Below are 72,089 nucleotides of genomic sequence, written 5' to 3'. Positions count from 1 at the left end.
CAATTTTGGAAACGCTTACTTTCGGAGTCTATAGGAAACGACTCCTTTCAGATTCACGTAAAAGTAATGTTATTTTCAAATAAAAATGTAGCTGTGCGCACAGGCTAGGAAATAAGCACGACTTTAGCTTATTGTTTTACGATATAAAAAGTATAAGATATAGAATTTATAACATTGAAACAACATTTAATATTGAACATGATTAAATGTCACCGTAAATGATCATATTTTCAGTGAGGGCTGCACCTCCCATATCCTTTCTTTTACATAGGCAACATTGTTAGGCACAACTTTGTATTTTTGGCATTATTTAAAGAACAAGGGTAGATTATCAATGAAACCTATCACGTGGCATTTAATAGTTAGAGTCCGTGGCGGATCCAGAAATTTTCATAAGTGGGGGCCCACTGACTGACCTAAGAGAGGGCCCGCTCTAGTCACACTTCGAGATTTCCTATATAAGCAACAAAAAATCCCAAAAATGGGGGTCCGAGCCCCTTGTCCCCCCTGAATCCGCTTCTTAGAGTAAAAGACTAGTCGACCCCCGGGGTCTGAATAATGTGTTCGACGTAAGTTGACATGTCTATTATTCGAACGGTTACCTTGTGATATAGCACGTTGAAATTACGGCCTAGACAAAGCGGGGTTCTTATTCATTTCTCATTATCATGTTTTCTTCCTGAATATGCACCTGACTTACTTTAGTTTAAACATATTTATTTATAGTGCACTGGGAAACAAGCTATTGCAACGTATATTTAAAATCCCTCTTCACTTTTCATCATACTTGCCACTGGACGTTAATAACCCTCCATCAATCGTCATCTGGAGACTCATCATTTCAAAGGTCTAATCGAAAAGTTAAAAAACGTTTTTAACATATGGCATGGGTAAAATCTCTTTGTTCTTACTGTGCTATAATCTGGATAATGCACAGCAAAGGTGTGCATTATAGCTACATCAGATATACTGCACAGTTCAAATCTACTTTTATCCTTAGGAGCGGTTCCTGGATTTCACTGAAAGGGTCGTTACTCTATAGAATTAAAATAATATCGCCGAGTGTAGCGAGACTTAAAACAATATTGACGATTTTTGCTAAACACGATATTTTGTCCAATCCAAGGGTGAACCACCTATTCGCCCCTATCCCCGAATTCGCCATCGGCCTTGAAATTACGACAAAGTTGAACTTTGTACAAAACATCGTAGTTTCAAAATAGGAAAAAAGAAAGATTTCTCTTTCCGTTTTTTTTTTACCTAAGCTGGGACAATTACAATAGGTAATTACAACAACTTTTGGTATGCCCTGTTTTTAAACTGAATAAAACAATATATATATTTTTTTTTACAGGAACCATATTTTCGACAGTCTTTTGTGGAAACGAAAGACACAAAGACAGGCTAAAAAATCTGATATTTCAAAGCCTTAAGAAGTGACTCGTGTATCATAAATGTGATGAGAGTAAAATTCTTCCCACAACTAGACTTGTGTGGTTCTCTTTGAAAATTATTTCCGGTACCCAAGCATATTATAAACAAGAATTAGATGGATGCTATTACTACAAAATAGAAAAGAACGAAAAGGGGAAATTAGACAAAAACAAACCCTCTCCTAATGAATAATTTGTTCAGTTGGAACACAAATTTTAGAAATGGTGATTGTGGTATAAAGAGAAGACAGCTTTTTGTATACAGAATAACAATTAATTTCTATAATTTCTAAATTTATGCAGATCATAATTATAACAATGTGAAAGTACTAATACATTGAAAAGCCGTGTATTTAATACGCAAACGCTAGAACCTATAGTATCTACCCTTGGTGACTTCTGCATATAGGATATTAGAATAATTATTTAGCTCTTTGAATATTGTTTTCTTCTGAACAACAGGTATATATAAAAAAGAAGATGTTGTATGATTGCCAATGAGACAACTCTCCACAAGAGACCAAATTGACAGTCACACAGACATTAACAAATATAGGTCACCGTACGGCCTTCAATAATGATCAAAGCCCATACCGCATAGTCAGATATAAAAGTCCCCGAGAAAAATTCAAACGAGAAAAAAAACCGGCATTATTTAAATAAAAAAGGAACGAAAAAACATATGTAACACAAAAACAAACAACAACCACTGAATTACAGGCTCCTGACTTGGAACAGGCAAATACATAAATAATGTGGCGGGGTTAAACATTATAGCGGGATCCCCCCTAACCTGGGACAGTCATGTAACAGTACATCATACGAACGAAGTTATAAAAATAAGTTGAAAAAGGCTTTCTCATATAGTTTTCATATTCGGACATAGGATGAGAGGTGGACCTATATTTTATTTTATTGTATTTTATATATATATCTGGTTTTTTTTCTCTCTCACATGATAAGTAATTTATGGACTTGTCAGTGTAGAGACTATATCATTTGAGAGATCAACTGTACAATGTATCAGACATTTTAAAAGAAAACATATCTGAATTTATCTACAATTATCAAATGTATCCTCGCACTGTAGTCTTTCGGAATTTCCATGTTTTTTATATGAGGACAATAAATGGTTACTACAACTTGTAGATTGTATTCATTATTCTTGTATACAATATACGGAATGGCTGTTCTTTTGGCTAGCCGGGAAGACAACACAAATGCAACAACAACGCTAAAATTGTTGTTTTTCATCTTGAAAAGTTTGATGCCTTTATATCAAGATTAATTTAATAAATTCATTTGGTCCAGGCGCTTCAGAGAAGTGTAAAACAATATGGACAACGGACACCACTATGCATTATTTCCCGCCAAGCACTATTTAAATCGGTATTTTAAACTTAATATGAAAACTATCAGACTCCGTGAAAAGAGAAAGAAACAGAAGAGGAAAATAATCTTGGTTTTTGTTTTTTATAGAAATTCTCATAGATTTAATACACGAAATTTCAGTCAGACTAGAAGAGGCAAGTAGAATTTCTAAGACGTGTTTCAGAATAATGTTACTTTATATTTTTAGTTCCCTACCAACGAAGTTGGAGGGGGCTTAAGGTTTGCACTCTGTCTGTCCGTCCGGCAAATCAGCTTTCCACACATTTTTGTCATGCTTGAAGATCTGGGTTTAATATTCGGATTATTTGTAGGTGTAGGACTACCAATTAATGCACCAATTCAATTAAGAACGTATGTGAAATTAGTACTACCCTGTGAAATACAGCACTTTTGATGTCATTTTTTGATTAATCTAACATACACATATGCAGAAACTGGGTCGGCCTATTCCAGGGCTTCTAGAGAAAAATAATGAGGGGTGTCACGGGCTTTGACTAAAGGTCTTATAGAGAAGAAACAGACGCTTCTTTTGTGCAAGGTATCGATGGCCATAGCTATGTTCAAAACTCTGAAACTAGATCTCAAAATTTGAAAAAAAAAATCAAAAAACAGGGGGGTTGGCCTATTTCAGGGCTTCTACAGAAAAATAACGAGGGGTGTCACGGGGTATTACTATATACTAGGTCTTCAAGAGGAGAAACAGGCGCTTCTTTGGCGCAAGGTAACAAAGGACGCTTTGTTCAAAAATCTGAAACTAGAGCTCAAATTTGAAAAAAAAAAAATATTTCACGTATTTTTGTGTTTTGACGTTTTATTTATCGTTTTCTCGTGTTTGCCTCAATATGCGTGCTTCGTGTTTCCCCTTATTTATTTTCCGAGTTTCGTGTCGGTGCTCTTTATTTCAAGATTCTCGTGCATGTTGTTAAAACAATTATCTTTTTGTGTTTTTCATTTAAAATCTTCAATCTTTTACTCATACCAAGCTATAAATACATTCAGTATTTACACCAAAGCAATTAAAAACAACAATCATGATTTTCCAATTATTCAACTGGAATTTGAATTTAAATTGGGCGCGAACATGTAGAGTGCGTACGGACCTTGGGTGCGAACGTGCGAGGTGCGAACGTGTAGGGTGCGAAAGTATATTGGGCGCGAACGGACCTGATACCGTGCATGTACCGCATTTGATAAAAAGTCAGTGTGTTATAATACTTTCTGTTACTGGTGTTATCTAAAAGAAAGTGATGTATCTTGTTACCATTCTACTTTTGCAATATGTATGGTATAAATGAAGTCCATCAAAACCACTATGAATAATATTTGTTTTTTAAATAAGATGCAAGTATAAGGGGCACTAAGAGCTAGAAGACCGCAAGGTCTTCATGTCCATTTATAATAGCTGCATAATCTCCAATTACGATTCTGGTACTTTTCCCCTGATATTTACGATTTTATTTCTCGTGCTTCGTTTTACCCGATTTTTATTTTTCGTGCAACGTTTTTGCGATTTTTATTTCACGTGTTTCCGTGTTCAATACTGCCCTTTACCCCAATCTTAAAATGTTTATTTTAAAATATTTTTACAACATAAAGCTGAAAAATCAATGCTGATCAAGGCTTGTGTGAGATCTATCGTTTTGACTTTTAATAATACGCCCCAGAACATCAAAATGTTTAGACAAACATGTAGTTACATCTATCCACAGTCTGACCGTTGGTATAAACATTTTTAATTTATCTGAAAGGATGCGTTTCCTAGTAAACTTTAATCTTAAAGGAAGCGTTTCCAAACTCTGAAAGGAGGCGTTTTGGTCGATGTTCAGAAACAACTCAGTTATTGCATGCATTGAAAGGTTAGGAATCTTACAATATATACAAAATGAAAACTCCGAGTTTATTTTATAATCTAATTAATTGTATATTGTGTTAAACGGTCAATTGTTCTTGCATTCATGACTTTTATTTTGGATAAACTTGTTGTACTCGTCGACGCTGTTGTTGTGTAAACCCGTATGCTTTCTGTAATCGATTGTAGACATTAGCAAATCTTTTTTTGGATACTTGTTTATGTACTTTGTTCCGTCATCTATCAATTCTTTCAAGAATATTAGTATTTCATTGGCAAATTGGCATAAAAGGACACTGCCATTCAATCGATGTAATCATTTCCTGTGTACAGTATCGGAAAGGGTGCGTTTTCTGACTCGGAAAGGAAGCAAAAACGCCGATTTTATCGGAAAGGAAGCGTTATGAATATACACCGTGATATATACATGTATGTGGTATGGGCTTTGCTTATTGTTGAAGGCCGTATGGTGACCTATAGCTGTTTATGTAGGTGCTATTTTGGTCTCTTTTTGGATACATTGAAGTTGTCTCATCCAAGCAATCATACCACATCTTTTTTTTTATATAGATGGGTTTTGTTCTAACATGTCTAAATTTTAAGTGTGCATGCTTAACCAAAAATGATATAACTGGAATCCCGGCAAAATCAACTCCATTCACATTTGAATACTCCAGGTTTACAACAAGAAAATTCTTTTTGCATATGCATGTAATACACCTCATCGCTATTAGCCTACTTGGCCGGCCGACCTGGTCGCTTGACCTTTTGACGCATTCAACAATCACTTTTCCATTGTGACATCAAATATTTTGTTTTATGATGTCAAAATGTACGGGAACCTACATGTGATATCCAGTAATGGTGGACAAATAGCGATAAGGTGTATTACATGTCTTACATGTATATAAACCTTTACTTCCATGAATCATGACCTTTACTCCCAGAAACCTAAACGGTCTGAACCCTATGCAGATGACATTTTTCTCAGGTCCACAAATTTCAAATCTATTACATGATAAAAGTACCATGAGCTATGCCTTTGGTTGCATTAATAATTAATTTTCAGCTCGAAAAGGGGAGGGGGTCATTGGTTTGTTGTTCGACACGGATATTGTTCTGAAATTATTTACGCTTGCATGTTATTTTTCATTGGTCGTGAATCTCTCTTGAACATTTATATTCAATTCAATAGTACTTACTGGTCAGTTTAAATTTCCCCTTTTTCATGATTTGTTTACATCATCTTTCGCATGTTTGTCGGACCTTTTCTAGTGTAAGACAAGAGTGAAACTGCTTCATAAGCTATCAAAATGAAGATCGTTATCAATAATTTCGATCTGCATTACAGTATTCATGAAAAGCAGTTCACGTGTTCGATAAATGTGAGTTATTCTCTTTTCATTCTTCTCCTTCGTCAAACACACAAAAACATGATATTTATTTTTAGAACGGAAATCATATTCAACAATGACAATTGTAACAATAAATTTTATTAAGTTTTAAAATTGCATTTAAAAGTTATTCAACTCTTTCTCAATGCATTTGAATAAAACAGATTATTTAAATGATCATATTTTACTGTTACGGAAAATTACGACTATGTACATCACTTACGATATCAATGCGCAACTTTATGCGCAGACGGCGCGAAAATTTAAAACCCCGAACTACCTTAAAAAACTAAAATCCCTTATCCCATATAATGTTCTTATCCCGGGCATAAAAACAATGCCGTATTTGGCGAAACCTTTTCAACTTTTGATCTTCAGTGCTGTACAACTTTGTACTTTTTTCACTTTCGATCTTTTATATCTGGGCGTCACTGGTGAGTCTTGTGTGGACACGTTTTTGGCGTATTGAATTTTAAACCTGATGCTTTTTGTTATCTATTAATCATGTTTTTCTTTGTCTAATATGTTCTCCTATTTATTTGTATTGTAGTCCTGTAATATTATGTTGTCATTTCGATGTTATATTTAACTTTGCCATTAAAGTGCGAGGTTTGGCATGCCAGTAAACCAGGTTCAACCCACCACTTTTATTCCCCTTTAAAAGTGTCCTGTACCAAGTCAGGAAAATGGCCATTGTTATATTATTGTTCGTTTCTGTGTGCGTTGCGTTTCGGTGTTGTGTCGTTGTTCTCCTCTTATACTTAATGCGTTTCCCTCGGTTTTGGTTTGTTACCCCGATTTTGTTTTTTTGTCCATGGATTTATGAGTTTTGAACAGCGGTATACTACTGATGCCTTTATTTATACAGCTACTGGCCCTGATTATCTGCCAGAATATTTTTAATAATAATTTTTTTAAAAGAAATGTCTCCATTTTTAAAATTCTAAATGATTGGAAGCGGACTAATGTTGTCCCCATATTTAATAAAGGTAGCAATCATAATTATATCAATTATAGACCCGTTTCATTTACTACGTTATGTTGTACAATTTTGAAATTTTTTGAACAATTAACATCCGCAAACAACTCACAAAGAAAAAAATATATTAGATGACAGTTAGCATGGTTTTAGGAGAATAGGTTTTGCCATACCCAACTCGTTATCTGTATTCGAGATAAAGCAATATTACTGATAAAGATAAAAAAAAAAAATGAGCGAATAACAAATATGCATAAACGACAACTACTGAAATACAGGCTCCTGACTTTGGACACGCACATACATACATTTTGAACATAATGTGGTGGTGTTACAGCGGCTGTAACAGTACAACATAAGAACGAACTATATAAGTCTAAAGAAAAGGTTTAATACATCAGATGGATAAAAAAAGAAATAAAAGTCGCAAAACATAGAGTAGACGTGGCTAGGTACTTGTACATCCCTTAATAAAAAGACACTTAGTTCAGATCTGGGAGTACTCGCAGTTACTGACAGCTAGTTCAGAGCCAATGACAACTAATAAATATAAGCATGCATCTAAAGACTAAATCATCACCATCTCATCATTATATACTACACTGTTTATACAACGGAAGTAACGGTATTAATCAACTGTACTGCCTTCAACAATGAGAAACACTCCATACCATTCATTCTACTATATAAAGCTCTCACAAGAAACATTTGAAGCAATTCGATTGAGAAAAGTTAACGGCCTTTCTATGTTGTGTCTTCTGTACTTTTATTTGTCTGCAAGTGTATCTTTTTTTTTTAGCCATGGCGTTGTCAGATTATTTTTCATCTATGAGTTTGACTCTCCCTCTGTTCCTTCTTCTATAACAAATCAATTTACGAAAAACAAACATCACAGACGTAAACCTTCGACAACCACTGAACTAAAAGCTCCTGCTATGCATATTATACTTGCCAATTGAAGAAAACAGAAATTATCATCATCACCATTTCATCATCATATACTGCACTGTGTATACAACTGAAGTAACACTATTAATCAAACAAATATACATTTGATAAGTGCTAGAATAAACAAATACTAGGCAAAATTCGAATAGCTTTTCTTAACGTACGTTGCTAACTGACAAGAAATAACTAATAGAGAGAAAACTTATGTGAATCTTCTAAACAAAGTTATTTTGACAGATTATATTCATTTTGTACGGGAATAACGTCAGCGCGAAGATTAAAAATTGTAGGGTCAAAAGGTTCCCCAATTCTAAATCATATATTTTCCTTGCATACGACTGAATTGATACTTTAAAAGGATCTGTCATTTACTAAAATATTCTATACGTCATCTGCAGAAGAAATCATCAATCCTGAAGAAAATTGTCCTGACTATCCAGTATTTATTGTTTTGAGAGCAGAGTCGTGCAACTTTTATTTGACGTGAATATAATGAAGAGAGAAAGATACGTCTGGAAATGACAACATTAACTTCGAGTTTGTGTTTTAGCATTTTTAAAATATCGATCCGTCAAAATAACGGTCGACAACATAGGACAAGTGATGATGCATATGTGTTTACTCTGCATATTATAAATAAAAAGAAATGTGCGGATATCAGATAACGAGACAGCATTAAAAAAAAAGAGGATGATATCTAAATATCAACATAATGTCTTTCGCTGTTTACAGTTTTCGTCAATGAAATGACATGACCAATTGGTGGACTTCGGGTGTTGCCTGTTCTTTAGTTTAAACAATATTTATTCAGATAAATTCATCATGATACGATATAATACAAATATATTCAGGATTCAGAAACAAGCAATTTGCTTTTACAAATCTGTCTCCTTTACAAAAAAACACTTATTGAACAATACATAAAAAAATAACTGGCATGCTCTGTAATAAATATATCAATATGAAAAAGGTGAAAGAAGAATAAGAAGAAAAATATTAATGAGAAAAAAAAATAATGAAAAAAAATAAACATGAATTGCCTGTTCTTTGGTCGGGTTGTTGTGTTTTTGGTATATCCCCTATTTCCATTCTCAGTTTTATTTTATAAGCTTTGTGCATCCGAAGCGCTTTTCCTTATTCAACCTTCACCAGGGACACGCTCAACCTCAAACATTAAAACCAGGGATTCGTAAATGTACTGAAAGGTTGAGGATTATGTTCCCGTATGTTGATTCAGTACTAAACATATTAACATTGTTATGGAAATATTATATCCCCTTGTATTCTCAAATATGGTAATACGGTGCATGCTATATAGAGGATTATTGCTTGCAGTGCTAACAATGATTTCTTTTAAAATACACGTTTGTAAATTTAAACATTCAATGATTAAAACAAATAGAAATATAGACCAATGCAAGTACACCTAAAAGGGTGCGTTCGACTCTAGTGACTCAACACAAGGGTAGTACTTTATTTGCAACAGCGGCTTAACCCGGGTTAGCCCGGTCGACGCTTCCGGTATAGGCACAGTCGCTTCATTTGCTGTAAAATCAGCCGCCGGCGCAAATAGGCATACGCCGCCCTCGCCGTTCTTCACTCACCGGCAAGCAATCAGTCGGTCATACACGTATGGCGGGGAGCGCAATTTTAGATAAATTATCAGATTTTAAAAGGTGAAGATTGATTTTTGTCAATCAGACTAGTATATTACATGATACTGCAGTGGTCCACTATGACGATATTAAATTGTCATGCTATATTTTATTTTCAAATTTTTAAAATTATCTCCGAGAAACGTTTTTATGAGGAATGAGGCCTCAGAAAAAAAGATTGCATTTTGAAAATATATATTTATTGTTAATATGTTCATCTTTTATATTCCCTAGCTTAGAAAGCAAAAAAGTATAAATTTGAACTTCTGTCGCCATCTTTAAAACCAGCCGGTTCCACTCGTTTTATTTTCAGCCATATTTAACCCGGTCACGTGATAGGGCGAACCGGACATTAGCCCGACCTAGAACAAATGAAGGTTTGGGAAATTGAAAGATTGTTAAGGTTTATGACCCCTTCTGTGGCCTGTCACTTACAAAATTTTCAAACACTGAAATAGTATCAAAATAGCAAAGATAATGAATAAAAGAGATGAACCATTTTGTACACATATCATTTATAGTTTAACTGCATTTAGTAGAAAAATAAGAATTTGGCGAGTCCTCAATAACCTTTAAACAAAACACCCCGTGTTGAGTCACTTAAGTCGAGCGCACCCTAAAAGGTGTACTTGAATTGGTCCATATTTATATTTGTTTTAACTAATATCTTAATTTATAAACTTGTTTTATAGAAATCATTGCTAGCAATGCATACAATAATCATCTATCAAGCATCTAATTTGCAAAATAGACGAGTACAAGGGGAAAGGCTTTGGGTTTTCTTTACAATTTCCGTATGTTTAGCATTGCATCTAGACTACACAATGGTACAGATGTACATAATCTTTCTTGTACACTTAACGCTAGCACGTAAAAACAAGGAAGCAGATCAGCTAGCAAGCAAGCTAACCAAAGCTATAACTTTACATGTACCAACTCACTCAATGCATGTTGCTGCAATACCGAATGCGACCATTAGGCTTCCACATGTCAAGCTTCTTCCATTTTCGACAGTATTTTGTTACGTGCTAAGCTGCTCGGCACATTTAGCCAATCTCTTAAAGAGCATCGAAGACAAAAAAAAAGCTCCAAGTAGTAACTGTCTTATGTATTCAATTGTTTAGTTTTCATCTAAATCAGTTTCCAGCAATAAGAAGTTCTTGACATCCATAACAATGTTTGCCCTCTTAAAGTCGATGACTCGAATGTCAGATTGTAAGCTCCTTGGCTTAATATGTATCTGCCTACATTAGTTAATTATAGAAAAGTACACGAAGACAGTGGCACCAGGGTTTTGTTTAACTTTCTGCTGACAAATTAATTCGTTAAGGATTGTTGATAGCAACAACCGTTTATTGATGTCTTTCCTTTCTCTTGTAAGGCTTATCGCTGTCAACAGTTGCCTCAGTCTGCTTTAACAAACAATGACTGATTTAAAAGTTCACATGATACCATTGTTGGTGCAAGCTATTGAAATTATGCAATTGCGTAATAATTTGATGACTTATTAGATCTTTACTTTTTTAGCGTTTATATGATTAAAAGACTGTCTACAAGTTTTTACATGGATCAGAGATGAAAGGAGATGAAAAACACAGACAAAAATATTCAAGTAAGATAAGAGAAAGAACATGAGAAAACTAATTGTTAAATCAACCTATTTTTTTTTATTTCCTGTAATTATGATTTACTTTTACAAATTGTGACTTGGTGGGAGAGTTGTCTCGTTGGTACGCATACCACATCGACCTATATCTAAATTATAGCTCATTTATAATAAAGATAAAAAGTGAAACGATACATATATACACACTCAGGCAGCAACCATTTGATTTTCGGGGGGGGGGGGGGGGGCTATGGTTTTATCAACAAACCGAAAACAATTTTTTTTTCAACTTTAGAATAACATATAGTGGCAGCTGAGGGTGATCAAACAATTTTTTTTTCAGGGTCCAAAACAAATTATTTTTTTCACAAAACAAAAACCTGGAAACAAACTTGTTTTTCCAAAAAAAAAACATAGCCCCCCCAGAAAATCAAATGGTTGCTGCCTAAGCTACAAAATAAAAATACTTCAGCATTCATGAAAACATATTCACCATTGGTTCCCTTTAAATATGTATCTAAATAAAGGCAACTATAGTATACCGCTGTTCAAAACTCATGAATCCATGAACAAAAAACAAAATCGGGGTAACAAACTAAAACCGAGGGAAACACATTAATACATGAAAAATTTTCAGATAAATGACGCATTGTGTTTTTCCTCAGTACCAATACCTGTAATTGGTAGTCATACACGTGTTATTTGTCTGAATTTTAAATCGATTTTAGCCATTCCAGAGCACATGCGACCACCTCCAGTTTTGGTAGGGTTCGTGTCGCTCTAATACTAGTGGTAGATACATTAAATAATTAATGCCGAGTACGGATACATTAAATACGTATTTGATGATATCCGCGATTACTTAAAAGTACACCAGCAGTAGTATACGAGTATCTATAGAAACATTAACTATCCTAACCCTACAAAATTTACATTAGCCAGTCCTTTAGTTCTGACACTACTCAGTAGTTGTCATATGTTATGATATCTGATTTATTTTGGTTATATTTGAAATTTCACGAAAGGTCCTGGTTTGTTTCTTTTGAATTGATCAAAATCTGTTATAGACTTGTAACGTAACAGATCTCGACATACGTTGTATAGATAGCTGTATATTGTTGAAGAATTTATATCGCTCTCTATATCTTGTACGGTTTCTGTCCTCTTTTATGTACATGTATTACGAGTAAATCCTTTTATTCGCACATTTGAAAACAAAAGTCAACACTTGAACAAGACACAAAAGAAGGCACATTGTGTTGAGAGCAATTTCAAAATAGATCCACCACCAACCGCTGCTGTTTGAAACTGAAGTGAAAAAGAACAATTTTTTTGAAGAGACAAGTAAGGAGTAATTAAAAAAAAACAACAACAAACAAACCCACGAACGATTACAAAGTCATGGATGTTCGTATGCATGACATTTATTTATTTATTCAGAGGGATAATGATTGGTATTCTATAGTTTTATTTAACAGGTGCCGCTGTTTTGCTGCATGGTTACTATAACAAGTGACTAGAATGATCGGTTTATTTTACTAGATAGTGAACTTAGTGATTTAATTCATCAACATCTGGCGTCACTCAATAACATAATGCCGGTGAAGGGTGAGTCTCCGAGTGTATCTTCAACTTATTAGTCAATGCTTTGGTACTGAAATTATTTATAACGTCTACTACTTCTTCTTCTACTTTTTAGTGACCGCCTTCAACAGGTTGAAGTTTATCACGTTTACTGCGCATTGCTTTGTGGAGACGTACATGTATATACATTGAAAAAAAATAACATTTTTATAATTAAAACCAAAATTTGATAATAACAATTTTAAATAGTGGTAGTGCATATTTTTATTTTATGATATAAAGTTGAATTAGGAAATTATTAATGTTCCATCTTCCGGAGCCAAAGTTGACCTTATATGTAGAAGTTTGCCTATTCTGTTATGGTCCTTTTTTGTCATATATCTCTTTCAGGTGTATGACCCCTTCTGTAGCCAAGCGAATTACAAAGTTCTCAAATAATGTCATACTCTGTCAATACAGCAAAGATTATGCATCATATGAATGATCCACTGTGTACCTATACCAAGGGGAAACTTCTTGCAAAGCATATATTAATTGATTGAATCATTGAATCTAATAGACTTGTATTAACTTCTTTCATCGTCCCGCTAGGAAACAAGCTAAGAAAGATTCTACCTTAATCTACACACTAAATGCATTCTGCTGTAAGAGGAAAAAGGCAAGTCAATGCTCTTGAACTTCATACTTGCATTAGACCTTTTAACTATTATTTTAAACGTTATATCAAGCGTAACTGATGAGTCTTTGTATACTCAACGCGCGTCTGGCGTACAAACATGTCATATTGTGTTTATATTTGTATGTATGTGGTGATACTATTATAATAAACTATCGAACTTTGATGCAACTTCTATACAACTCTAGACAATAAACACACGCTTTATGAAGCGTTTTTTTTTAAAGTATTTGGGCATAATGAATACAATGTACATGGTCAACCTTGTGTTTTGGACTTGAACGCAGTTTTCCGGTTTTATAAGAAAGTTGCATGATGCCTTGATGAGGGAGACTGCGATGTTTTTAACACTTCCAACTGCTTTTTAATGTTTTTACATGTTAGCATTACTGCTCCACTTTTCATGTTCTTCGTCGCCGTCCACCAACCTTTAAAAAGTTGCGAAAAAGTTGCAAAATGCGCAAAAGTATTTTCCGCTGCATGAACGTTAATTAAACAGTTAACCAATTTTAAATGTAAATTTAATCCTGAATTTCTCTTTGTAAACGTTTCACTGAGGAAAAGATAAAAACACATATAAAACAGATGACATTCTTATTTATAACCACCTATCAGTAATGCATCATATAAGGCAAGTATATATTATCTTGAAAATTGCTATAGATAGTGATAAACTGTAAAGCAGCAACAATATTCAGCAAAGTAAGATCTACAAATAAGTGAACATGACCAAAATTGTCAATTGACCCTTTAAGGAGTTATGGCCCTTTCAAGTAATTTTTAGCAATTTTTCTTAAAATTTTGTGTCTTTTCATAAAAATATTCACCTCTGAAACTACAAAGACAAATACAACTTGGCCACAATCATCATTAGGGTATCTTGTTTTAAAATGAGCCTGATGACTCCATATACAAACCAACATGGCTGACATGGCTAAAAATATAACACTCAAAAAGATTTTGGTTTATATCTCTTAAATTAAAGCATTTCTAGAGCAAATTTGACAACGAGTAACCATTTGGAGATCATGTATTTATAAGGGTTAGACAGCCAGCTGGGCCAAGTGTGGACCCAATACTAATGTTTGCCGCTGGACGTATATTTGTTTTTTACTTTCTGAATTAGTAAAGACATAATATCAAGAACCGAACAAACTAATCTTCTGTTTTCGTTTTTATCACTTTTCGTGTACCAAAAAATGGAAAACATTAATGTAAAATGAAAGGTTATTAAAAGTGCGTATAGTGACTCGGCTAAAACATGTTTTAAAGTTTGTCCCGAGCCTGTTCAAGTTGCTGAATTTTTATAGACTTAAGTAAGATCCGAACAAACTGAAAATAACACTTCGTTATAAAATGCGTGCATTCGAATCGCTTTCTTGCTCTACCTTCACCAGGAACGATCAAAGCCGAATATTTGAAAGCCAAGTAGGTATCAGATCCGAAACAGTTGAAGCGCTATATTACCATAAATTACATAAAATAGTCAAATTCATCTAAGGTTGACTTTGCCTGATAGAAGAGTTAATTAAAAACCTAATAATAATTTCAAAATGCTTTACTGAGCTATATATGATTTTGATTTATGATTGTGTTATGCATATTTTTACATGTAAATTGTAATCTGAAGCTTAATGAATTTAAAAGCTTTAAATTTTGTCAAAGAATCTTTGTCATATTCAGAAATTTCCACAACCACGCTCTTTTATCAATATATAACGCAAACATACTAGGAAGTTTGTGCAACGCTATGCACCAAGACATCTATTCTTAAAAGCATTGAATTAATATTAACTGCAATCGTTACTTAAAAAATCCTCTGAAATTTTAGTCCGTTTTTTTTTTTTTTTTTATCCATAGTGAAGATTGACAATTCGTATAACATCCGTATATTTATTTTTAAGAACGACGTGTACTTTTACATTCAACTTTGTGGACTAGGCATTTCCATTCTTAATTTTATACATGAAATAACGTTCATATGTTTTATTAAACTGTCGAATGAAGATGTAGTAATAATTTAAATGTAATTTGGTTTCCGCTGTGACATCATGTTTTCCATAGCTAATAACTATATCCAGATCTACAACAATGAGTTGTTAGACTGCCATAACTTCTAACATCTATGCATCTCTTATATTTGTATCCAGTGTGTTTTGTTTTTGTTATGCAGTAGATAGAAATGGTATTTCACTACGTTTGTCTCAATTTAAACACAATAAAAGTCGGGTCTCTCTCTGGGCACTATGGCTTCCATCAATAAAAATTGACTGCCACGATCAAGTCAATAGTCCTTTAAGGTGGGTCTCATTGGGGTGTAAGCGTGACGCGGGATTGCCGATTTGTTGTAAGCGTGACAAGTGAAAGTCAAATTACTGTACCGTGAAAACGGGAAATGATGTCTAGCAGGACTCGGGAAATTGGGAAAAAATGAGAATTTCTTAGTAATACGTACATAGCTAGTGTAAGCGGGATACGGGAATCTGACAAAACAAATAAGCGGGATACGGGAATCTGACAAAACAATAAGCGGGATCCGGAATCAGAACCCCAAATGAGACCCCTTTAAGTGGCGTTAAACACCACCAATCATCCATTCAATATTTAAGTCTAGTGGGAAGTATTTTATGCATCTGCAGGCCTTTTTATTTTAAATTTCAAGGAGGAAGTGAAAAAGCTCATTCAAATGTTTACTCTTTACAGTTATAAGTCTAATCCAATGGAGCTAAAGAGTATAGATAAACAATTTAACACTTACCTACCAAAGACGAAATAAAGAAATGTGTTTGGATTATGCCAATGAAACACCTGTCCAATTTTGTCCAAATAACGTGCATTTAAGTAATTACAGAGCACTGTACAGTAAAACTCTTACCGTTTATATAGTGATAGTCAGCTATCAAAGGCCCCGACATCACAAAATTGTATATATAAAAAATAACAACGTCCATTGTTATGACATAATTTTAAAAAAAAACAAAGTTTTAACATACATGTAAATAACAGACTGGACCTGTTCGTCAGTGGTTGTCGTTTGTTGATGTGGTCCAATATACATCCATTTATTTGTAAGTATTTCTTGCATTGTCTCTCAGTTTTTAATATAATAAATAAGACCGTTGTTTGAATGTTTTTAAACTAATAATTTGTAGGACCATTTGCATCTTGCTTTTCGGTGTGAGTCTGCTCCGTGTTAAATGCTGCACTTTGACAAATACATGTTTACTTTAACAAATTGTGACTTGAATGGAGAGTTGTATCACATCTTCGTATATCTATATGCAAGCAACTAAATCTACTGGGTTACAGGTTCGTGAATTGGGACAGGAACACAAAAGACGTGACTGAGAAAAAAAAATGTGTTCACTCTATAACCCGCCCACGAAACAAGTGAATAATTATAAGTAAACAAAACATAAAAGATCATTGCACATAAACATTTTTTTTCCTGTCGTGTCACTGATTGATATGTTTCATAATTGTTGCTTCTGACATATTCAAAATCTTAAAGTTTGTTTTCCCCCTTTTTGTACACTCTGTTATTTATAAATGAATTAAGTCGGCAAAATACATATGTATTCGTGCGAGATTTGTCACGTTGTGAACATAATGAAATTATAAAGTGGAAATAATTAAATAATTCTTGTAAAATCTATAATTAATTTGATCAATTATATATAAATTGATCATACGACAAGATTAATGTTGTTATTTATAAAAATGAACAGGTTCAAATGTTGCAATACTTTTTTTATTATTATTCAATTATCGCCAAATAAAAATCGGAAATAATTTTGTAGATGTATAGCATGCTAATTGAGAATTCAAAGTATTGCAACAAATTTCTCATCGTATTTGAAAGTTAAAATAATTAAATGTACTGGTATCCTAAATTCTTTAATGATACCAGGATTAAAAATCTGTCCTATAGACTCGTGTTTTGTCTACAAAGGCTCATCAGTAACGCTCGATTCGATTAAAGGTCAAAGTTCAAATAAAGTACGAAGTTGAGGCAATGAGGATCCATATTTATATGGGACTATATAACGTAAGCTTCATCTCACCTATCTGCAATCAAACTTTTGATATAATAAGATGCCACTGGACATTATACGCCAAGTTATATGTTTAAGACAGACAACAGTAATGGTGAACCATTCACAGACAAACGAATAAACGTAATCTGAAGATAGTTGCACTCGAGGAACCCTTTAAACTGGGGCTGCAGGAATGTCAAGTTCTTTATAATATAAGAAATGTCACTCTACTAATAAGGCGATGAGGTATGATTGCAAATACAACAAATACCACCCCAAGTTGAAATAGAGTGGATGTAAGCAATGATAGAAACCAAACCATACCGTCTTCAACAATGAGACAATCCATACCGTATAGTCGGTTATAAATTACCCTAACATTACACATAATTATGACTTTTACTATATATTCTGAAGTAAAATTATCAAACACACTCCTGGCCTTGAATGCATAAAACTTTGCTCAGTGCTGGGAACACAAAAATCATGCTCGAAACATGAAATCCAGCAATTTGATTGGTTGATTTTCGAGCCTTGAGTACAAAAATCATGCTCGAAAGTTTTATGACGCCTGATATATTCATTTGATTTTCATAATGGAGGAGTTTCAAATATTGTAACAATATTTATTGCATTAAGCAATGCACAAACAACCAACATGGATTTGTGTTTTGAAAAAAGTACAGTTCACTACATAATTTGGAAAATTCTTTTGTACAACATTTTGAGATCTTCCCGAAAGGAATTGTTCATGAAGGCGTATATAACTGGATTTGCTACGTTATAAATAAAGTACATATAAAAGACTACCATGTTGTATGACATTAATTCATGTGCCATCAGCCAGGCAGGCAAGAAAGCAAACAGAAAAACAATAGTCACAATAAACAACATGGCGGCTGTACGAATGTTTGCGTATAGTACTTTTTCTTTTATTCCAATTGTCTTCTTTCGGAACTTTCTTTGTTCTGGTTCATTGGAGTCATTGTCATTACCGTTCAAAATTGTTAGCTGTGTCTCGGCACCGGAATATTCGGTAGGGGATGATGGAAATAAACTTGCCCGTTTTCGCCTAGCCTTTTGCGCACGCCGGATATGAATAGATCGATAAATAAGTCCATATAGAACAAACACAACAAGAAAAGATATTAAGTAAAATCCAGCGTATATTTTCTGGTAAATATTTGTGAAAGAGATGTCAAATATGTCGTTGCTAGGATAACACATCCCAGCTAGCTCGTTTGATGCGGTATTGTTACCGGTCGCCATTTTGACAGCGTTAGTAATCGAATAATTTACAGTCGCATTTATTTCCAATGAAGCATTTGATACAGCATTTACAGTTGAATTAACGTCTGTAGAATGTATATAAGGCACAATACCATAACACATAGATGTAATTATCCCAAGTAAGCAGGCGAAGAGTCCCATCGTCAAAACAATTATTTTCGCCCGTGGAATCGTAATAGCATGCAAGAATGGATGACAAATACAGAAAAATCTGTCAAACGCAATCGCAACCATGATGAATGCAGAGAATGGAACGTTGCACGTGATTAGGAACATATATGCCTTACATGCCAGTTCGTACTGTAATCTATAGTTCAAATGAAGGACGGTTATATTGTACGGAATAATGAGTATGCTAGTGAAGAAATCTGTTCCCGCCAGCGTAAGAATGAATAGAGATGAAGTTGTGATGTCACGTTTTCGAGAATAAATATATAACACCAACGCATTACCAATACTTCCAGCAATACTAAAAATACCTAACATTCCTAGCACAACACTCAATTCTATATTGTCAGACATGATGACGGTCTATATGCTGAGTCTTGAAACTATAATCTACATAATACTATCTGGCGATTTTATCCAATCTGAAAAGAGAGGAAATTTGTTAAACAGAGAATTCATCAGTAAGTAAACGGCTTAAAATCAACAACGAAACATCAAAAATCATACAATGCCAAGTAAACGCAGATGTATTTTTTTTCCTTCAAGTTTGGTTCTGATTTCAATCTCTTCTCTTTGAGTTATCTAACTCATTCTATACCGTTAAATTTTTATTGTTTCAAATATTCTAAAACCCCAGGTCAATTAATAAAACAAAATTAATAGGACTGTGTTCGTTACTTTGTGTTCAACTTTTCTATCAGTTTTGGGTTTTTCAATGTTAAATTATCAAAGAACTATTAGTTTTAACAAGCGCTATATCGAAACAAGTTTCAAGCGTCTCTTTTAAGATTCATAGCTGTCTGATGTCTACAGTGATAAAAATAAGGGACAATTCCTTTCGTATGTACAATAGATGTCAACTTCCTAGACCACCATCTCATTTTTTCAAAATCCAACGCAACCACATATTTACAGGAAAATAGACAGTAATTGTTTTATTCCATAATCCGAGATCCGAAATTCATACAATGACGATTATTTACAGTAACTGAAACCATTTCTACAACAAAAAATTTACAATAATGAGACATGCTTCAGCACGTGACATTTTACGCGATGACTATATGCATTTCTTTTCTTCAGGTGAATATAATCAAAATGCTATAGAAATCCCGTCTACAGTCATACCAATATGAAACAATAGAAATTATTCAGGGAAAAAACAAAAAAGTAAAAAGCAATGTAAAGTGCAGTCAATTACAAGTCTCGCTGAGTAAAAGACTATGTTCTTAATCTCCTTTGGCAACGTATGTCGTCAAAGAAACACTAATGCATTCATTCTTATAACGTAAAATAGCTTAATCATATATTTGCGTTGCAAGACTTAAGCTTGTTTTGAAAACAAAGGTAGCTGCATAGTTCTTTGGAATGACATTAGTTTTATCTTAAGTTTTCTGTTACAATAATATTTACAAACAAAAGTTTCTTCCGTTAATACTTTGCGTTGGCTGTAAGATACATGTAATCTGTAGTAGAATAGTTTCCTTTATCTAAATATTAGAAAAGGTTTTGACGTGCACGACTAAAGCTTCCAAATTTTCACAAACAAATTCAAGGGAATTCTTACCATTTCAATTAAATACATTGTACGTATTATCCCCAATACATGCAATAGTACTTTCCTTAATTTTAATATTAAAAAAAATATCATGTTCAAGACTGCAGCTTCCAGTAAATTCGCATTATTACAGTTATAGCATACGTATTATCACTAACAATACTTTCCTTTATCTAAATATTTGAAAAAGTTAGTGAAATTCAAGACTGCTTTCTCAAAATTTAAAAAACAAATCCATCAAGTCCTTACCACTACAATTATTATATACGTATTATCTCCCAATAATACTTAAAATTAGAAAAGGTTTTTGAAATTCAAGACTGCAGCTCCAAAATTTTACAAACAAAATGTCAATGGAAATTCTTACCATTACAGTTACATAGTTACGTATTAGTTCCAATAATAAACAACACTTAAAATTACCGTAACTATTTACACGACGTAGGATTAACTAATAGTAGGCAATCTGGCATTTCATTAAAAAGCTTAAGAAAAAAGCAATCTGAATTTCTTCCGCTATTTATAATAAATTCACCAAGTGAAGATAATGTTAAGAGGTTAATGAATAGACAGAAGATGAAAGATATTGGTAACGCTAGACATTTATTATACTTTTCAACAGTCATATTGCTTTAACTTCGTATAACCATTCTTGATTATTTATTCTATTGATACTTATGGTCAAATACGCCTAGATATTACGGTATGTACACCGGAGAATTGCTTTCTAATTTCTCTTTATTATTAAGTAACACATCTTTATATCAGCAAATTGGATGCACTTACTATATGCATACAATATAAATCGCCAATACTTAACATTTGATGGAAAGGGATAACACAAAATTAATACAAATGTCACATGTTTCAAATTTTGTTAAAACAAAAGTTTATTTTTTAAAGAAAATTACAGTTCACTGTACATGTAACCTAAATTCCTTGATCCAATTCAATTCAATTCAATGTGATAAAGTATTCATATGGTACATGCATGGGGAAAACAAATAAGATTACAGGCTCATACATGTATACTCGTGTACGCTTGTGTAACTATGTCTTTTTTGTCTACACTGGCAAACCTGCCAATGACGCTCATTTCAAGAACCTAGTTGTTAATGTTATTTCTGACAAAAATTTTATTTTGTTTTTCATTTGTTCTCACTTCATTTTTCACGTCAATTTTCAAATTAAATGAAAAATATTTTTCAAAGTTTTAATACCCGATACATTATTTATATAATGATTGGTTACCATTTTGGAAAACCATGCGCATGATGCCGTTATCTTTAATGCTTATTTAATATGTTATTTTGCCTTTAAATAATGATAGTTTCGGAATCCGTTTATAGTATGCAACATTTCCTCATTTTTAAAATTTGATTACAAAACACTACACCGCATACAAATGCATGTAATAATCACATTTTTTATACAATGTGTTTTATGATTCAAGGACAAAATACCCATTTTATAAGTTGAGGATAAATATTTCACCAGAAAATGTCGCATATTTTATTACATCATTCTATTTGATTTGATTTTAATAGTCCACGCTTGTAATCGTCTTAGAAATTGAATATTCTGTCAAACAGTATATTGACCTCACAGCGCAACACCGGTATTAAAATGAACAAACAATGATAACTAGCGTGTGACAGGTTTACATAGGATTAATGAGAATAAGTTTTTGAAACATAAGAGACTGACCTCGATTGTTGACAAAGACATATTTAGAACAAAATGATGTTTTAACTTGTGAATGCAAAATCATTGCATAAAAGATCATAAAAAAATCGGTATTTTTTTTTTCTTTGAGAAAACATATACATGTATGCTATGGTTTAACCTTTAACATGTTTAACAATGAATAGATAAAATTTTATTTCAAATCTGCAAATTGAAATTCAACATACAAGTATGATTTTGGGTAATATTAATTTTGGAATTTCTTTATCATTGGTATCCATTGTTGTAAGTATAGATAATAATCATCGAAATAAAGTTTTCTGCAGAGTTATACATGTACATGTAGCACCATATATTGAAAAATAGTAAGGTCATGGTTATTGTTTTATTTATTATGTTTAGTGCAAAGCGTTAACGTTGTGGTGTATTTCTAATGATTTTTCATTTATTATTATATTGAAATATATACATGTATAAAAAAACACATGCATGTTGATATAGACAAAAAGGAAATATATCCGAAAATTGAATCATTAATGCATGTACATGTCTAACCACCAGAGTTAGTTTTTATTAATGCTAATAAAGATTTTCAAAACCATATCAATAGCATTAAACTTTTACCTTGTTTTTATTGTATTTCAAACGATTGACATGTAAACGATATAACATTTAAATTTTGACATAATTTTATCTATAATTTTTCCAGCCTATCTGATCATACAACTTGATAAGGCCAATTATTTGTAAACAGAGATTCGGATTTTACGTTGTTAGATCGTCAGTTCAATTATTGTCTAGTTTCGCATCTTATGATGGCTGGCCTTTCATTTTAGTGTACTTTTCTCAAAAAACTGGAAACACACTTTTTTTACCAAAAAAATCCATAGCCCCCCCCCCCCCCGCCCGTCCAGAAAATCAAATGGTTGCTGCCTAACTGATATGCAAACAGCTACTAAAGTTAAGGTCAACAGTGGTTTTTGTTCTTGAAAGGACCTATGTTTCTACATATCCAACGATAAATTAGTACTACGTTTGAACGTCTTATCTACGTGGTTTTTTACGTATCAGTCTAGATGTATACAGATGTCTCTGTCATTAACAAATATTAGATGGACCTTTAAAGACAGATCAGGTAAATTCTAAATGGATTGTTTTATCTTCAGAAAATGGCTGCACCCATGCTGCTTAACGTTGTATTGGTTTATCGATAGAAAGACCACCAGACTATTTTTAAAGTACATTTCATCATTCTAAGAGTCATTATTATGTAATTGTCACTATGAAATTCCATAAACTCTACAGTTTATAACTACTGATAGCTATTTCAAATTGCAAAATCTGGATTATTTCCTCATATAAAACGATAAATTATCAAATCAGTTCAATCTATTTCACGCGGATGTGTGATGTTGTTAAATTAGTTATGTTATATGAGCATGAAAAGGAAGAGATAATATTCATTTTCTTTGCATCAAAGCTTATCTAATGTAAATGTCCATTAACGGATTATTACCTGTAACACTGCAGGAATCACTTTAATCTAAATATACAACGAGTTATTCTACGCCGCAAAAAGATGGATTTTAACCTGCAGTTTATGGACATAACTAGCATACCAAGAAATAACCTCCGTTGAAATTTTGCAAATATCCCATAGAGCAAATTACACGGATGGTTAATATTGACTATTTGGTATAATTATGGTCGGGTGATTGCAGGTCTTAAATTGTTTGTTAAATGAAATTAAATGTTTTACTACTAAAGGGTGCTTGAGGAGGTCCACCAGAGCTTTGAGCGAGGATTTCTTGAAAGTGATAGAAAACTCATGGTTTGAATTCAAAGAACAGACACAGTGCAGTGGCAAATATTTCTTGTATATTTTTAACACAGAGAGTTACTCCGGCACCCCTCACCAAAAACAAAACAACACTCTCGGACATCATTAGTCCTTTGTATCATTAGCTTAACATAGAATATGGAATCAAAAGAAATGAAAATGCATATGGAGTATACATTTGTAAATCTGTCACATGATTTTAACCTCAATAGCTTGTTTATTTTTCATTTTCAACCCTCCCAGATAACGAGAAGGTGTAGTTGATATGGTAAATAATTTCAGCTGTATAATTGGTGCCTACAACAGGAAACCACCATATTGACCCTTAAAAAACAACGACTTTTGTCAAAATTAATATGGTTAACACCCAAATTGTCGCAATTGTTGTTGTTAATAACATGAGCAACACAACGGGTGCCACATGTGGAGCAGGATTCAGTGGCGGATACAGGAATTTTCATAAATGGGGGCCCACTAACTGACCTAAGAATGGGCCCATTCCAGTCACGCTTCAGTGATTTCATATATAAGCAACTATTTTTCCCCCAAAAGGGAGGGCCGGGCCCCCTGTCCCCCTAAATCCGCCGCTTGGATCTGCTTACCCTTCTGGAGCACATGAGGTCACCCCTAGTTGTTGGTGGGTTCGTGTTACTTATTCTTTAGTTTTCTATGTTATGTCATGTGTACTATTGTTTGTCTTTTCTTTTTAGCCATGGCGTTGTCAGTTTATTTTCGATTTATGAGTTTGACTGTCCCTCTGGTATCTTTCGTCCCTCATTTGTAACGTTCTCGACTAAAAAAAAACTATAATTTGAGAATCAAATAACTTCAGCAAGCGCACGATTGCAAAAAGATTGCAATATATAGCGCATCAAGCATAAAGGCAATATATGATAGCATTAAGGATGCAAAATATCCTGCAATTACAATGTACAGATGTTGACGAATAAGTTAAGCATTTCAATCAGCAAGTTCAAATCGTTTTAAGATTCTTTTAATAAATATCACACACTGCGGGTGCTTAAAAAATAAATAAAAATGATTACTAAATGTGTAGCTATTTTGATAAGACTTATAACTCCCACGCCGTTCAAGAATCAAGCCATGGCCAAGATCAAGATCCTTATGTAATTACTTTTTCATCCCAGTGTTGGTTATAAGTGAAACCATTCGAATCTCAAACAAAACAGAATAACCAACGATTAATAATCTAATCATACTGTGAAAACAATCAGACAAACGACTGTATAATAACATTTTTCTTCTTGACTTCAGATTACTACGCTCTGCTGGAAATCTTCATACAAATGTGATATATTGACCTTCCGTTAACACCATGCCGATCACGTGATCAAATTCTTTTGTCCACATGGGGTCGCTATTCTTCTTATTTATCTAAATGACTTACTTTTTGTGATAAAAGCTAGTATAGGTTGGATGCTCAATACAGAATAAACAACATTCATAATTATATTTCCACACCCTATTATACCGGCTATCATTACGGCATTTATAATAGGGTCTGTTCTCCCGATTGTTATTCAAAATAATGTTTGTTTTCTTTCCTGTTCAGCAGATCTTAGTCTGCCAGGTCGGTTGCCATTGATGTTAAATGAATATTGCCAACGCGTTTAGCAAGTTTTGATTGCCATCTGCAGATACGATAGCGTGTTGTACTAGGGATGAATTTTTAAAACTGAGAATGGAAATGGGGAAAAGGCAACAACCCGACCGATGAGCAATGAAAATGAATTAACTAGACAACCAAAAGCCATCAATAGGTCGTCACTAAAGCGAAAAAATTCCAGCACTAGGAGGCGTTCTTCAGCTGGCCCCTAAACAAACATGGGTACTAACTCAGTGATAATAGACGTCAATCATTGTACTACACAAACAAATATATAAATGAACTAAAATTGAAAATTCATTTTTAAGAATCTTAAGGGGTGTTTGCTGATAAAGTTCCAAATAAAAAGAAAAGTTCCAAATGACGTTTGTTTCCGTAGACATCCCTATGCTAAGATTGGGAAGTAAATATTTGAAAAGAAGACGTAATATGTATATTTTCCCTTAAAAGTTAAAGTCCAAAATTAATGTCATAGTGTACAAAAAAATTAACAAAGCAATTCTCTTACACTTTACTTATTTAAAATATTTGACATAAAATCTTGTTATTATTTGACCGTTTGTATACAGTGATGTAAATCCGAATCGAAGAACAAATTAAGCTTTATACAAGTACAGTATATGTTAGCCTTTATTAAACTGATGCATACATACGACAACAATCGTATCCAATCTAAAATTTTAAGTGAAGAAATAAATTACAACCATAAAAATAAAACAAACCAATTAATAAGATAACATTGTATCAAAAATCGACTGCCATTAAACAGATAAAACATCTGTTTGGTGGTATTAATGAGTTCTGTGTGAAATCCAGTCTCACTTTTTAATTTTCGATAAAATGATAAAATAATTTGAGAAGACCACACATTGTTTTCTGTACGTTAGTATATCATATTAAGATTACAGGTAACACGCTGAAAATATAATAGACAGTTTCTAATGGAATTCAAGCGATAAAAAACAGATGCAAGTTGTTTATAAGAATCAAATCGATTGTGTTCAGAGCAGTTGTAACTAATTTACACTTTAAAATGAGTTGAAAAATGTAATAGGTAGTAATAAACTACAATGTAAAAACAGCAACTATTTTAACCTTTTCGCGATAATGGACATTAATTGCGTAATAAATAACAAATTGGGATCATTTTCATTACACTGTTGCAACATTTACATTGTAAACACAAGCTTAATGAAATATAAACATGTTAATGTTTGCTGACAATGATTAAAAAGAGGCTGAGATGTTCAAAACTTTTACAAATTAATGTAAAGAATCGGTGTAATGATGTAATACAATTGCCACTTAACACAAAATTTGATTTTCTTTATAACTGAATAATCAAACTACTTTTAAATAGTTTTTTCTACAGTTCTATTGTATGAGGAAGATAGGAGGAGTCCTGATCCTGAAATCCCGGGCTTATAAACACGAAATCCCGAGGTCCCGAATTTAAAAAAAAGTATTTCCCGGAATCCCGAAATCCGAAAAAAAGAATTCCCGGATCCCGAAAGGGTCGATCCCCGAAATCCCGTGCTTAAAAACACCCGATCCCGGAGTCCCGATAAAGGCCCTCCTCATTATAGAGACAATGGATTAAACAAAAGATATTGATACACAAATTCTTGCACATTTATTTAGTGACTTCATGGAAGTAAGAATGTTTGGATTGGCGTTTAACGTTAAGTAACAAATAGTACATGCTCATAGATATAGGAAGATGTGGTGTGAGTGCCAATGAGACAACTCTCCATCCAAATAACAATTTAGAAAAAAGTAAACCATTATAAGTCAATGTGAACCTCTGCCTTGGTGTGCAATTCATAATCTTGCAAATCAATGCTTGACACTGACAAATATGCTTGATGATCCGGACCTGCAATTCATTGACGTGTAAAATATCCAAATGTTGAAAACACAAGGAGCAAAGAACGTCCCGTACAATGCTCGAACTCACTGACCAATTGATACCACAACTTATAGAGAAATGTGCAGGACAATGTAAACAATGGACATGTTAGAGAAATATAACACGATTGAATGATTGATTGATTGATTGTTTGTTGCTTAACGCCAGTGGCAAATATTTCATGCATGTTCAGGACATGAACAAATTAACAAACAAACAAAAAACAATAGATATAACATGATACATGTACCTAGTGCTTAGACAGTGTAAGTTAAAAGCTATTTCCCTCTTAATTTTTTTTTCTTCAAGAAGAAATTAAACAATAAATACCAGTGAAAATTTATCAAAGGAAACTCTTTAGTCGAGCAAATATTAATATAGCACTCATGTGTGTGAAAACGAATGTGCAACTTCGTAAATAAAGTAGTAATGTATAATATAATCGAAAATTAATAAAACTGAAATCTATAATATTATTGGAAATAAGAAATTTGATAAAAATAAAACAATATTCAAATGAAATTCTATATTTAATCAATAGGCTGTTTATACAATTTTGCATTCTTTTAGTATTTACACTTTTTCTTCACTTTCAAAATAGAATATATTAGATCCTTACCTTTTTCAATTGATCATACTAACGAGAAAACAATACTTTTGTTTTGTAAAAGTACAACGCATCCAACTCTGAACGATGTTTGAGTGTGAACTTTTTATTCGTATGAATACAGTTTCCAGAGTAACCAATTGCAAAATACTAAATGTCATTATTCTTTGTAAATCTTCCCGCCATTCATTTTAATTAACTTATTATCGTTGCATAATACGAGAATCTGCACTATTTAATTTAAAGTGAAAGATTCCTTACGGAAATCTGTGCGCCTTAATGTCATTTCCGACAGCGAACAGAACGAAAATATTTCAATAAAAGATTGAAAGGCTTTCTTTTGTTAGTCACCATATGTGGAGATCGATTAAGAATGTTAATCATTTATAACCTATAATATGATATACTGAGAATAATGAATAGCGAGTGCATCGGTGACATTTAGTAACCACAGAATGTGCATGCACTTGGGGTTGAGAATAGATAAGATGGATAATAAAAGTTGTTTTACATACAGTTAACACGATTAAAAGTTTCTATTAAATAGCATGCATGTAGCATAATTCCTTTTAAAAGAGCCCGAAGGGCGAAAGATATGAGAGAGACATTCATTGCTTTTAATGCACGCCTTAGGTTCATCTTATGAACTGTGGTAGGATACTAGTTGATACAGTATTTTTTTTAGAGTTCGGCAGATCTATGATTTTGGGGATTGAGCTACGGTTACACTTAACTTTATTGACTCAATAAAAGAATTAATTTCAGACTAAGATTTTGACATTTCCAGTTGTACTGCCTTAATTTAATCTCTGGTCTTGGGGTCATAAAAAGGTGCAATACGAATACGATTATCATGATCAGACATATAATTTAACCAATCAAAATGCTGGATTTGGTGTTTCGTGCACACGTTTTGTGCTCATAGAACTGGGTCTTATTTTATTATATATAGGTTTCGCCACATGTGACGTAACTTTCAAGATTCGTTATTTGAATTTCGCCACTCGTTATAATATAAAGATACGTTTGATCGAGTGACCATGTTCCGTAAATGATCAACTGCCACAGAAATTTAGAATATGAAGCACGATTGTACGTGGCTCCATATAGAATATCTATTACTATATTAAGTGCCAGTCTTTGTAAGAATCAGGCAATTTAGGTAAAAATAAAACATGATCAGAAAAAACCCACTGAGTTAATCATGCTATTTAATACTAACCATCATCCTGAGTTAAAAATTATTAGTCTTTCGTTTGTGTGTGTCTGGTAATATCAAATAACTCGGCTAGAAAGTTGGTTAGAATGATAGCAAATTACAGAGTTATCTCCCCTTATTTGTTAATTTCTAGTGCATTTCAACCAAATTGTAAATCTATTACCAGAAAAGAAAACGAAAATGAATGTTATTTTTGTGCATAACTACATATTATGAGCTGAAATCAATGTCAAAGTGGGTGGGTTTTTTTTTGTCATGTTTTCACCACTGCCTGATTCTTAGGCAGACTGACACTTAACTACAACGGATGAGGGTAAGTCTAATCTTATACAAGTGACCAAGGATGCATTTTTTTAAACCACGATACATGAGTATTGTCGAACCAGTACTGAAATGGAGCAACTATAATTATATCTTAAAATTGTAACAAAATAATGTAACAAAGAGAGATTATTTCAAATCCCTTATATTATAAATTGAAGTACCCTTGACGTCAATGGCAGACCCGATTTAATATCTTTCAATCAAAGACAGGCTATACAGAAGTAACAATGATTGTGTTTTTACTATGGAATATCAAGTGCTAAGAGACAATAAAAGAATTCCTTTTTCAATTGACAAGCATCCAGACAGCATATTTTGCACGTACAAAAAGGAAAAAATAGCATCTATCTGTCAGAAAGATATCAACAACCATTTATCTTTAAAATATATGGCACAAAAACTAATGCTTTCTGTCATTGAATTCTGCAGACTTTGTATGCTTTGAGACAACGCCATCAATTTAGCGCAATGACTGACACAACATGAATGTATAATCTATAACCAAAATGCATTCTTTGGTTACATATTGATATGTTTTGCATTCAAAAAGGATATATTTAATCTTTATCAGGACTACGTTATTCCTTTCAAATTTAAAGAGAAGAATTGAATACAAGAGACAAAATTGAAAAACTCAGAGGCTTTCGATGATATTAATGAAAGATGTTTCTATAGAATACATAACGGAAAAGTATATTCATATCATATCCATTTTCTAAAGTCTTTTTACGTTATTTTATTTGAATTACTGGAAGATTAAATCACCATTATAATCCAGATTCACACGCTGTGTCCTTTTTATTTTCGGTAAAATTTAAATACACGTAAACTTTACTAAACTAAAATTGATAATGGAAGACATCAACCCGACCAAAGAGCAGAAATTAGCCGAAGGACACCAATGGGTCTTCAATACAGGACGAAAATCGCGCCTCCGGATGTTCGCTTCAGCTGGCCCCTAAACAAAAATGTTTACTAGTTCAGTTGAAATGGATGTCATACTAAACTCCAATGTTATTCTGTATTTCAAATAAGTATTTATTGTAATGTATCTTTAAGTTATAGTTTAAACACATGATTTTTAAATTACATGTACGGTGTATATTTCATAATATAAATACAAAGATGTGGTATGAGTGCCAATGAGGTGAGACATCTATCCATCCAAGTCACAATGTTAAAAATAAACAATTATAATTCAGAGAATGGCAACCAACATGGAGCTTTAAGTTTCTTCACATCGAACAGCAAGATAAATGGTCCCAAAAGGACTAGTGTAAAACAATTTAATCAAGAAACAACGTTGTAACCTTATTATAAAAACAAGAAACAAAGCAAGACACATGAACCACACGAACAGACGACAACCACTGACCAATATGTAATTTCCTGACTTAGGACAAGTGCAAACAATAACGATATGTTCTTTATAGAAAATTCCAAATACAAAGGGACATGTGGAATGTAAATGAGATAGCAACCCAACGACAAAGCATCATTATAATAAAAGTTTTATATACAAATCGACGTAATGTCTTCACTAATATAGACAATGTATGCTAGTGTATGCCATATGTCAAAAACTAAACTTGCCAGAGTTTTAAAATCTAACAACGAATGACCAAAAATAAACTGACCAAAGATCATAAACGATAAGAAAAAATCCGTAAAATATAATATATAATGAGACTACCATTGATGATTTTTTTTTCCAAACTGTGTAAGGAGGAAAATGTATACCAATCATTACCCCCCCCCCCTTTTTTTTCCCACACACAAAAAGAAGAAGAAACAAGATTTTCGTATAAAATTACTTACGGACATAGCGATTTCAAATTCTCATATATACCGTATAATCCACTGAAATTTAATGAACTGATATACAGAAAGGTATATATAATATCTAAACAACTTGACAATGTGTGAATTTATAAGGTTAATTATTATTCATGATGCTACATTTTTTGTAACCTCGATGGGTAAACCATGTACTTTACCCGTTTAGTGTTAAACATCGACTATAATCTCTGTAATTGTATCTGTTTTACCTTTGTATTATTTGTTCTGTACATTGGCATCATGAAAGTATATATTGTGTGAATTTCTACACCATTGTAATTCGGTTTGTTGTGATATAAAGATATAAATGTATATAGAAACAAATTACTGACAAAACAATGTAATTTCACACGTACTGCTTCTAATTGTACATGTAATAACTTGTGACATGTGTTGTATGCAATAATATCAAAGAACCTAGATTTCAAGAGTGGACTGGTATATGTGACTTGAATGGAGAGTGGTTTCATTGGCACTCATACCACACTTCTTGTATCTATTATAATTTAATAACATTGATTAATATACAATGTATATAGATACATGTATAGGAAGATGTGGTGTGAGTGCTAATAAGACAACTCTCCATCCATCCATTAAATAACAATTTTAAAAAAGTAAACCATTACACATGTAGGTAAATGTACATGTATGTATATTCTGGCCTTTGTTAGTCTTGTGTGTCTTCTTAATTTTGGTCATTTCAAAGAGTCGGAGTTAAACGTACTAGCTTCAGATTTGCGCACTGTTGAAGACCTTTTGGTAGCCTTGGTTTGTTTTCTGATCTTTGGTTAGGTTGTTGTCTATGTGACATATTGTTCCCCGCTTCGATTCTCAATTCTATGAAGATACGTACTTTTTATCAGTAGTTACCAATTTCATTATAGTACAAATCTAAATGGAATTGCACTTTTTTAATAACTGTCAACATTAATAAGAGAAGAAGATCGTTCATTTCTTTTTTCTGACTAATTAATTTAAAGCTATTGAAAAGAATCGTAATTACGACATTTCATTTATATGAAACAGAAAGTTATGACTAGCTATAATTTTAATAGGTTGATATTTATACTTCAAAGGAATCAGATTTTTTCAAAGAACTAAGATCCGAGTAGTAAACATTACAATTAATTTATGAGTACTATTGTATTTGTAAATTGCACATTTACAAAAGAAGGAAATTACAGTTTAAAAACATAAGGCATTTATTACTTTCGGTAAATCCGTTCTGACAAAATTGATTTAAAATCATATTAATTCGCTTCCATTTTCCAAAAGTAATCTTTGTTCTGATTCGTGAACATAAATAACAAGCCACATTGAACTCCGCTTAAGACACACTATAATAATTATTTTGATATTACAACTTTTTTGTTTGCGTTAATGTTGTATTAAAATCGTCAAATGTATAGTTCAATTTATAAGTAAAGCATTAAGGTCTGGGGATTTGTTTCCGTGTTGATCATGATAGTCATAATGCTAATTACGTTAACTATCCTATAATTATAATTCATTTGTACAAGTTGCTTCCCGTAGGAGGAAAAAAACATTTGCATTGCAAAGAACATTAAGTGGAAAGAGCAAATACAAAAAGTGTGCCTGCGTAATATATAAGTTCTTTCAAATGTTTTATAACATTCAATCTTTTGCTACCACTAAATCTCTTTGATACATGTACATGCATTACTGTACTACATGTAGCTACATGTATATTGCAAAAAAAATAACGGAAACAACATCTATATGTCATGTTCATTATAGCATGTCTTGCATCTTGGGCAACCAATTTTGTTCAGTGAAATTTCAGTAGTCTAGAAAACATCATACATTTTTAGTTTTGAATTTTGTCTAATGCTTTGGTTTGCCCTGTCGTTTCTCCGTTTTTATTCTGACCAGTGTAATTGTTTTATATAGCTATGCTTTTCACTTGCACCCTTGATATCGTTTTGGTATTTTAATAAATAAGAATCGGCTTAACTGGAATTCGGATAGAAATGTCAATGGTAACGCGTGAAACCTTACTAACATGAAACAATAATACATGTACAACATGCATACATTTTTGCTTGTATATAGTATATTACAAAAATGTAGATAGGTGAAAACATGACACCTGCATGTATTTGTATTAAAATATTATTATCTTTGATATTTTTTACGAAGCGTCGTTGCCATGGTATCAGCAATGACATTGACACATATATAAATTTGTTCTGAGACTCATGGTTTAATTTTTTTTTTTACACCATATGATATTAGCAAGAGTATTCAATTTGATACATAGATAAATCAGCCTGCTGAGTTTTAAATGTTTTGTCGCCAGGAAACATAACGACGGATGGTAAACCATGTCCTTATTACATTTTATGTACAGCCTGTCTAAGAGATAATTTACTAATTAAATGTAGCAGAATAGTCCATTAATTACATTTTTCTCTTACAATTAGATAACTGATATAACCGTCTGTCTATTTCGAAGGACATTAACTTAATAAAGCGTTACTAAAGCAGGCTTGTTCGCAAGTTAAACCCATTTAGGCTTTTTGCTTTATTATATTTACTGTAATTTTATCTTCTGACAAGTATTCAATAACTTTATATGGCTAACATTATTTATATCATTTAATTGCTAATAAACGTTAGAACCAACATTATGTTTTGTAATATAGAAACTGCAATAGACAAGCATGTGTCTCCAGTACACGGATATCCAATGCGCACTATCATTTTCTATGTTCAGTGGAACGTGAAAATAGAAGAAATCTTTAATTTGGCATTACAATTAGAAAGATCATATAACAGGGAACATGTGTACGAAGTTTCAAGTTGATTGGACTTCAACTTCATAAAAAACTACCTCGACCAAAAACTTAAACCTGGAGCGGGACAGACGGACGAACGAACAAACGAACAAATAGATGGACGGACGAACAGACCAGAAAACATGATGTCCATAAATGGGGCATAAAACTACTTGTCTTTAAAATATGAGCATGGAAGTATTTTATTGAAATTAACGACAGCGTACTAATCAGACAGTTTCCATATCTTTTCTGAAGGGGTACCCGGGTTATAAATAAATGCTAATTAATCGTTGTAGTTCCTGTCAATATACCAGTAATACTTCCATGATCAGAGTAATACTTATGTCTATTTCGTCCACACAAAGGAGCATTTGTAGTCTATTGGTCTTAGTAGTTTAACTTCTGCATCACTAGCCCGTCAATATATAATGAGGTTGTAAGTTCAAATCCAGTGCGTGATAGGTGACTGTGCTCGACTCCAATCTTATTTTTTGTTTCAGTCAAAAACCCAAATTTTGATTTAAATGACTTTCCTTTAACAATGATCCTGGGGTGGGAGGAGTTTGAATCTGAGCCCTAGAGCTTCCTCACACCCTATAAAACCACGAGACAACAGACGAGATTAGGACGCGAAATAGGAAATTAATACAATTGCTCTACACATGCTATTAGACATGTACATCTCATTCTCGTACTAAAACAATCTAAAACTATCAAATCATGTGTTATTTTAGATATAATAATAGTATATCAGGAATACTTTTCATTTTATCATGATGTTAATAATTTAATGATTATGTTTAGTAATTTGGTGGGAACCACTTTAACTTAACTTTATTAAATTAAACAGTGAGGATATCGATAGTTGACCTTTAAACTAGAACAATCAATGTATCTGGCAAATTTGCAACGACCGAAAATATAAGTAGATATGAACGAGTACATGGGAACATTTCAGATTACTTTTTGAATTTATTGTTTGCTTATCGTTTAGATAACAATCTTGAATTATTTTCCTCTGTATCCGAGTCAGTGTCCTTACTACTAAATGATGCGCGTGTCTAAAAGTCTTTGTTTAAACTACAAAAAGCCTGTGACTGACTCAACAGCGCCCGAGTTCAAGCTTGTTGCTTTATTAAATAAATGATCAACAAAATAGATCTCGACATTTACATATACCGCCCTCTAAATTAAAATAATGGTTGCTCGTTTGTGATTAATACATGTATAAAAATATGGTATGATTGCCAATAAAACAATTTCCCGCCTGATATCAAATGACATATAAATTTACACTTATAGGTCATCATACGCCTTCAACAATGAACAAAATCCTTCAACATAAAAACAAACTTCAAAACTCAATTTAAAAAGGCCTACCGCATCAGATCGAATGCCACTTTCAGCACCCATGCCTATTTCTTTGCGGCCAGTGTTAATCAATATATATATATATATATATAAAGGAAACCGGAGTGAAGCAGCGACCTTTGTCAATCCTTGTTAAATAAGATCGGCTTCAAAAACAGCGTATCACGAGCGGAATCCAATCCCAAAACCTCAGTGTTGAAAATTTGTCTATCAAAAGAGCATCTTACAATATACCAATGCATAACATGCAAACTTGAATTATCGTTCGTCAGATCTAATCCGTTTCATATTTTAGTAGAAGACCCCTACAATATTCTGTTCCAAAACTTATCTTATAACATAAACTCACGTGTAATCTTAGACTTTCCTGACTGAACTGACCGATATAATAACATGCATAAGTATAAGAATGCCTTCAGATAAGATTTCTCCCAACGTCCTCGTTTTGGGTTATTTCATTCAATAATTTCCTTAGAATCACTTAAAACGTTATCACGGAAGTGGTCTCCATTAACAGATTATTTAAGTGAACAGTTATGACAGAATATTGATGTAAATAACCATTAAAACATACTAACCTGTTTAAAATTCTACCTTGTTTCATTTTACTAGACCAGGTAGTAGGGCATGTGCTTAAAATAGATCCAACCCATCTTTTTGTCATGATCCGATGTAAATCATGACGTCAACAAAACAAATTGCTTTCCAACTTTTGAAAACTGAATTAGTAACGGAAAACTTACAAATTTTGTTTACTTTGCTTTGAAGGAAAACAAGAACATAATGAGCAGGTGTTTAGACAGCTCAAGCGTTGTACTTATAATAAGACAGGGAAGCCGACAGATTTCAAAATATTTACAAAGATTTGGCTTAAAGTGTTCTGACGTCCATTTATCTTGACCGATTAGTACTACAACGAGATTGCATCCATTTAGTAGTAGATACTTAGTAAATCGCATGTGGTTGATCGAAGAGAAAGACTTATTTTAGCGCGTTCGGTTTGACTTGAAACACCGAGATGTCGGAGTCGTTTCCCGGAATTGAATGATGTGTGTTCTCTAGTAGCATTTCTAGTCCTATACATGGTTCAAAATCAATTTTCAATAAAAAAAAAAAAAGTATTCCCAAATCTACCACAGTTCTACTTATGTGAATTTACAAATGATTATATTGTGAAATATAAACGAATACAATAAAACCAACAAGTTCTTTAGTTACCGGAATTTATGATATATGACTCTTGTGTCATATATAAAACGGTGTCTTTTATGTGTTATTGTATCGTTGCATTGCTGTTTAACAATTGAAGGTAATAATATAGCAAATAATTCTTTACACAGACATCAACAATGCAGATTGATAGAGTAATGATGTATGAATAATATCAAAAAGATGTGTCATGCATATTTATATGTTGTCTGCTCTATGGTCGGGTTGGTGTTGCTTTGACATATTCACCATTTCCTTTCTCAATTTTATTTGATCAATAATAAATAATCAAATGCAATTGAGGTGTCGTGTCGTCTTTACAGAGAACAATCAAAACTATCTCTGGAGCAAGCTACATTCAGTGTACGGACCCCCCAGAGAGTATTTCACCAAAGAGCTCCTAACATTTCCTACAAAACGCAAAGGATATACATGTACCGTCTTTATTCTCTGACCAGATGTGACTTCGTATTATCTTCCGATGTTATTACAACATTGTGTCAACTATTGAAGGTCTGAAATATTTGCTGCGTATTTAGGATTTCAGCAATACTTTATATTAAGTTAACCCTAACTGACTGATCAGGATAAGCATGTTACTTATTTAGCAAAATAGCAATGAGGTACCGTTGCATAAGATAAAGATGACAACGACTTTGAACTCTATGTGTAAAATTGGAATCCGTAATACTACATTGTAGATGTAAATTAAATGTTTGCAGACTTGAATACTAGTAGTCCACTTTCAACAACAGAGACAGTATAGCTCTACATACAAAGACACATTGGAAAATACGCGTGGTCGTTAATCTCGTACAAAATGAATATATATGATCCGTCAAAAATTATTCAAATAAGTTTTTTCTCTAATGATACTTTAATTTTAGCTCGAAACGCACTTTAAGAAAAGCTCTTCAAAGTTTGACTATTTGTTTATTTTATCACTTATCAAATGTATCTTTGTATGATTAATAGTGTTACATCAGTTGTATAAACACAGTTGTATATGATGATATTGATAACTTGGATTTGAAGTTACAGTGGCAAATATTACATGTATGATGATGATGATGGTGGTTTGTGTTAAACATCCAGTTGCGAGTATTACATGCAGTACATTGCGAGAATTACATGCATTACATTGCGAGTATTACATGCATTATATTGCGAGTACATGTTAATATTATATGATTATGAACACTTAGTTGTACTAGATAGACACGTCGATCCTGTCAAATTAGTACGGGTCAAAAGTGAAAATCAAAATTAAAACAAACAAACAAACAAAAACCAAACAAACATAACAAGACATAACCAAAACCTAACTTGATTGATGCATTTTCTTATATAGAAGATGGTAGACTAAATCTGGTTTTGTGGATAGCTAGACTTCTCGCTTGAATGACAGTCGCGTAAAATTCCAAATTTCAAGTTCACTATCCACAAGAGTTCTAATAAAGTTGATTCCCGCAATTATAGGAACCAGTTACTGTATATTGACCATGAGAAAAAAAAACATACCGTATAGTCGGCTATAAAATACACCGATATGAAAATCTGAAAAAGCTCAAACGATAAAATGGTCTTTTTCATATAAAAACGCAAATAAAAAACAAATTTGACGGGCATGTACCAACTTAGTACAAACACTGTACTTCAGACTTCTTACTTTGAGATAGACGTAAACCTATATTTCATCAAACATCGGTTTACACATACAATGTAGTCAATTATATAGTTCATAATATCGAGACCAAATTCTGATTAACTTGTGTACTTAAAGTTTTTAAACTTCGCCAATGTATTGTATTCATTGTCACATGTATTAATCTGTATTATCTCCCTTACTCCATGTGTCATGATTATACATGTATGATTGATGGGTTATTTCCCTTTACTGTTTACCGCCTCATGTCCATTATTAAATGTGCCTTTATAACGATCACATGTATTATGTTTTCTCTGCTTACTGGCGTGGCGGCAGCGGTTTAAGAAACCCACATCTCAAATAACTCAACAATTTGAACATTATTCCACTCTAAAAGTAAAAGGTGAGCAGGAAAATTTGTCATTTATTCTGACTAACACGACAACATTTTCTATTGTTGGACTTAACTGATCTTTACAAAATGGCAGGCACACGTGCTCCAAAACAATGGTCACTCTCAAAACTTGAAACAATAACATCGTTTGAAGCATGGAGACAAAACTTACAGTATACCTTGTCCCTTGATCAAAACTTCGCAGCGTTCCTTGTAGATGGATTTACATGGCTGAAGAAAACCAACGCCAATCCTTTACGTGGCATTGTTGACGATGGCGAGGCGGTTGCCGAAGCTAACCGACGAACAGCAGCCCAAAAGTGCACACATTTGGACCTTATGCTTGGGCAAATAGCAAATTACTGTCCGATTATTTCAAGAAACACTATAATTAAAAATTCGACATCCATTAATTCTATTTGGCAGTCAATTCGTCTACACTACGGATTTCAGTCTACTGGTGGACACTTTCTTGACTTTAATAGCATCTTTTTGGAACCAGACGAGCGTCCTGAGGACTTATTTCAGCGATTGGCTAGTTTTATTGAAGACAATATGCTTCGTGCCGGTGGCAATATTCATCACCACGGAGAAGTACCTGAAGCCGACGAAGAACTATCGTCTTCTTTGGAAAACCTGATTGTACTAACTTGGTTAAGACTTATTAATCGTGACTTGCCCAACCTAGTGAAGCAGCGATATGGAACTGAGTTACGGTCAAAAACATTAGCTTCTTTGAAACCTGAAATTTCACAGGCACTTGATAGTTTACTTGACGAAATTCATTCAGCCACTGATGCCAAGGTTTTACGGGCGTCAATACAAGACAAACATTTTGACAGAAGTGCAAAAAAGACAGGTAGTATAAGAACTGGTCGTCAAATAAAGTGTTGTATTTTATGTAAGCAAGCAGGTCGTCCATCCCAACATTTTTTAAGTACTTGTAAATATTTACCTGATGAAGACAAACAATATATGTCCAGAGTAAGGCAATCTTATTGTACAGAAGTAGGTGATAGTGAGTCTGAGGACAATGTTGATAATGAACAAGTCTCATTTTTAAATGATAATGTAGGTCCTAGTAAGCTTAGAGTTGTATCTGCTTTAAGACGGGTGAGCACTAAACAGTCCCCTTACTTTAAGGCATTTTATAAACATTTCCCGCTTGAGCTAACACTAGATACGGGCGCTGAGGTGAGTATGATAAAAGCGTCTTCCGCGGATTACATCGGCGTAACAATCAAGAAGAGCAACCATTCCGCTTTACAAGCTGACGGTGTTACCCCGTTAAATATAGTTGGTGAATGTCATTTCACACTTTCGAGAGACGGAATCGAGTTACAGTTAGAGGCCCTAGTAGTGAACGACTTGGACGTTGATATACTCGCCGGTATTCCTTTCATGTCATCGAACGATATCGCGATTTTCCCTAGCAAACATAAAATCGTAATACGCGACAAGGTAACTGTTATGTATGGTAGCCCAAACGAGGAACTTAACTCTAGTAATACTCGTGTACGTAGAACACAGGCCTTTCTTATCCGGGCTCCATCAGCAAGTTCAGTAGTTTGGCCAGGATGTTACGGCGAATACGACATCCCATCGGAAATAGAATCGGATTGCATTCTCGCGGTCGAGCCTCACACTGACGCTTCTCGTACGAAAGATTGGCCCAGTCCCCAAATTGCTCAGTCCGTCGCAGGCAAAATACGCATCGTGAATAACACGTCGGTACCGCAGTTCATACAACGAAATGAACATTTCTGTCGAGTACGACTTACGACTACCATAGACAACGCACCAGAGGCTCCGGACAATATCCGTGACATAAAAACAGCAAACTACATAGACTCCAAACATACTTCCCAATTTTTCAAACAAGTCTCTGTAGACCCAGATAATTTACTTAGTCCAGATCTCCAAACCCAGTTCAATGAACTTCTTCGAAAGTTCAGTGAAGTTTTTAGTCCCAACTTTGAAGGTTATAATGGGGAAATAGGTCCTTTTGAAGCATCTGTTAATATGGGTCCTGTCCAGCCTCCCCAACGTAAAGGTAGAATGCCACAATATTCAAAAAATAATTTGGTAGAACTCCAAAACAAATTTGACGAATTGGAATGTAAAGGAGTGTTCCGTAAACCCGAAGACGTCGGAATTTCAGTCGAGTATATTAACCCTTCATTTCTTGTCAAAAAAGCTTCTGGTGGTTTCCGACTTGTAACAGCATTTGCCGATGTTGGCAGATATAGTAAGCCGCAACCCTCTCTTATGCCTGACGTGGATTCCACACTCCGTACGATCGCACAGTGGAAATATATAATCAAGTCTGATCTTACGAGCGCATTTTACCAAATCCCATTGGCAAAAGATTCGATGAAGTATTGCGGAGTCGCGACCCCTTACCGTGGAGTTCGCGTATATACACGTTGTGCGATGGGAATGCCTGGTTCTGAAACGGCTCTTGAAGAACTAATGTGTCGTATAGTGGGGGATTTCTTACAAAAAGGTTGCGTAGCTAAGTTGGCAGATGACTTATTTTGTGGCGGTAATACCCCGGAGGAGCTTTTATACAATTGGGAGTGCGTTCTTCAGTCACTACAAAAATCAGGAATTTGCCTATCACCTAGCAAAACTGTTATTTGCCCAAAATCGATAACAATCCTAGGTTGGATTTGGTCACAGGGTTCGATTTCCGCTAGCACACACAGAGTAGCAACACTAGCCTCGTGTCCCGTACCAGACACTGTGCGGGGTCTTCGATCATTTATCGGTGCGTACAAGATGCTAAGCCGCGTCATTCCGAATTGTTCCAACTTAATTGCACCATTAGAAGAGAAAATAAGTGGTATGAAATCAGCTGACAAAATTATTTGGTCCGACACGCTAAGAGAACATTTCGAGTTTGCCCAAAAGTCTCTGAGCTCCCGTAAAGCCATCACGCTACCTAAATGCAGTGATCAACTGTGGATAGTCACAGACGGTTCCGTCACTAAACGCGGTATCGGAGCGACCCTATACATAAATCGTGACGGTAAAGTGTCCTTAGCAGGATTTTTCAGTGCTAAGTTGCGTAAACATCAAGTGTTGTGGCTACCATGTGAAATAGAAGCGCTTTCCATTGCCGCTAGTGTCAAACATTTCAGTCCCTTTATTATTCAGTCAAAACTTCAAGCTAATGTGTTGACAGATAGTAAACCATGCGTACAGGGATTTGAAAAACTATGTCGCGGTGAATTTTCGGCAAGTCCGCGTGTCACATCGTTTCTTTCTGTTGTTAGCCGATATCAGGTCAGCGTCAACCATTTATCCGGTCGTGCAAATATTCCATCCGACTTTGCAAGCAGAAACGCACCCGTTTGTACAGAGCCTAATTGTCAGGTTTGTTGCTTTATATCGCGTACCGAAGATTCTGTCGTTCGAGCCGTAAGCATTCAAGACGTTCTCAATGACGAATTTCGCTTACCTTTCACCACCAGGTCGGCCTGGATTAATATTCAATCAGAATGCCCTGATCTTAGACGCACTCACGCTCATTTAAAACAAGGCACTCGGCCCTCCAAAAAACTGACAAACATCAAAGACGTCAAACGTTACCTGAATGTTGCATCAATCGCCAAAGACGGTTTGTTAGTTGTTCGGCGTTGTGATCCTCTTGCTCCACCCAACGAATTGATCATTGTTCCACGTAATGTTCTTGACGGACTCGTCACCGCTCTTCATATTAAGTTGGACCATCCGTCAAAACACCAATTAAATCTCGTCTTAAAGCGTCACTTTTACGCTTTGGACATGCCAAAGGCGGCAGAACAGGCTAGTGACTCCTGTCACACGTGCGCGTCTTTAAAACGGTTCCCTAAGAGCCTCGTCGAGCAGTCTTCAGAAGACCCACCGGACTTGGTTGGCATATCTTACGTGGCCGACGTTCTTAAGCGCAACCGTCAACTCATACTCGTCGTCAGAGAAACTGTAACGTCGTACACTAGTACATGCTTTATCAAAGACGAAAAACTTGGTAGCTTGCGAGATGGGCTCATACACTTATTGATACCTTTAAAGCCTTTAAACGGTCCAAGTGTTGTCGTTCGAGTTGACCCGGCCCCGGGTTTTCGCCCTTTATGTGACGATTCATACTTAAAGCAACTCAACATATCAAGTGAAATTGGCCGTGTTAAAAATCGGAACAAAAATCCAGTTGCCGATAAAGCCATCGCTGAGCTCGAAGACGAGTTACTTCGTGAGGAACGCGATCATTCTCCTCTATCTGAAAATACACTAGTTATAGCTACTACGAGACTTAATTCTAGGCTTCGCCAGCGTGGATTGTCCTCCCGCGAACTATGGACTCAAAGAAGTCAGTTTACTCATGAACAGTTGCCAATTTCTGACATGAACCTTATTCGCGCACAACACGAGGCTCGAAGTAAAAATCACGGATTTAGCGAAAAGTCTAAATGTAGTCGACCCGGTCGTCCGACCCCTGATATTAATATAGGGGATTTGGTTTACCTTTATACCGACAGATCAAAGACCCAATCGCGAGATCGATACCTTGTTGTAGCCCGTGATGGCGAATGGTGTTTCATCAAAAAATTCTCAGGCAATCAACTCCGCGCCTCGTCCTACAAAGTAAAACTTTCGGAATGTTATAAAGTTTTAAACACTATTAGTGCCCAGCAAAATCCAAAATTTTCTCAGAATGTCTACAATCAGGAGTCTGATTCAGATGGCCATGACGAAGATAGCCTTCCTGGGCCTATCCGTGACCTACCACCAGATCGCGCGGAACCCCCGCCTATTCTTATTTGCGAAAATATCGACGACGTTGAAAGTCTGGACGAGCCGACTGCGCAACATGATAATAGTCTCGAACATGACTTGACACTTAGTAACTCGAGCACTGAACAAGATAAGCGCGTACTCCGTAAGCGTTCCGAATTGAAAAAGCCAGCGCGGTTTAAAGATTTCATTTCCTTTTAAATGTAATGCTCACTCGTCACCTTGGGTAAATTGTTTAAGAGATACAACACAATGTACGTCGTTTTTCATTTACTGCTTATTTTTATGTTTACTGCAATGTATATGCAAAGTATTCTTTGCTTAACTACTTATATAGTAATATGCATTTGATGAAGATATAGAGACTTTAAAGGAGAAGGAAAAAATGTCAGAAATATTTTGTTTCTTATTGATAGCTATGTGTTTAGTTTATGTGTATTGATAACATTTATTTTCATTCGTGTTCTTATAATAACAGAGATTATTAGTTGACAATTGTAAAGAGAGAGAGAGAGACTTTAAAGGAGAAAAGAAGTTGCGCCAATGTATTGTATTCATTGTCACATGTATTAATCTGTATTATCTCCCTTACTCCATGTGTCATGATTATACATGTATGATTGATGGGTTATTTCCCTTTACTGTTTACCGCCTCATGTTCATTATTAAATGTGCCTTTATAACGATCACATGTGTTATGTTTTCTCTGCTTACTGGCGCTTGTGCATCTGTTTCCTTATAAACAATTTTTAATAACGTTTCTGTATTCTCGCTCTCTTTCTCTCTCTGTGTCACTCTTTTTACCTCGCTCGCTCTCTCTGTACCCATGCACTAAATCTGTTTACAAGATTTATGTTCCACCAATTTAATAGTTGATTTATTGAACATGACTTCCGTAAGTGATATTTAACAAAGTTAATGGATCAACACCTCATTTCATATGTTAAAAACGGTTTTAATGAAAAACATTTTCGCTCGAAAGAACAATTGATCAGGTACTGTGCATGATACAGTTATTGTATAGAGCAACAGGGTGCAAAGTGCAAACATGACTCGCGTACTAAAATGTCAGTTATGTTTTAAACAGTTTAAGCCATACTCCATACGTTTTTAACACGAATGAAGCTTTCTAATTGAGCTGCAGAAGTCACAAATCGTGTTTAACTGTATTACAACCCCAGTTCATATCAAAACATGGAATGAAATAAAAGTGTCATTTTTTTCCGATTTTTATCAAGATTTTATCCGATAAAAAGTTAATGCTCAGTTGAAACATGATTTATCTTGATTTTGTTTTGCAGGAAGGGGGTTTAGGACATAAAACCAGGATAGTGAAAGAACATTCTGATTACTGGAAATAAACTCATCGTAGATACCAGGATTTTGTATTTGTTCCAGACGCATTTTACTTTAAAGTTCACCTGTTTAGCATGTTAGCAATTGGAGCTGTCAATTATAAGACTGCAATTAGAAAACGTAAAAGTTCATCGAGAAATGCTCCAGTTAGCAAATCTGCATTATTTTTTTTTTTTATCTCAATTAGATTTTCTTATAGATATAATTCATAATACTTCATTAGCTAAACTAAAAAAGCAAGAAAACGTTCTCTGTTTGAGGAGATTTGAAGTAATGATCTGTCACTCTTTTTTCTGTTGTGTTATATATATATTATGATCTATCATGTATAACTACGTTTGTTCTTGGGCAATTAAAATGCCTACAACAATCCGAACGAATCGACAAACGAAAATAACTAAACAGAAGGGAAAAAAGCATTTATGGCACATGGCCTTTTCGTTTACGTTTACCCAATGCTCCCAACGTTGGTCTTCGATGCTCTTCAGTTTCGTACTTTTATTTGCCTTTTTAATTTTTTTTTTATTCGAGCGTCATTCATGAGTCTTTTGTAGACAAAGCAAGTGTCCGGTATCTTTAATACGTTTATTATCAACCACTGGGTTGATGCCACTGCTGGTGGAGTTTTTATTTCGCAAGAGTATCACCAACCCAATAGTCAGCACTTCTGTGTTGACATGAATTTGGTGACATTGATATGGTCATATTAACTATTAAATAACTGCTTACAAAACTTTGAAAATTTGAAATACTAAGCTTTTCTACCTCAGCAATAAAATACCTTAACTGGATCTGGTATTAGGAATTTTTGGGCTTAATTCTCTTTAACTTCGTACTTTTTGCCCTTTTTAACTTCTGTTTCTTTCATTCGAGCGTAACTGATGAGTCTTTTGTAGACGAAACGCGCGTATGACGTAAATACTTAATTTCAATCCTTGTACAAATGTATCTATGATGAGTTTATTTACTATGCGTGCTATATAATTGATCCATATTTTTGTCGTATTGTTGTAGGTAAACAAAATGTTGTTTATGCAAGCTGTTAAGTTTATAGAAATTGAAACTTTATCAATAAACAATATTTAAGAAGAGAAGATTTATAAAATTAGACTAAATTGATTAATTTATAAAATTTATATTTTGTAATAAAATTCTTTGCACAAATAAAAAAAAAAGGAACTATCATAATAAAACTATTATCAATAAATCTCGATGATCCTTAATTTTTACGATGATAAGCACACTATAATGAATCATATCAATTACTGCTAATTAGGCGGTTTGTGTAACAATGTATTATGTACAAATTAGTGTTAATAATTATTAATAACAATATAAGTAATTTTCCTACCTTAATGCATGCAGTTTTAAGCTTTTCATAGAACTTGCCAAATGAACAACACTTTTATCAATACATTTAACTGTCAGCGTGCTTCTCTATATATAATTGTATTTTTCGTTTTCATCTAACGTCATGATTTCAAGCTTAGCCATTCGCCAATCAAATTTTACCATTGAACGCAACAACAGGAACAGAAATAAAGATAACGAAACAAATCCAATAGTTGAAGATTTAACGGCAATTAATACTGAATCAATCACCAATACCTTAGAAAACCAGACAAAACAATTTAAAATAATAAGAAATTTCCTTGATGATTTCACTAGAAAAAAAGACAAATCACTTTCTGTAAATTTGCTTCAAAAAGTCATCACTAGGAGCTATATATCGACTATTATATACATTATCTTCATATTAAAGATACCACAATGTTTACAACAATTTGACGTTAATTGCCGCAGAGTTGAAAATTTAGTTTATCTTCTTTCCAATAAAATATCTATTTCTATATCTAAAGATGCTATCGATATTGATATCACAAGCCGAAAGATAAATAATGTAAGAGCAAATACATTAATGCGATCCCGAAGTTATCGCTAATAACTATCTATACAATAAACATGATAAATATATTGTGGTGGGGTTAAGCATGTTATGCGAGCCCAACTAACAGCCTGGGACAATGGTGTAACTGCCATAAAATGAATACTAACTGCACAAATCGGCATGTTTTAATATTTTTTGTTCATACTTAAATTATTCGAAAAATAAGTTGACATTACAGAAAATGAACTAAAATCCATTATAACGTTTAATCCCGCTGCAAATGTTTGCAGCTGTCCTAAGTCAGGAATCTGATGTACAGTAGTTGTCGTTTATTTATGTAATTTATACGTGTTTCTCGTTTCTCGATTTTGTATATAGATAAGACCGTTGGTTTTTCCGTTTGAATGGTTTTACACTTAGTCTAGTAATTTTGGGGCCCTTTATACATTGTAGCTTGTTGTTCGGTGTGAGCCAAGGCTCCGTGTTGAAGGCCGTGCATATAATGGTTTACTTCATTTAAATAGTTATTTGGATGGAGAGTTTTCTCATTGGCACTCACACCACATCTTCCAATACCTATAGACACTCGAAAGATCAAAACAAATCATATGGACGACGACTTACATGTAAAAATATTAAGACAAACACAAGCAGTTACTGTAGGTAAATAATCTGTTAAAGCATTGTATGTCAAAACTTAGACACACACACATGCTGACTTACATGTACAGGCTTGCGATACTACCAGAAGCTGACAATTTCTAATGTAAAATACTGACTAGTTCTTACTCTATATAAAAAGATGCTTATGATACCACTCTTCCTAAGAGATCCACTGACTCAGAAATTAACAACTATAGGTCATCGTACGGCATACGGTTTGATTTGTCATGAACAAAGCAATACTGCAATTGAAATAACACACAATCGGTACATGCTTTACAAAAACTCACAAAAGGCCAAAGAAGAACGCTTTAACTGCTGATCTTCTTCTGAAAGACACAACGGAGCCTTCGACACACATCACCAAAAATACTCGTGAACCGCATAGCAAGTTTAAGAAGTTCCCTCATAAATTTAGATAAAATAACGCCGTGAAAAAAAATCAAAAGACAACAAAAAAAAACAAGTTTAAATATACCAAAAACTCAATTGAAAACTATAAATAGAGGAACACGAACACCATAATGATCTCGTGGTGATTTCATGTGTTTTGTAAGGATACGGAGTCCCAGGCCCGTATCCAGGAATTTCCAAAAAGGGGGGGGGGTCGTTGGACCTACAAACTCGACTGTAAAAGTTACAATTCGAACAGAACATTGACTTAAACAGGGCTTATTTGTTTTAAGGGAGGGGGTCCGAACTCCCCTGGCTACGGGTATGAGTCCCTCATTCACTCATGACAACCATATGTCACAACAAATAAAATACACAGTCTTTACATTTCTAGATATTTCGTTCTCTAGATTTCGTTAATAAAGTTGAAATCAAAAGATAACTACTTGTATGCAACTACATTTTTTATTTATAAGAAGAAGGAGATCTCGTATAATTGCCGATGAGATAGCTAACGAACAGGGTCCAAATTGCGTAGGTGTCAGCAACCGTAATAAGTCATTGTACGGCCATTTTTAATTATCAAAACCCTGTCTATAATAATTCATCTAATATTTCATCTATTTTGTCTGATAGATTATTAACCCGATTGAGTTTCGTGTACAAAGTGACATATTGCAATAAATTGACGTGTCCGTTTCAAAAATCAAATTATCTACAGCATAATACTAATCTAAAATATCTTAATTCATATCTAAATAATAGTTATCGATTGATATTTACATTGCGTCTTAAAATACCATTTAAAGCTCTTTTTATGAGTACAATCAAGGGTGAGTGGTTCTCCTCTTTCGATGAAAACACCCTTTTTCTTTAAAAAATGAGGATTGTCTATGTTTTGTTTACTTACGTACTGAAAAGGGATTAGTATCAATCTTTGTTTTACTTTTAAAACTCGGAATACTATCTTTCAATTGCTGATGCAAATTTGAAGTAAAACATTTACTGATAAGCCGATTTGGCAGACAGATCGTCCACAAATTAATGTTGATTGTCAAAGAAACTAAAAGATACAAAAGAGATAATACAATTTATAAGTCGAAATCAAGTGACATTGCCATGACCAAAAGAAGGAGCAAAAGACAAAAAATCTGATGTACAGTAGTTGTCGTTTGTTTATGTAATTTACGTGTTTCTCGTTTCTCGTTTTTTATACAGATTAGACGGTTGGTTTTCTTGTTTGAATGGTTTTACACTAGTAATTCTGGGGCCCTTTATAGATTGTTGTTCGATGTGAGCCAAGGCTTCGTGTTGAAGGCCGTACATTGACCTGTAATGGTTTACTTTTTTAAAATTGTTATTTATACGGAGAGTTGTCTCATTGGCACTCACACCACATCTTCCTATATCTAAATATAGACAAACAACAGTTCACAATACATATCATAGAACAAATATAGACAAACAACAGTTCACAATACATATCATAAAACAAATATAGACAAACAACAGTTCACAATACATATCATAGAACAAATATAGACAAACAACAGTTCACAATACATATCATAGAACAAATATAGACAAACAACAGTTCACAATACATATCATAGAACACAAAGACTAAGCAACATGAACCCTACCAAAAAACTCAGGGTAATCGCATGTGCTTCGGAAGGGTAATCAGATTCTGAACTTCCAATAGTATTTTTATACGTGCTGTATGTCACAGGTTGTTTCATTCATAAAGATAATATTTCCCATCACTACAATACAATTTATCCTTGAAATCCAAAGTTATTTTATTTCAGTTCATTGAATCATTGCAGTAATATAAACTCAATAAAATATGTCATAGTTGTTAATCGTAATGGACAACTGATACTGTATATAGATATACGACCGCAGATGGTAACGATACCGTTTATAGTTATATTTTGTTCAATAAGGTCACACATATCAATTTCCAGTTATTGATATAAAAAGTAGTTCTGTCATAGATATTTCAATTCAAACATAAAATGTTTTTACAATAATATGGGGACGTTAACTCATACATGTTCTAATTAAAACATAATTATTAGTTAAAACAATAACTAATAAAAAAAGGTATACTCTATTCCATAAGAATATAATTAATGGATATTTATTTTTGACAAATTAATTTAAAAACGCACCATATCATATAGACAGACATATGATGTTATCTTTCTTTTTTATTTTTGTTTCTGTTAAATGATTTTTATTAAAAAAAAAAGTAAAATGAGGATTTGACAAACATATTAACATTAATCAAAATAAGAAGCAATATTTCAAACGCGCAGCTTCCCAGCAAAGTTTAAGTAATTAGCAAGATTGTTTAGGTCATATTATCACCACGACGTCAGCTAAGTACCAAGCAACTTGACAGCTGGGTTTCTTAACAACTATTCGAGCATAATGACATTAATATTTTCTTGTAATATAGATGTTTCCCGTGTTATAATGTAAAAATTAAAGAATCTAACAAAAAAATGTTTTGTTCTCTTTGTATTCAAAATTAAAATTTATTTTTCGTCTTGTGCTTCTTTTAATCTGTGACTGTCGGTACCCCACTTCTTTTTATTAATGAATTGTTGTCATGTGACTTGCTGTCTTACATTGATAATATAAACATGCGCATGATTGCGTAAGATTACACATGGTTTTAGTTTGAATCCAGTTTTTAAGAAACGAACATGCAGTATATGTGCCAATAAGACAATTCTCCATCCAAGTCACAATTTGTAAAAGTAAACCATTACACATGTAGGTAAAAGTACGATCTCCAACACAGAGCCTCACACCGAACAGCAAGCTATATAAGTGGCCCCAAAAATGACTAGCTTAAAACCATCTAAAACGGGAAAACCAACGGTTTAATATAGTATACCAAAAAACAAACGAGAAACGAGAAACACAAACTTTGTATTTTATATTGTTCAGAAGAACTTAACAAAAAGACTTTGAATCACCAGTGGTGATTTGACTGATACCATTAGATCTACAATCAGATAACATTGAGAATGGAAATGGGGAATGTGTCAAAGAGACAGCAACCAGACCATAGAAAGAAAACAACAGCAGAAGGTCACCAACAGGTCTTCAATGTAGCAAGAAATTCCCGCCCCGGAGGCGTCCTTCAGCTGGCCCCTAAACAAATATATACTAGTTTAGTAATAATGAACGCCATACTTATTTCCAAATTGTACACAAGAAACTAAAATTTAAATAGTTATACAAGATAAACAAAGGCCAGCTGCAGACTTTTTTTTTATTAGCAGCAAAGACAGAATTAGAATTATTAAATAAACGTACTGTGACATTTGAGTTTTTTCTAATTACCACCACTTTCAACCGTTTTTCCCTTATATGTTTACTACCAACGGAGATTTTAAGAAATGTGTGCGAATAACTGTGTCAGTACAAAAGCACCGACAATGCATTTAGATAGAGAGAAACACTAACAGCCTTGCAAACTTTGAATTTATTGCACAATTGTTATGTTATTATGTAATTGATTTTGCTATGTGCACTTGATACCTTTTTTAAAGATATGGTATAATATAAAATTGTTATCAAGTATCAGTTTATGAATTATAATTGGCAAATCATAACAAAATAATTTATTTTCAACCATCTTTATATGTTTTCTCATTATCTTTAAATGCAATGCATAATTAAATATGAATAAATTTAGTTGAAACAAAACACAAATAGATGACAATGGAATTATGAACAATCATCTTTAAATGTATGATATTTTAAGAGGACACACACACTTAGGTCACACTTAGCATTTAACAAAAAGCTAAATTTCTACTATTAGGCGAGTGACATTTTCAGAAAAGACGCTTAGTTAGTGACTTTAATGCACCCACCTAACACACAGCTGAATTTTTTATATGTTATAGTATAATATCTGAACTTCCTTTTTAGGTCGGTCGTAAAAAAATCGTACGGTGCAATTTTTGTAAAAATTGAATTAAAATCGATAAATAATTCCAAATTGAAAAATGACCAACAGTGTTGAAGCGTGAAAAAATTAACATGTAGCTTTTTTTTCTGATGTCACAATGCAAAAATTATATACGTTTAATATGTCAATGTAAAAAAAAGATACTTTTCAAAAATAAAAGAAGTAATCTTTGCGAAAAAAAAAAGATTTTTGTAACAATTTTGGAATTTTTTAATAAAAATGGTGCCAATTTTCATATTTTTTTTCCCATTTCTTCGATATTTTCGGCTCGAAACCAAAATTAATGATGTTCTTATTATTCAAGAGTTCATTACTTGTTTAAAACATATCATTATCACTGTATTATTCTGGATTTTATACATTTTTTACACACTCCCCCTTTTCAATAAAATTTCCGAAATCGCTTTCTCTGTTAATTCCCCTCAAGTTAATGAACATATACGCTTCGAAAAAGAGTATGAATTACCACGAAGGCGATTTTTTTTGGTACTAATATTACGCAAAGTATAAAAAAATAAATTAAAAGGACCATAGAAGCTGAAATGTCAACGTTTTTTTCTTGCTAGAGAATCAATATCTTACTGTTCTTAGTCAATTTGCACTTACAAAAAGCAGAGATTATGAAAAACTATTGAAAAATACTTCTTTCTGAATTGGATCAATGCACATCTTCGTTTTGCAACTTAAAGTACGCAAAAATGTGTCAAATCTGATATTTTTACCATGAACTTGAACGTGTTCTACCTCAGGGGATATATATTACTTAAGCAGGGGCCGGTTTCACGAAGCTATCCTAAGACATGTCTTAAGACATATCTTAGGACATGTCTTATGATCCTCTTATGACTATCCTAGGACATATCTCAGACCTCGTCTCGAAGCTGTCTTAGGATGATCTTAGCTAAGACATCCTAAACCTGTCTCAAGTTCTTTAAATTTTCAAATATAAATATGATTTACGGAAAAAAATCATGTAAATGTAGTATGTCTTACCATAAATTATTCTAAACGTATTTCTTAATATAAATGACATAATTTGCAAAATAAATATAAAAAAGTAAAAGTCATTTATTTATAAATTATCTTCAAACAATACATCAATATACATATGAAATTTTTAATGAAAAATTAAGAAAACAAGAATATAAAATGATATTTTTTTTGGTACAAGTGAGTTGATTTCAATTTCGACTTTATTGGTTATAAAAGGTTAAGGGATAAAATCGTGCAATCTTGATATCAATTATACATCGAATTTACATTGTTGACAAATCATGATAATCCGTCATTCAAGAAAAATTACGTTAAACATGTTAAAAGCAGGAACAGGAGAATAGATAATTAGATGATAATAGTAAGATATTTTTTTCAAAATTAATATAAAAAATAAGTGTAATTTGTATAAATAAACGTATAACTATCCTAAGACCATCATAAGACACCTCTCGCGTTGTCCTAACTTTATGATCAACTTTAAGAGATGTCCTAATTTAGGACCACTTTGTGAAACCCACTTAGGACTAAGATATGTCGTAAGACCATCCTAAGACATGTCTTAGTCCTAAGACAGCTTCGTGAAACTGGGCCCTGTATTTTAAATAGATTACGTGTTTTTAAATATTCTTCAAAGTTTTACTTGGTTCGAGTGTCACCGATGAGTCTTATGTCGACGAAACACGTGTCTAACGTAAACTAGCGATCATATGCCTAATATCTTTCAAATTGATTTGTTATTCATTATGGTTGTCGATCGTTGTCGTTATTTGCTTTTTATGATTTTTGCTTTTGTTTGTATTCTTGAGCATGAATCATTCAAGCTTTAAAGTATCTAATTAAAATTGTTTTAGAACCTTTATAGCTTATACGGTGTTGGCTATTGTTCTTGTTTTAGGCCATACGATAAGCTGTAGTTGTTTACCTCCAAGCATTTAGTCTCTGGTATACAGAGATCATAGTATTCTTTTAATCATACTTATCAAAGGTACCGGGCTTATAATATGATATCATCAGGCTTCTTATTCTAAATACGGATTCACAATTTAAGAGGAGTAATACCAGAGGGTCGACGATGATCTGACACTTCGTTGTATTGTAGACATGGAACAATTGTGTGCTGTTTACGAGTTTTATAACCAGTGTGAATTATGGTTGGCGATGCACCATGTTTATTGTGCATGTATAGTTTCTTTTATTTGATATATGTACCTTTACCAGAAGTTCATGCTCTTACAAGTTATATAGCTCATCATCTATCTGTGTTTCTAAGAAAACTCTCTTTTAACGTTATCGAAATCATCAATAGATAGCGGGTCTATCGCAAGTTAAACAAAATACATATTGACATGTAGATCGGTGGTTAAAGAAAACTCTAAATTGTCCGAAACCAAAAATACGTATGTATAAGTCTAATCAAGACGATTTGAGCAAGCTACATAATATCAGACTTCAAACAAAAAAGATTGCCATCGTGTCAAGCCTACCACCAGGTGCATCATCATTCAAACTACATGTTCTGAAAGCTTGTAAACAAAGACATGACGTCATAACAAACTAATACGGCAGTAGGTTTCCCTAAGTATGAGTACGGATGACAAAAGTGGTCTTAATACGTCATAATTTCTTCAGGATTTAATAAATTTGTTCTTGTGAAGGAAAAAAATATGCATTAGGGAACGTGTACATGTACTGAAATCATTGTAAACATCTATTACATCAGTAATGCGGGGTTCACACATTGCCGATTATTGCTCCCGATTGAGATCAGACAGCAATACGACACGAAAAGTGAAAAAGTCGGATTAGTATCCTCAATTATCTGGAATGTCCTATCATTGTCTGAACGCATTCGTTTTAGTTCGTAACAGATACCTACGGATCGGGAAGGGTCCGAATAGTTCGGCAAAGCATCCCGACAGTTAGGTGCGTCCCGTAACATTCGGGGCAACTCAGCCGATTTTGTCTAGTCGGATTACAATCGTGGCTATGTCGTAACAGATTCTGCTGTATCGGATCGAATTCTGAACAATGTCTTGTGTATTCTGGACGGTGTCCTGTGGAACGGAAATGATCCGGAGTAATTTTTCATAGTTGTTTTTCTGCCGATTGAGTCCAGATTGCATCCAGATCTTGTCGATTGCGAACCGTTTTTTGCCGAAACCGTTCCGAAACAGTCCCGTTATTAATACGAAATTCGTCAATGATACCCACGTCAGAGTCCCGACAATTACAGAATACAATACGACTGAGACCAGACAAAGTCGTTTGCAATGCGATAGAGCGGACTATGATAGGATTACGTTCCGACAGTACTTGATCATCCCGAATATGCCGACAGTTTTCGAACGGATAACTTCCGTCAGCGTCGGTTCACTGTCCGGTCACTGTCTGATCTCAGTCGGATAACATTCGGTAGAGTCGGGACGCAGTCGTGACAGACTCGGTCGAATTTTACCTGGCGAAAAATACAAATCGGATTAGAAGCGGATTCAGAACGGTATTATCGGGACTAATTCGCTTAGAAACGGTTGAATATCGGTGCTTCCTGAATACTATCTGATTGTTGTCGTGATCAAATTATTTTTTGTACAAATTTTAATTTAAGTTTGAATTTCCATCCACGATTCACAGGATCTTGATCAGACTTTTAATAAATTTTAATCGGGAATGGTCCTATCAAGAACGGTAGTAAAAATCGTGAATGTGTGACCCCAGCTTAATGCGGGGTTCACACATTGCCGATTATTGCTCCCATTTGAGATCAGACAGCAATACGATATGAAAAGTGAAAAAGTCGGATTGGTATCCTCAATTATCTGGAATGTCCTATCATTGTCTGAACGCATTCGTTTTAGTTCGCAACAGATTCCTACGGATCGGGAAGGGTCCGAATAGTTCGGCAAAGCATCCCGACAGTTAGGTGCGTCCCGTAACATTCGGGGCAACTCAGCCGATTTTATCTAATCGGATTACAATCGTGGCTATGTCGTGACAGATTCTGCTGTATCGGATCGAATTCCGAACAATGTCTTGTGTATTCTGGACGGTGTCCTGTGGAACGGGAATGATCCGGAGTAATTTTTCATAGCTGTTTTTCTGCCGATTGAGTCCAGATTGCATCCAGATCTTGTCGATTGCGAACCGTTTTTTGCCGAAACCGTTCCGAAACAGTCCCGTTATTAATACGAAATTCGTCAATGATATCCACGTCAGAGTCCCGACAACTACAGAATACAATACGACTGAGACCAGACAAAGCCGTTTGCAATGCAATAGAGCGGACCGTGATAGGATTACGTTCCGACAGTACCTGATCATCCCGAATATGCCGACAGTTTTCGAACAAATAACTTCCGTCAGCGTCGGATCACTGTCTGGTCACTGTCTGATCTCAGTCGGATTACATTCGGTAGAGTCGGGACGCAGTCGTGACAGACTCGGTCGAATTTTACCTGGCGAAAAATTCAAATCGGATTAGAAGCGGATTCAGAACGGGATTATCGGGACTTATTCGCTTAGAAACGGTTGAATATCGGTGCTTCCTGAACACTATCTGATTGTTGTCGTGATCAAATTATTTTTTTTACAAATTTTATTTTAAGTTTGAATTTCCATCCACGATTCACAGGATCTTGATCAGGCTTTTAATAAACTTTAATCGGGAATGGTCCCGTCAAGAACGGTAGTAAATATCGTGAATGTGTGACCCCAGCTTTAGAGACCAAAATGACACAGACATTAACAACTGTAGGTCACCGTATGACCTTTAACAATGAGCAAAACCCCTACCGCATAGTCGGCTATAAAATGCCCTTGACAATGTAAAAACCTTAGTTTTGCAGCTATATATGTCGCGGACAGGACTCCATTATGATTGGATCCAAATCATAGTGACCTGATTTTAGTTTATGACCATCCCCTATTATACGATGTATATGCATACTTAGTTTGGAAAACCCTGGTTCAAAGGTTCAAAATATATGGACCGGACACAAACCAGACAAGAACGACTCAAACAATGTTTGAAGACATGAATGCTCAAATGTCAATGCCACTGTTAAAATGAACTGATTTAATTTATGAAGAACCACGTGCCATCCCATAATACATCTATGAAATAAGTGTATTTACCATCAGTTCTATAGTTCAAGGCAATGGACTTTATATTTGAAATCATTGGTTTTTGGATCAACTGTATATCTGTATACATGTTTAAGTTACCTGATTTAATTCGACACGGGCCGCAAACAAGTGGGGACTGACGCACGGACAGACTTACAATGGGATTCATATATCCTTTTAACTTTGCTTGTGGTTGTATCAAACATGCAAGATATTTGATTTCCGATCTTGACACGGTTTGTAGGCTATTAACAAACAAGAGACTATTGTCACTATTTATGTGACAATGGCGTCTACTTTTTACTCTCTTTATTGCGTTGTTTTCTCTCCCTTTTACTCGTCCAACTTAGAAATATTTCATCATATTTTTTTATTTTGCATGGCACGCCATCAATTATAGCAAATATTATCACATGTAAGGTCAAATATTTGTTATTATACGTCGTTTTCTAGAAAGTACCGTTTTACCTATAGCAGAGTGAAACCGTCAAAATGACGTCAATTATCGCCAAACCATGAACGATGTACAACTAAGAATCAAAGAGACTTATATTTATCAAAGTTGTACATATATCGATACAGTTTGTTTTGTTTGGTAAGGAACATGTGTTTATGCTATTTATAGAAAGGTCTGTTTGAATGGATATATAAAGTATGCGGGAAAATTTTTATGCACGGGTGGTTTGATAGTAGTTATAGTCATTCGAGTCATTGCAGTCAAGTGCTCTAGATGCTTTTTTCGAATTCTTACAATGTAATACATTCAACTTAGTATGGGAAATTCTGAAAATGAAGAGACTATTCCAATCCTTATACCCGTAGAAAATACCAATGCAACTGCTACTAGTGCTACTGATCGTAGTTTTGGTGTCTACTAGAAAAACAACAATGGACCTAAATCTACAGACTTCTGTTTTGGTTGCCAGACGATGGCTCTCTGGAGACGAAACTGTTCAAAGTTTATCAAACCAACAAGTTGCGGACGAAGATATGAATGATAAGTATTATTTTGATTTTGTTGACAGTGATAAACGTTATTTAAGAGAGCAGTTAAACACTTTACAACTGGATTCATATAAATATGAGCAATCTATTATCAATTAGTACACAATCTGTTCAAGGTAGACGGAAAACATATTTCGATTATTGAAAAATGATAGAACCAAATTCATATGTGTTAGACATTATTTTACACGGATATCCTATTCCTATTTTAGTAAGAAATGCTATCGATAATGCAAAAATTATATCTCGAGCTATTGCTGATCTTTTGGTTAATGCTTGTATTGAAGAAGTTAAAACCAGACCTCTTGTTATAAATCCGTTAACAATTTCGACATATGCTTTCCCTTTTATTAGTGCATGCATTTAACCGGGGTCGCCGGTTGAGTAATTTCTATGTAATGAAATTTAAAGTTAACCAGATTAATAACTAAATGTCGGTTATTGTAAAGATTGATTGAGTCACGTGTTTCATGACACTATAGTTTTATATTGACTGAGGGAACAAGAGGTCATAAGTGAGTTACAGTTTGGAAACATAAAATGTTGCCTTAAAATTCGGAATGTTTTTCAGAGTATACAATACAATATTTTATTTTAAAATTAAAGGGCCCAAAAATGAGCATAACACTACAGAGTGATTATGAAACATAAATAATAGTAGTTCAAATACACGAGGAAAGGGTCAGTGGTCAAGGGGATATAATTTTTCTAGTATAAAGGTTCCTTCTAAAATTGTGTATTCGGATGCTAGCAGTTTTGCTTATGGAGCTTACAATGTATATATGTCTATTAGAGAATCAGATATTTATTTATTTTTTTAAAATGTTGACTGGTTGAGGGACAGGATTAAGTTCGATATGGAGAGAAAGGAAGGCTATAGAATTATGTAATAGATATTGTTCAAGGTCAGTTATCCATGCGGGGATGTCTTGAAGTGGTTTACGGACAGTCAGAATTGTGTGGGTATAGTGGAGTTAGGTATAGTGGTAAAAAACGCAACTGCATAGTTTGCGATGTCTATATTTTCTAGTTGTGTAAAGTATTATATTAATTAAGATATTAAAAATGGATACCTAGAGATAAAAATGTCTAAGCAGATGCTATTAGTAAGGTTTTTTGATTTTGATGATGGGGCATCAGTGTTGGGTTTTCTTTTTAAATTTATAGATTATATGAATGGACCTCATTCAGTTGATAGGTCTGCTGACAGTGATAACAAGAAAATTAAATTATTTTATTCTAGATGTTATACACTAGGTTAATCAGGTGTGATTGCGTTTTGCTTTGACTGGAAGGATGACAACACTTTGTTGTTCACCCTATACATTTTGTATGTATATAGTTATTAAACATTATATTGCGGCAATTTTGCCCTTGACATATCAGAATAATTTGTTATGCCAACATTGTGTGGCCGAGATGCTTGAATTCAGTGATACTAAAGACAGTTTTATTTATTGTTCATTTTTATTCATGGTTCTTGAAAGAAATTATTGTCTCGTTCAAATGATTTGAAAGGCACTGTAATTGCTGTACCCATTGTGATCAAATATTGATATAATTGATTGGTTTTGAAAAATGATAAATCTTCTTCACTTTGTGTAGTTTGTAATGGTTTATGTATTTTCTACTTGTCTAGTATAACTTTATAGATATGCCGCTTGGCTAGAATAATAATATAAATATGCCGTTTGGCTGGAATGACCATATTTAAGGGTGGCCGCTTGGCTAAAATAACAATATAGATTGTTGCTTGGCTTAAATAACATTCAAGATATATAGCCGCTTGGCTAGAATAACATAACAGATTGCCGCTTGGCTAGAATAACAATATTTACAGGTTGCCGCTTGGCTAGAATGACTATATTTACAGGTTGCCGCTTGGCTAGAATGACAATATTTACAGGTTGCCGCTTGGCTAGAATGAAAATATTTACAGGTTGCCGCTTGGCTAGAATGACAATATTTACAGGTGGCCGCTTGGCTGAAATATCAATATAGATTGCCGCTTGGCTAGAATAACAATACAGATTGCCGCTTGGCTAGAATACCAATACAGAATGCCGCTTGGCTAGTATAACAAAACAGATTGCCGCTTGGCTAGAATAACAATACAGAATGCCGCTTGGCTAGTATAACAAATCAGATTGCCGCTTGGCTAGAATAACTATAGATTGCCGTTTGGCTTAGACACAACTGCCGATCGCCGTTTGGCTTAGATACAAATACAGATTGCCGCCTGGCAAGAGTAACGCTTAAGATAGGCTGCATGGCTAGAATAACAAAACAGATTATCGTTCGGCTAGAGTAACGTTTTATGAGATATGCCGCATGGCTAGAATAACAATTTAAATTGTCGCTTGGCTTAAAAAACACCACAGATTACCGCTGGTCAGAGTTAAGGTTAAGGTATGCATCATGGTTAGAATAACAATAAAGATTGATGCTTGACTAAAATAACGCTTACGATATGTCGCATGGCTAGAATAACAATACAGATTGCCGTTTGGCTATGATAACTATATATAGATTGCCGCTTGGCTTAAATAACAATATAGAATGCCGCTTGGTTAGGGTAACACTTAAGATATGCCGCTTGACTATAATAACTATATAGATTGCCGCTTGGTTTAAATGATAATACAGATTGCCGCTTGGCTAGAGTAACGCTTTGCCGCTTGGCTAGAGGAAGGCTTTGTCGCTTGGCTAGAGTAATGCTTTGTCGCTTGGCTAGAGTAACGCTGTGCCGCTTGGATAGAGTAACGCTTTGTCGCTTGGCTAGAGTAACGCTTTGTCGCTTGGCTAGAGTAACGCTTTGTCGCTTGGCTAGAGTAACGCTTTGTCGCTTGGCTAGAGTAACGCTTTGTCGCTTGGCTAGAGTAACGCTTTGGCGCTTGGCTTTGTCGCTTGTCTAGAGTAACGCTTTGTCGCTTGGCTAGAGTAACGCTTTGACGCTTGGCTTTGTCGCTTGGCTAGAGTAACGCCGATGTTTGGCTAGAGTAACGCTTTATGGCTTGACTAGAGTAACGTTTAAGAGATGACGCATAGCTAGAATAACAATATACAGATTGCCACTGGGCTATAATAACTAAACAGATTGCCGCTTGGCAAAATAACAATACAGGTTGCCACTAGGCTAGAATAAAAATACGGATTACCACTAGCTAGAATACCATTGAAGGTATGTTGATTGTTTATAAGGTACGTTGATTGATTAGAATACAAAAATAAAAATACCACTTGGACAGAAAAACATGTACGCTGAATCAATATCGCTGGGCTACATGGAACTGCTTGTTCAAGGTCAATGTAATGTACCTGAATGCTACATGTCGAATGTCTATAAAATGCGATTAATTTACTTCAAAAGATTTACACTTTACACTTAAGTACTAAGCTAGTTTATTTTGGAAATAGCTTGTTTATACGGATGAATTATTTTATAATTATGGTTTCTAAGCTTGTCGCATAGATGGGGAAATGAAGACAGATAGATTTATCCGAATATGCTAAAGATGGATATGTGAAGGAAAACATTATTACTCAATTATCTGTATCTCATAATTTAGGGATTTAATTATATTAGACTAATCATACATATGCCCGATCTTTGTTTTTTCGAAAATGCACTTGACTTTTGCAAGTGGCTACTCCCATGTGAGAGTTTTGTATTATATTGATAAATGTTTTATGTTCGGTTGAGATTACGAATTAGAACATAATTATATTTATCAAAGTTGTACATATATCGATACAGTTTGTTTTGTTTGGTAAGGAACATGTGTTTATGCTATTTATAGAAAGGTCTGTTTGAATGGATATATAAAGTATGCGGGAAAATTTTTATGCACGGGTGGTTTGATAGTAGTTCTAGTCATTCGAGTCATTGCAGTCAAGTGCTCTAGATGCTTTTTTCCAAATAAATAATTATGAAAATTATTTATTTACAGGTTGATAGTCCAAGAAGAGTCGCAAATATTGATGTTGCAGTGCTAGTTAGAGACAGACAATTTTCATAATTTTCATTGATATAAAACGTGACTGTACTTTTTACCTGAATAAAATGCACTTGACTTTTGCAAGTGGCTACTCCCATGTGAGAGTTTTGTATTATATTGATAAATGTTTTATGTTCGGTTGAGATTACGAATTAGAACATAAGTTATCAGAGTATCGTGTAAAGTAAAATTTGAATTAACTATATTACCAGCTGCTTCAAATAAAACAAAAATACTACAAAAGTGTTTTTCTTTCAATTTTTCATGAATGACCTTTGACCCCAATTTAAAAAATATTGCACCATATTTCATTTTTACGACCGGGAAAAATGGAATCTACACATTTTTTCCTTTCGAATGATATATAATATAGCTGTGTGTTAGATAGGTGCATTAAAAATATTTTTTAGGTCTGAATGTCACTCGCCTATATTTACTACTTTTTAAATATTGTTTTAAAAGGATACTTAGAAATGCATGATTGATTGGTTATTTTTAAAAGTGAATATTAGGAACGATCACACGTCTTGACCATGTTATGGCATATACGATGTGTTTCACCTGATCGACAAAATGACATGAATTTATATTATAAACCTCACAGGGTAACAGTTCTACTTTTCAGTATGTTCTTTTTTTACGGTCCCGATAATTAGATATAGGAAGATGTGGTGTGAGTGCCAATGAGACAACTCTCCATCCAAATAACAATTTAAAAAGTAAACCATTATAGGATAAGGTTATTAAATCTTTCAAAATAATTTTTGCACAGAATTTCGCTCAAACCGGTGCTAGGGGACTTCTAAAACTTGTGGAGCATTGAGATAGTTTTTGCCTCCGTGTTGCAGACATTACTGTGACTATGAGATGAAGAACCTCAATAAAAGCGGTGTTCCGTTGCTTTTTTGGTTTGCATTTAGGTGTTGTGCATGCACTGATTAGTATTCGTATTATGGATAGACACCCCATATCCATATGTTTTCTATAATACACAAAGAAAATGGTTTTAATGAAATTTGCTTTATAAAAAAAAAGTTGAATAAATTCCAATCATAACATTTGTCGTCTGTTATTTTGTATCAAATTTGTAATAGTGAAACATTTTCTTATACATTGTAAGATGGGTGAGTAAATTTGATATTGAAGATCACAAATCCTCAGTAACTGAGTTATTCATTAAGTGTAGACGACTTGTTATAAAAATGTATTCCTGCCTACATTTTAACCTACAAACATCTGTACTTTTAGTTTTCTTCCACATCTGTCAAAGTTAGTATTTCAAATTTTGTTAAACCTTCCGGCAGATATGATCTTTACAATTTAGATGACTTAAATAGAAAATATCACCCTATATTGCAGGGAGACCGATGTCTCCGTAAGCTGTTGTTAATCTTTGGATATAATTTTGGTTCCACGAATTAAGACAAAAACAATCACGCGACTAGCGTTGAAATAGATGCAGGCTATAGATATAGGAAGATGTGATGTGAGCGCGTATTTAAATTACATCAACAAACGACAACAACTGTACATCAGATTCCTGAAACATGACAGGTGCAAACATTTGTAGCGGGATTAAACGTTTGAGTGGTACTAAAACTTCTTTCTTTTTCTGAAACAAAAGTATAACATAACAACATAGAAAAAAACACGATAAAATTTCATATCAATTGGAAGGCTTAACTCAATCAAAAAACGTAAATTAACACACTATGAACGAATCAATTTGAACTGCGATACCTGAATGCAAATACATATATACTAGTTTATAAAATATTAGGGACAAACATTCAAGGCCAAAAAAACAAAGCCGTGAAAAAACACCAACACGAAATATCCAGAAAATAATCACTTTTGAAAAAAAAACGTTTTTCATAATATATACAGGTAAACGAACATTTTTTTGGTCGTTTTAGGTATACTTTTTCTGTGTATATAAAATTTTCCAATAATTAGGAATACCAAGAAAGTTCTGTCATATAAATACCTTATTCAACACTAGATACATATGGGGTGAATATCAACAATACAACTATACAATTAGAACTAGATAAAACTTCCCTGTACAAATTTAAGGAGAATGATCTTGATATTCATACAAATGTAGTACAAAGTCCAAATTAATATAAAATAACAAAAAAAGCAGTAAAATAGTATCAACAGATCAAACTAATAAAAAAGTACGATTTGAGATTACTCGCAGTTACTGGTAGCTTGTTAAAAGCCTAGAACAATTAATAATAAAACATCATGCATCAGAGACTAAAATCAACTAAAACACATCCCAGGGAACAATTAAAGAAGACATGACTTGTACAATGCTAAAAATAAATGTATCGACATTTAGAAGAGTACATTAGTGAGGAGCGACTTCGTTAGAGATAAAAGATACCGTGTGTATGTGTTTATACATCCCGCTCAAAAGAAGATACAATTAAGTGACAGTATGTTTTGATTTACTAATGACAAAATCGATATTAGTGCCAATGTAAACTATATTCAGAGATTTAATTACAATAGGATACGATAACCCTTACTTATAAGTTTGTTTAAAGGTCCGATGAGCTTACACGGATCGTATAATGATTTCCGCGCTTTAAGTGCGATATCTATAATACTAAAATTACGAGGTCCAATTTGTCAGCCGTCATCACGTAAAAACGACGAATCAAAGAATTCAACTTTATATTTAACTAAAATAGTACAAAGGTATAGATTGAAAATTACACCACTCCAGGCCCTTTTGTATCCCACGTAATTAATATTGCCAATAATTAAGAAGTTCCGGGTCGAGTCCGATACCGATCCCAATAGTATATTCACCTGTTACCTATTACCTTATCTGTACGTTCCGCATCTGACAGGCGCACCATCAAACGGTGTATTCATGATTAATATGCTATACACACGGGTCATAATCACAGGGTTGACACAACTAAATTGTCAAATTGTTACCTATTGTAGTATTTTAATCAGTAAGACTTTCTAAGATAACAAATCTGGACTAAAAATAAGGTGTATAATTATGTTCAGTTTTCAATTTGTTTGTGAGCATGCATGACATAAAACAGCGAATCAAAGAATTCAACTTTATTCATAACTAATATATTACAATGCTGTTGATTATGCAGTAAAACAACACTCCATTCCAGGACCTTTTGTTTTCCAAATAATTGATATTACTAATAATAATTGATAAGTTCCAGTCCGACGGGTTCAAACAGGAAGATTTGAAAGCAGAGAAAACTGTGTATCTTATAATCGGCATGACTTTATCAGATGACAATACTTATACTAAAATAAGGCTTGCGCATAGTTATATAGTTTTCCAAATAATTAATATTACCAATAATTGATAAGTTCCATTTCGACGGGTTCAAACAGAAAGATTTGAAAGCAGGGAAAACTGTGTATCTTATAATCGGCATGACTTTATATCAGATGACAATTATAATACTAAAATAAGGCTTGCGCATAGTTATATTCATTCACAGCCCCGCGATATCACGGGTGTGTTCTAGTTACAGTAAAATTTAGGATGTGAAATACCATTTTTAATAGGTTTCCTACAGGTATAGGCAAATTTACTAATCAAATTTTTGTATCTATGAAAGAATTTAGTAAAACTTTTAAGGTGGTACCTAACACTTTCACTAAAATTAATTTGGCTCGTTTAATTTTCATAAAATTTTGTCAAAGTATTTACTTTAACACTTTAACAAAAATATTTAAAGTTTTAAAAAATTTTGAACCAACCGTTTTGTCAGAAAAATTACACTGGTTATATAGCAATTTGACAAACACCAATTTTGATCATTGAGAAGCTTAATATTCCTTTTACAACACAACGTAATTAAAACGTTTAGCTGACTTTACAGAGTTATCTCCCTGTAGTGTTAGGTACCACCTTAAGTGATTCATGGTATCGAAATCCCTGACACAAAAATTTCCCAGTGATGCATTGATTACGTACGTTAAAATCTATGACATCAAAACACACACGGGCATACCGAACGAGTAGGGATATATGAATTCCGTATGAGTAAGCCAAAGACACATCGCCGTCTAAAAAACACTGGTGGTAAGCGGATGGTCGTTACTAAAAGTTACGACCATCCGGAGATGGGAGACAATTCTAGGGATAAGTTTTTCTTTTCCTATGTTCGTGCACTAACAGGTTCATTTGAACCAAACCGCTTGTTTCGTACATACTATTCGGCAGTTCGGTGATATTAAAACCAAATTTGATGCATTAAAAAACATTCCAATTTTCGTAAAATAGTCATTCAAAAATTCAAGCATGATGGTGGTAACTAAAAAAACCAAAATATTAAGGATGGTCGTAATGTAAATTTGTGATGGTCGTAACTCTGTTTTAGATTAGACCGAATAAGGCAAGTCAAGAGTGCTTGTCTTTTATCATATGCATACTAGTATTTTATATGATGTATTTCTGAAGAATTATTTTCATTTTTTACATACAATGTGAAATAAAGCAATTTTTTAAAATGCGTGTAACACTTATCAATTCAAAAATTTCAAAAGCTTTCAAATATGAGTTTTGGGGAATTTTGATTTTAAGTTCGATTTAGAATTCCAAATTTTTCAAATGTTTTGAACCGAACCAGTCAAGAGTTCTAAACGTGTCTTTTGTTAAATGATTATATCATATTATATATCATATTTTATATTTGTGAAGTTGTTTTCACCAAATAATAAAAACTAAATGGAGAGAGGGATACCTGTTCAGAAGAAAATTGGAAAATAATGTGTAAATAAACAAAGAGGCAAATAGTTGAATTAATGTAAGCGGTTAAATTCATTAACAATGTAAATTTCTCAAAAGTGGAGAATACATTTTAAAACAACAACACAGCTCTGGTTATGATAATTCTTTTTTTTTTATAATGAATTTTCTTTATTGTAACAAATAGACTAGCACAACATGTATGAACAAAGGTGTACAGAATGGCGTTTTAACACAAAAGAAGTATTATATAATAAAACAACAATTGAATATATATGGTGGTGCAATAGTAGCTTGAAAATAAATAAATATCTTATAACATTGAAGTCTTACTTGTTCTTGCGATATGCATAAGTGGTGTTTCAATCAAATTTTAACATTTATTATTTATTCTATGATAGGGGCCCAGGGACTCCAGTATTTGTTATATTCCTCTACAGAGAGGTTTTTAAATGAAATGTATTTTTCTAAATTCAAGTGTTCCTTTAAATAGTTTTTTAAAGCATTTAAATTTGGCAAAACTTCTTGTAGTTTTGTTCGGTAGATGTAGTATTTTGAAAAAAGAATAATCTTATTTTTAACAAAATTCAATTTAACATTTTCTAAGATACCAAATAAAATAATCATAATATTCAAAGGCAGTTCAATATTTGTCATTTCAAAAATCCAAATGTTTAGTGCATGCCAGAGACTGGCGACCATCGGACAGCTCCAAAATAAATGTTCTATGGTCTCTGGTCCTTCTTTACAAAATGTACACATGTTGTTACTATTTATTTTCATCTTGTAAAGTAGTGAATTAGTTCCCAAAATTCTATGGATAATTCTATATTGGAACCAGCTAAGCTTAGTGCTTTTACTATATTTTGTACACGAAGTGTGTATTTTTTTCCAGTTAATACCAGTCATATTAAGATGGTTCTCCCATTTTTCCTTTGCAGCAAATGTAATATATTTTTCATTCAATATGTTGTACATGTCTTTTGTACCTTTTTTTGATTCAAAAAAGATACTCATGTTAAAAGGTATTATTGCATGAATTTTTCTCTCGTTTACTTCAATATTTATCGTGTTTAACCACTCATTAAGCGAGTGTGCTATTCCATAATAATGTAAAATATTTGGCCTAAATTGATATTATTGTTGGAAATTTTGAAATGACATAACTTTGCCCTGGTCATCTAACAAATCTTGCACTGTCCAAATTCCCGCATTTGCCCAGTTTTTATAGTAGACTCTTGAACCACCAATTTTAAAGTTTTCTACCTCCCATAAAGAATAAGATAGAATTTCATCAATACATCTTGGTTTTCTAATTTGATTAAGGGTTTTCCAAGCATCAAAAACTTCTTGCCAAAATTTATTTGATGACCTTTTAATAGGCCCAATATAACTTATTTCAATAAAATTTATTTGCTCCACAATAGAGACTAATCTCACCCACTTTGAATTCGAATTATACAAACGTCTCACCCATGTAAGTTTTAGTCCCTGTATAAATGCTTTTAAATTTAGCATTTTTAAACCACCCTTATAATAATCTTGACATAAAAGATCTCGCTTGACCTTATCTGGTTTATTATCCCAGATAAAAGCATACATTTTATTTGTTAAATTAAGTAACATATTCTCACCTGGACTAGGGATAGATAGAAACAGATGATTTAATTTAGCTATGACCAAAGTTTTTAAAATGGTAATCTTTCCAAAGGGGGTGAGATACTGTTTTTACCATTTTTTCAAAGTGTTGTCTATATTATTTAAAACTGGCCTATAATTTAAATTAATCATTCTATCTAGGTCGACTGAAAAAGTAATTCCAAGTAGTTTAAATGTACTGGAGCCCCATTTCAATCCCCACTTTACACAAATTTGATCCTGACTATGTTTTTTGCTACCTATCCAAATAACACTTGTTTTTTCTATATTTATCTTAAGTCCCGAGATTTCAGCATACAATTGGAGAACACGAAGAGATGCATCGAGCGATTCTGGCGAGCCATCTAATATCAAGGATGTATCATCTGCATATTGAGAAAGTACAAACTCTGTATCATCTATAGTAATACCCTTTATCTCCTTACTATTTCTTACCAAAATGCCTAATATTTCTGCACATAGCAAGAAAATATAAGGGGATAAAGGATCTCCCTGTCTACAGCCTCTCTCTATAGTGAAGAATTCTGACAGACAGCAGTTTTGTGTCACCGCAGCTGTTATATTGTTATAGAAGGTTTTAACCCAGGATATAACAGATTCACCAAAATTAAAATATCTTAATGTATCATAAAGAAATGACCAAGATATGGAATCAAATGCCTTCTCAAAATCAATCAGCAGGAGAATTCCTGGAATATCATTTTCTTCAGTAAAATGTAGAATATCATATATCAATCGACAATTTTCGCCTATATATCTACCTGGAACAAAACCAGTTTGATCCGAGCTTATTAATTTTGACAAAACAGATTTTATTCTCTCTGCTATACAGCTTGATGCCAATTTATATGTAGAATTAAGTAAAGTAATAGGTCTCCAATTTTTAAGAAATTGTTTTGGTTTACCATCTTTTGGAATACATGGAATCACTCCCTGCCTCTGGGTGACAGACATTTGGCCCTTCCCATACCCAAAATTTATAGATCTAAGGACAAATTTACCAATATCAATCCAAAAAAAAATAAAAAATTCTGCAGTGTAACCATCAGATCCAGGACTTTTGTTATTTTTCATCCTCTTTAATGCTGCAGTTAATTCAGAAAAATTAATATTTCCCTCCAATAATTGCTTTTCATCCTCGCTAAGCTTTGGTATCTCGTCATAACAACATTCCCGTGTTAAATCAACCTTTTTTAAACATGTTATGATAATTCTTAGTTAGAAATAAAAAGCACAAAATGTATCAAATAATTGTTTTAATTGCAAAATAAATGAGTTTAAGAAAATGCCTTTTAACAAATTGGACATCACATGAAATAACAGTATCCTGTTTTTTTTCCGTTTTGAATTCGCGTCTTTTAAAATATAAACTTTATTGTGGATGCACCTACTAGTAGATTTATTTTTAAAATCTTCAATTTAAGAATGATACATTAGGTCGAAAGAGCATTAATAAGGAGTCAAAATAAGCTTAAAATATTGATAGGTTATAAAGGTAGTTATCGAGACTAGAGCATACCCGCGAATTCGCAGGTCCGTACCTGAGTTAAAGAACATACGCTTAATTTTTTTTAGCCTGGATGCTTAGACGTCATATTGTAGTTTGGTGAAATCAAGCTGATAATCAGGTGTACAGTAATGTCCAATGACGAAGTTTATGAGTAGCTTGTAGCCATTCATAAAATGTAAACATATAACTTACACATGATTTTCAACCTGCATACCGGGATTTGTATGTAATAGTTGCCGCAGTACATTTAGTTTGACCTTAGTCCTTGTAACATTATTCTGGCTACAAGCTTAAGCCTGGCTACACACTAGTATTTTATTTTACTCTTAAGACTACTCAGTGTATGTAGCAGTGTAAAATATATATCAAAAATATTCCTACTTTCGAGGTTAACACAATGTTCATTTCGACACCATGGATTCAGTTTTCATTCCGTACCAATACTTAGAACTAATGTCAATGCTATACAGCAATATATAATCGTTATGTAATCGATACAAAATAACGACAACACGTAATAAAATCCTGGGTTACAACTAGTCTATAGCTACATGTTCAATCGTCAAAATCTACGTAGCACTACGTAGCAGCTACGATATTATATTCAACCCTGACTCAGAAGTGCATTTGTGGATTCTATTTCCTCATGAACGACTAAAAGACGAATATTTGAAGGCCAATAGTTTATAAGATAATAACAATTTAAAGTCAAGGAGTAAACAAAGACTCAAAGACTTATAAGAACTGCAATAAATGATTTAAAGATGATTGTTCAGAATTGTACGTTTAATAATTTCCTCTGCCGACATGATTGCAGATAAAAAAAATTCTTAAATGAAAAACACTAAAAACAAATATAAGGGCATACACGTGCATTTAATAATTGCATGCCTTAACGTACAGTAAAATATATATATATATATTAATTCTCAACCCTGACATACTTTTTGGCTTAATGCGAGTTGATTAGTATTCACTGTTGCTTCTGAATGATGAGCATTTGAAATCAATCAGAAATGTGTATGTTTAATAATTTTCTAGCTTAATTTCTGCATATCATTACCAGAGTAACAAATAATATTGTTTGTAGCAAATCATATATTACATATGAGTCTATTACCTTTTCAATAAAAATACATTAATAAAAGTTTTTCTAAATACTCGAGTTACGGTTATCTTTCAAAGTTACGACCATCTTGTGTCGGTTACGACCATCATCCAAAATACTATAGTTGAAGTTACGACCATCACACATTAAAGTTACGACCATCATGCTTGAATTTTTGAATGACTATTTTACGAAAATTGGAATGTTTTAATGCATCAAATTTGGTTTTAATATCACCGGACTGCTGAATAGTATGTACGAGACAAGCGGTTTGGTTCAAATGAACCTTTTAGTGCACGAAAATCGGAAAAGAAAAACTAATCCCTAGAGTTGTCTCCCATCTCCGGATGGTCGTAACTTTTAGTTACGACCATCCGCTTACCACCAGTGAAAAAAGGAAAATTAACAATAAAAAATAAAAATTCGTCTCTTTTGTCTTAAATTTTAGTATTTCCCGTTAGAAATGGAAATGTCTAAATCTAGAAAATTGCAACTGCTACTGCTTATGTTAGATTTAGTTCTTTTGGGTAACTTCCGGAAGTATATTCAGAAAACTCTGGATTATTTAGCGAACAATTATCATCCAGATCGGGGGGTATTGTTGATTGTATCAACCCACTATAGCAATGATGGGTCTTTATCTCTATATTTCTTTCAACCCTTTTCAAAACTTCATATCTCGAATTGCTCAAATAGATTCATATTGCACTCATTTCCTGTATTAAAAGGTAGGATATCAATTCATTTCTTATACACATATACATGTCTTAACTGTATGTTTTACTTTCAATATAAATAAACTCTTCATAGACACCAGTATTGCAA

General features: G+C 33.6%; 1 protein-coding gene across 3 annotated transcripts; it reads right to left on the bottom strand.

Annotated features, from left to right (window-relative positions):
• Positions 1 to 18,122: 18,122 nt before the first annotated feature.
• LOC134693806 (cholecystokinin receptor type A-like) lies at positions 18,123 to 46,613 on the bottom strand. 3 transcript variants are annotated; one of them, XM_063554721.1, is made up of 2 exons: positions 31,600 to 31,689; positions 18,123 to 19,433 (listed from the first exon to the last, which is right to left on the bottom strand). In XM_063554721.1, the coding sequence occupies exon 2, from the start codon at positions 19,363 to 19,365 to the stop codon at positions 18,244 to 18,246; it is 1,122 nt and encodes a 373-aa protein (XP_063410791.1). In that variant the 5' UTR covers positions 19,366 to 19,433; positions 31,600 to 31,689; the 3' UTR covers positions 18,123 to 18,243. The 3 variants fall into 3 exon arrangements, with proteins under 3 accessions (XP_063410791.1, XP_063410789.1, XP_063410790.1); XM_063554719.1 differs by lacking the exon at positions 31,600 to 31,689 and adding an exon at positions 28,251 to 28,504; XM_063554720.1 differs by lacking the exon at positions 31,600 to 31,689 and adding an exon at positions 46,530 to 46,613 and having other exon boundaries at positions 18,124 to 19,433.
• Positions 46,614 to 72,089: the final 25,476 nt, after the last annotated feature.

Source organism: Mytilus trossulus, chromosome 12 (genome assembly GCF_036588685.1).
Source record: "Mytilus trossulus isolate FHL-02 chromosome 12, PNRI_Mtr1.1.1.hap1, whole genome shotgun sequence".
NCBI lineage: Eukaryota > Metazoa > Mollusca > Bivalvia > Mytilida > Mytilidae > Mytilus > Mytilus trossulus.
Note: the sequence above shows the minus strand (reverse complement) of the source record. Positions and strands in the feature narration are given on the sequence as shown.

Bases quoted from the DNA above. Each gene is read 5' to 3' on its own strand.
- LOC134693806 (XM_063554720.1), bottom strand. From the start codon at position 19,365: ATGTCTGACAATATAGAATTGAGTGTTGTGCTAGGAATGTTAGGTATT.